The 52,773-nt window shown below is 43.2% G+C and overlaps 1 protein-coding gene across 7 annotated transcripts; it reads right to left on the bottom strand.

The window, feature by feature from the left end:
• Positions 1 to 3,761: 3,761 nt before the first annotated feature.
• fndc5a (fibronectin type III domain containing 5a) lies at positions 3,762 to 21,982 on the bottom strand. 7 transcript variants are annotated; one of them, XR_011979609.1, is made up of 6 exons: positions 21,347 to 21,979; positions 14,815 to 14,930; positions 13,572 to 13,770; positions 10,655 to 10,744; positions 10,012 to 10,204; positions 3,762 to 9,177 (listed from the first exon to the last, which is right to left on the bottom strand). XR_011979609.1 is itself a non-coding variant. In XM_072677346.1 (6 exons), exons 1-6 carry the CDS (start codon positions 21,402 to 21,404, stop codon positions 9,115 to 9,117), a joined length of 660 nt encoding a protein of 219 aa, XP_072533447.1. In that variant the 5' UTR covers positions 21,405 to 21,980; the 3' UTR covers positions 3,762 to 9,114. The 7 variants fall into 7 exon arrangements, 5 of the variants coding, with proteins under 5 accessions (XP_072533447.1, XP_072533448.1, XP_072533449.1 ...); XR_011979610.1 differs by having other exon boundaries at positions 3,762 to 9,174; XM_072677346.1 differs by having other exon boundaries at positions 10,071 to 10,204; positions 21,347 to 21,980.
• Positions 21,983 to 52,773: the final 30,791 nt, after the last annotated feature.

The raw sequence follows: 52,773 nt of genomic DNA, 5'->3' as shown, positions 1-52,773 counted from the left end.
TTTTGATAAGGGCAGCATCTAAGCGTAGATGTACCTCTGTTCTCCAGTCTATTCACACTATCTACGGGTATCTTCCGAGTGAACTTGGGTCCTGTCCCATTACTTGCACTGGGACAGGATACGAAACATACACTGGCGGTTTCGCAGTGTACAGGAACGTGTTCTGCATAAACAAATAATAGATAGAATTCAGGGACAGCCCACCACGGTGATCCATCACACTACCAACGTAGAAGATAAAGATTACGCCGAATTACACTGGAGCTCTTCTACAACCCAGCAGCTTTCATCATTCCCCATCGCTCTCCCTCTCTGTCTGTCTGCCTGCCCCTGAAGAACAATCAATAGACATGCCTCCACCTTCCACCAGATAATGACTGGGATTTTGGACCACAGCCACGGCTGCAGTTCTTCTTCCTCTTATTTTTTTTTTTGTCATTAAATCTTTCAAGGACATCTACTCTTGCTTTGGTCGACTCTCTCGGCGGACATGCCTGGCCCTGCAGATTTAAGCTGCTTATGTAGCGCTTTTCAGTTGAGCTGCAAATTCCAGGGCAGTCCAACTTCGTGAAGCAGAAAGCCAAGCGATTCATGCAACCCTAACCCGTATCCCCGCAGAGAGGTCTTGTCCTGTAACTGTTGAGTACAGATGTTGAGTGTCTCAATGTAAAAACAGACATAACGCTGGCAGGTTATAAACGAACGTTTTGCTAATCCGCACTGTTTGTCTGCTGTCTAGAAGAACGAGCTCAAACGCCACTTCTCACACGTTGGGCCAGTGCAGGGCTCCACAATTTCCTATTAATTACAGAAAGAGTGCATTGAGGTGGTTTTCATGTGTACTAAATGAGTGTCCTATTTCTTTAAATTTCCCAAATAAGGATGCTTGCACAGGCCCTGTTGGGTCCTTTCTACAACGGCATGAATGAACTCAGAGTTCTTCGATTTAGAATCAAATTTACTGAGAAAATCAATCAATTCAGCATTACAGGCAGACCATGGAACGGATCAAAAAAGACATTCAAGAAAAATCGATGGTTTGATGGTCAGAAGTACAACAAACCGGAAAGCTGCAGGAAAATGGTCAGTTAACAGCTAACTCTGATTGGTGGTATGAAAATCAATGGCATTATCGTGCCTATGATTGGTCATTTAAAACCATTGAATGTAATCTGTGTCAATTTAAAAAGTTGTTGTCCACTCTCATGGCTGTGAGAGGCTCTGCTATTCATAGCTCAAAGATGAATGCGACGGTCAATGCTAGGTCTTCTGGCCTGTTTACGACTTTGCACCATGCTGGACAGGCATGCATTGGCTCTTAGCAGCAGTCGTTGACAGTGAGCGCTCCTGGAACTCCTAGAGTCCTGGAACAGCGCAGAAACAGCCTCATGTCATTACACACAGCAGGAAAGCCAGAACTTTGGGGTTCACAGGTCTAGAAAAGCTAGAATTCTTGACATTTTCAGGCCCAGAGAACGGACAAAAATCTGGTGTGCTTAAGCCTCTCCAGAGCAAGCCAATGACGACACAGGCCAGGGAAAACTCTTGAGTTAAATAAGAGATACCTGAAGTAAGAGTCAAGGCCCATTCTCATCATGATTAAGTGTGTCTGTACTGATTAATTAATTGATTACAATTATTTAAACAATCAATAAAGCCTACAGACTTCCACAGAGTAGGTGAGGGTATCTCCAATCATGCCCCCTATGAGCACTTGATGAGCCCTCCTTTCCACATCAGTTCACTCTTTCATGAAGGCACTTACCCATGTTCCACTGCAGTCCAGTGACGTTCCTAACATAAACCAAAACAAAAAAATGGAGAAAAAGTAATTATGAGTAAAATCTATCATATTTTTTTAACCCATCCATGCAGAGAACGAAAAAAGTAAGTATGGAGTATTGGATGGAGCCCCATCAATCATCCTAGAGAACACAGTTCTTCCACTGCTCCACAGCTCAATGCTGGGGGGCTTTATACCCCACTATAGAGCCAACACCTGGCATTGGCAGCATGATGCCAGTAGGTTCATGTAGTTTATCTGCTCCAGAGGGTCCTATTCTATTGGCAGTACTTCTCTACAAGGCCTACCAAGCTGTGTGTCTGTGTGCATTTGTACAACTGTACATTTATTAGAAAGGGTGTCCGCAAACATTTGGACAGTATTTGAGAAACATCTAGACACAGTCATTTTATTGAAATTAATATTCAGATTCCTGAGCCCAGGTATTCCACCCACAACCCTGTCATCAGTGTCATCAGTGTGCCCAGTGCCGCTGAGCCACCGCTGAGCCACCACTGCCCTAGGTCGTTTAACTGCCCACTGCTTAACTAGTCATTTTAACAGTTCATTTTCCTCAAAGTGATTCTCTGCTGCTGACCACTTAACCATTTTAGTAGCAATTGTTAAACCCAGCACCTTCTCCAACTTCATAAAAGTGCACTTTCAGCTTAGGCTTAAGGGCTTAGGGCTTAGGGCTCAGGGTGTAAGTTGCTTTGGACAAGGCCCTAAGGTTTCTCCTCTGCTTAAAGGTACATTTAAATATGGAGTGCAGGGGAAGCCGCAGGGCCTTTGAGGTCTTGATCTAATGGTGATCTGATCTAATGATTTCTAGGCATCTAAGTGTTTGGATACTCGCAGTGAAAAAACTGTCCAATCAGGATTTATTCCCCAGTAGAAACAACCAGGTGACCTTTCCCATTGGTTAGGACTGAAGGACGGATCGTCAGATTGATTAGGAAGTAACACAGCATTTGACCAATCACGTTGCAGCATGCACATATGTTCTGAATACCCCTTTAAGAAATGGTGGGAAGGTGCTCTCAGAGGGAGTCGTGTGATTGATTGGGGAGGATTGGTGAATGGCTGCTGTGTTGTGTTTGTAGCTCAGTGAGATGTTAATGCTGGACTTGTTGGTGTTTCTTCCACTGGGATCTAACTCTTCTGCTTCTCCTGACTGTGAAGATCTCCACCTTTAAGGACTTCATCTTCTACTGAGGCTTATGGTGGAGTTCCAGATAATACAGGAACCTCAGTTGATCAGCCTAAGGGAACGCTGGACTCTCTGGACTGTTCATCTTCACACTGATCTGACCAACGTCCATCTGTTAGCAACAGGTAAGGCAATCTAGTTTATTCTCTGTGGAGCTGTACTGACTGGAGATCTGAGGGGTTTCTAATATTTGGAATCTTTTGGGTTTGCTGTTGGTGTTGGAGGTGATGAGCTTCATATTTTGGATTGTGGTTCCTTTTGTGATTTTCCCACAATTTGGTCACTTCCAAGTCCCACCCGCAACCTGCTCGGTAGCTAGAACTTCCAGAAGGCCTAGAAGTGGTACTAGATTTTGGAGAAGCCCTGCTGTAAGGATTTTGATTGCGTTCAGGGACGAGCATTAGGGAGGTCAGGCTAATGGATGATCTCCAACTCCCCAACTCATCCCAAAAGTATTGGATGGAGCACCATCTATCATTCCAGAGAACACAGAGTTCTTCCACTGCTCCACAGCTCAATGCTGGGGGACTTTATCCCCCTCCTCTAACCCACGCCTGGCATTAGGCAGCATGGTGCCAATGGGTTCATGTTTATCTGCTCCAGAGGGTCCTATTCTATTGGCAGTACTTCTCTACAAGGACTATCTAGCTGTGTGTCTGTGTGTATTCGTACAACTGTGTCAGCAATGGGTGCAACTTAAAGTAGTTGAGTGCATTTATTAGAAAGGGTGTCCGCAAACATTTGGACATTGTATGAGAAACATCTGGACACTTAGAAATGTTTTTTTTTTATTGAAATGAATGAACATGTTTTTGAGTGCACAAGGAGATGCTTTTAGGTGGGTGGCCCCAGCCCTGGCCCCCAACATGTCCAGAAACGGCCCTGATGGGTAGACAATAGAGTTTGCAATAAAATAAAATGCATTTCTGAACATTTAAGCAGTGAATGTAACAAATACAGGTGAGATATTTCAATGCAGAGGTACAGTATGGATAACCATTTGCTTTAGCAAGTTCATCATCTCTACATGGGTCACATACCGTATTCTCATCTCTCATGCTGGTACAGATCCAAAGTTAATACACATATATATTCAGAGTCTAAGAGTAAAAATAGGGGTTTTCGTACAGTTATTTACAGAAAATCGACACTCTTGCTTTATTATTAAGGCAGCGTTTAAACTCTAAAGCCCCAATGAATACAGCCATACAGCCGTCCTTTAAAAGTACAACTGAATTACAGTATTTACTGTTGAGTTCTCCCCTCCTGAAATTTGCTAATGCCAAGTGGTGGTCTAATGTGATTCGACATGAATTTCACAATCCTGGTATAATTAAATTAAAGACATCTGCGGATCGTTCGCTTCAATGCTTGCTGCCACACAAGGCCAGTCTTATGTGGAAGCTTACATGCTAATAGCAAGGGCAAATGTCCGTGTTTTAATCCATCAAACATCTGGTTTGATTTAACAGGGAATTTAACCAAGGAAATTCCATTGTTACATGGAAATCAGTGCTCCCACATTTCTACTTCTGTCAGTGCCTGAAAGAAAGTCTATGCTGAGGCAATTGAGGGGACTGGATTGGCAAACCCAAGTGGTTCAAGTGGAAATGAGCACATATTACTGAACACTACTGTTTGGAAGTACAGTATCTAACAAACTCACAGTTTGACTGGAGGGCAGTGCAGCCTCCGCACAGGGGGGTTAGTTTTAATGCTTCAGTAAGGAGTAAATGGTGCTGCCATCAGCAGTCGGAGCCTAAGAGAGCACAACTGGCCTTGCTCTCTCTTTAGTTGGGTTAATGGCTCTTCCTGTCTACCAACATCCCTTCAGTGTGATGCTGGCTGGCTGATGTACAGAGCTGGGTACTTTGGTCGCCAGTGGCGTTGCATCAGCAGCATTTCGAAAAGAGCCGATGGCTGGTCGCACATGTCAGTCCTCACCCTGCAAGTGTCGGGAGCGTTACATGTAATGGGGGGGGGAGTACTAACGATTGGGTTGGGTAATTAAGGTGGAAAATTGAAGGTGGTGGGTGTTAGAAACAAGGTTTAAGCTTTGTGTATGTTTTATTTCTTGTTGCTATTATTTAGCAACCAATAATGCTAGTTTGTAACCCGACTGTTTCCTATATCAGCCCAAAAAATATATTTTACATTTAGCATTATTATTGTTTTATATAAATCATGATTCCTGGCTTTTTGTTGTTATGGCAGGTTATTGGATCTTGCTGTTCATAAGCAAAAATCATCTGTAACTTGTAGAAAAGTTGCAATTCTCATTTGTAATTCCATATTTCTCACTACTTCACCTTTTTATCTTGAAGCAAAGGAAGAAATATTATAATATAATTATAGATATATCATATGTGTGTACATAAATACCATCAAATCGCCAGATTGTTTGTTTTTTACTGTAACAACTGTATAGCAACACCATAGCAATCACAAACAAAATTCATAGCAACCACCTAAAAACACTATGGCATCCATCTGGCACCTACTTAGCAACACTGTAGCAACCACCCGGAATACCATAGCCACATTTTCACTCTACTGACCACTGAGCAACAGTCTAGCAACTGTATGGAGGTGGAAACCACAACGAGCTGTGCAACCATTCTGTTTCCTTTTTTCCCCCATTTTTTTAAGTCCATTTTGGCATCCAATCATGGTCATTAATATGCAGGAGCTTATTAACATTTTGTTTGGCTGTTGCTGAGGTCATGTAGCACTGTTCCCGCCAAGTTTTATGAATGTGGCCAGCTGCGTTGTCTTGTTTTGCAGACACAAAAAAAAAATTAGATTAATGTCGTTGCTTGAAATAAAAGCTTGCAGGACTCAAAATCTGTCAATGCAGAATGTCAATCAAACCTAAATGCTACATAACTACATTACAAACTAATGAACTACGTAATAACGTGGTTACATTTAAATACCATTTCAAACGACGGTAACAGCTCTGGTCTTCCAAGGGTACATGTAGAGCAGGTGTGTAATGGTGTGTAGCCTCGTTCTCACGACGGCCCATTGAGAACATACTGTCTGTTATAGCATATAAAACCCATAATAGTACAATAGATTATAAAAAAAAGTGATCTCATTTTTTTCCTCCCATCCTCAAAACACCACTGTGTAGTTCCACTGCTGGAAATCCAGTCTTTGCTCCAGTGGTTGTGGGTTATTGCTGATGTGAAGTGTTTTCAGCCCTTGTTTGGAGAAGAGGTCCTCCCTGAAGGAGATATTAGCATCTGTGAGACATACGAGGGGACGTCCTTTAGACATGTCCTTTAGCACTGGCCGACTTGTGAGGGAGTCTTTAATTGCTGATAAGGTAGCAGTTCTTTAATCACATTTGTCAGCCTTTTAGCCATAAATTCATGTAGTCTTTAATGGGCAGGTCATGCCTCTTAATAAAAAACAATTCATGAACAACAAGGTATCGCAAGAATCAAGATAATGACCTTTCTAATAGGCCTGTAGCTAAGAAAACTGTTAATGTATCCTGTGGTAGGAAGAAATAATGAGTAAATGGTCAGAATGCATGGCTGATACTGGGTTATGTATCATAACAATCATTTGACATAATTACTGTATCTGTACACGCTTTAATTAAAAATAGAGGTGCTTCAAAAAATTCTGGAAGCAAAGCCATAGAAGAACCAAGGAACAGCCAGAGTGTTTGTGTGGCCAATATTAATGGTCCATCACTGCCTCTTTTCAACTAGGCAACCAACGCGCTCTGAGGAAAGCAAATGACGTCTGTGCCGACGAGCATCACTATAGAAATGTTGAGACAAGAGAGATCCGTCTACTCATCCAGACAGAACAAGGCCAATTGTGCTCCATCAGGCTCTGGCTGCTGATGGCGAAGCAGCATGACCCGAGATTCAAACCAGCAATCTTTGGGCCATAATTTCAGCATCTTTAGTCTGCCAAGCCACTCAAATGTGGTTCTTTATGAAACCAAAAGTGGTTCTTTTATGGCATCGCTCAACCACCCTTCTGTTTGCGTGAACTTGAATTACATAAGCAGAAGCAAAACAAGCACTCCCATGTGGGTCGACCGGAGTAGCGAGGCTGTAATATTATTCAGCACCATTCCTTGATCTTTTCTCTTTCGTACCTCGCAGTCCCACAGTAACGCTCCAAAATTAGCCACCGATTCCCCGGACAGGCTCTGCTTCCGTCCCTGAGAGGAAAGGTTTTAAACAATTCAAGGGGCTGTGCGTCGGTTTATGCAAACCTACCGACGTTGCTACAATTAGGTCATTTTATCTACATCAGAGAGTGAAAGTCTAGTCATTTGTACACCAAAAGGCCATACCATTAAAACCACTGCCAGGTGAGGCAAATAACATGGATCATCTGGGTCCAATGGCACCTTTTGAAATTGTGAGATATGTATATATGTCAGGCAGCAAGTGAACAGTCAGTTCTTGAAGGTGATTGAGGTGTCGAAGCCGAAAAAATGGGCAATATTAGGAATCTGAGCCACTTTGACAAAAACCAAGAACTGTAATGGCTAGACTTTTATGACTGGGCCAGAACATCTCAGAACATCAGGAAGGTCCCTGTATGCAGTGGTCAGTATCTACCAAAAGTGCTCCAAGAGAGGATAATCTTGTGTCCATGGATAATTGTGTTCCATGAATGTGATCAGATCCATCTTGCAATTCAACTTGCAGGACTTGGACAGGACCTGCTGCTAATGTCTTGGTGCCTGATACCACCTGAAGCCTTGAGAGGTCTTGTAGGGTCCATGCCTTGAATGGTCAGATCTGTTTTGGTGGTATGAGAGGGGGCAGATAGTTTTAATGTTATTGCTGGTCGGTGTACATTTTAATGGCAACTTGTCTTGGAATTAACTGTCTTTTAGTTGTCTACAGTTCAAAAAACCTATCGGCTTTACTCAAATTAGACCATCTCATGCTGAGAAAGGTATGAAATGACAAGAGGCCTGATGGCAAAGCTATGTGTAGAATAGGAAACACATCCAGATGAAGTAATAGGTCGCAAACGTTCAATTTTGTGGCAACTTGCCTCAAAATTTCATATTTTAAAGTGTCAAAATGTGTTTGTGGTGCAGAATTTGCTAATCTGTTGCCTTACAACATACAAAAGTACTAATATTTAAGCTAGCTAAAGCACAAAAGGTAGGAAATGACAAGAAAGCGTTGGTGTAAGAGCTTATGATAAGTAGTTAGATTTCATATACACTCAACAGAAACTATTTGGTACATTGTTTGTTTGACTTACAGTCTTAAAAATACGCCAAAACTAAAGATATAAACACTTTATATGGAGCTAACAAGGTCCATATAAGCTGGACCTAATTTTTTATTAAATGGAAATGTCTGTTTTGTCTGTCATTATTAAATTAAGTGCAATTTGTACTTTTCTGAGTGGATAAGTGCTAAAATTGCTAAAAATCATGTCTCAACTGACCAAAGTCAAACTTTCAGCATCAATAAAACAGCTTTATGCAAAAAAAGCTGGAGCTAAAAAGTCAGCTGCGAGATGAGCAACCGCTATAATGACAAACGCTTTAACGCAACGTTCAAACCACTAGAAAGCATCATTAGAAGGCTGTGAAAGGATCAGCCTCCACCAAAGAAACGTTTTTTACAGCTTTGACAACAAGTGTGGAAAGCTGGACTCCAAAAAAAAAAGCTCAGTCGAATTGGAGAAAAATGGAGGGATTAGGAGCAGAAGAAAGGGAGGAAGAGATGTTGGCCTATGGGTTTTCAGTATCTCCTTAGCCGTGCCTGTATAATGATGGCGAAAAGCAGCTGGCTGTTTATTGATAAGGAGCGGAGAAAAGCCCATCGTCCTGCCCTGCTTTTCGTTCCGTGGCTCCCTGGCTGAGTTAATCACCTCTCTGCAGGCCAGCCACGACGCTTGGCTTTTATCCCCCGAAACCCCTGGAGGCTGGAGGGGAGGCGCTCTGTGGCCTTTCAGCGAGGCCTTTCACTGAGGCCAGGCCTGCAGTTCTTCCGGCCCAGTTCGGAGGCTTGCTGGGGCCAATCGCCACAATACCTGGCTCATCCCAGCGAGCAGATGCTCTCAGCTGGAGCAGCTGTGTGCTAAAGCTTTAGTCTTTTTGTTGAAGAAATGCATCCCATCACACTTCGATAATGGTTACGGATGGCGACAGCTTGCCGTCGGTGGTGTTCTTGGGGAACTGCTGTTGACGGGTTGCAGAAAAAGAGGGAGAGAGCATGAATGTTAAACTCTGAGGAATGAGTGGTAGGATCATAGAAGGGTAATGTATTTCATCATGGCGAATGTGTTCATGCTTAATGGGAGCATTAGTAGCCTTGACGACGTCCCAATAAATGTGATAGATGCTGTAAATGACCAGTTGATGCCCTTCAAAGCTTCTGACGGCATGTCCTTCAGCGGAATGGGCCTTGGAATGGGAACTGAGGTGACGTCTGAATGAATATTAAGGGCCTAGCTGCTATGAAGAATGTCAGTGAAGCTGAAACTGATTTTATGAAGCTAAATAAAGACCGGTTCTGCTGTGCTTGGTCTCGTAGCCGGCTATCTAGGCTTGGATACATTAGTTAGAAGGCTAAACGCCAGAGCACAAACTATCTTCCAGCTAATTGAGGCTCAAATCACACCTGTTTAGAGGATAAAGCCTCAAATCTGAGATGCACAGACTCAAGCGAATGGCCTTAGGGGTGTTTTCCACTGTTTTCAGGAACATCCAGGTAACCCAGTGCATTACTAAACTCACAGGGTGGCCTTGCTTTTTCCCCCACCTGTTTTCAGAGCATGAAATCACAAATCGGTGAGCTCCCACAGCGCCCCCACACTGTGGCATATGGAGAGTGACCTAATTTGGCCAGAAATGTGACAAAACTATGGTATTTGCTTATTACTGATGGCAGTTATTAACTCAATCAACCTTTTTGCATACACTAAACTAAACTGTTTAGTAAAATGGAGCTTTTGGTTTGGGATGATCCAATGGAACTGTGGTAAATGACGTTCGAGATTCGACCCATTTCACCTGCCTGTAGTCCTCTGAGCTCTTGAGGTGGGGGGAGGGTAGAGGACGTGCGGTTATACCTTGCTCCGCAACAGCCCACCCGTCGGGTGCTCAGGGGTACTGCACTCTGAGGAATTCTTGGCTTTATCTTTGTTGTTGTTGGGCTCGTTGTCTTTGATGATGTCGTACTGGCGACAGAAGAGGGCGATCACACCTGATGGAGGAACGAGGACAAGGAAAGAAAACTATAAGGGAAGAATTGAGAAGAAGGGATGTAGGCAACACTGGAAACCTGGCCAGATGAGTTGTACTGTGTGTAGAGTTAACCTCACTTGATTTACCTGTTAGCCGGCCCTCCAACTATCGTTCGGTCAGACTCTAGAGACTCACCCTATTGACATGCATCCAATTAACTACACCCCATTAGCCTGTGTTCATGTAGCCATGCCTTATTTACCAGTGTCCAAGTGCTGTATACAGTTGTCTGGTCCATGTCCTTGATTGAACTCAATTAAGCCTTCCACTGTTTCACATGTTCCCTATCTGCCTGTGTCCAGTTATTCTCACATCTACTACTCCTCACGTTTCACTAGCAGCTTGTTGAAGACTTGGAGCTACTGAATTTTGTGTCATTCGACGGTTATTCTATCGATACAGCCCTTACCTGCCCACATGATTAGCACCACCACAATGATTATGAGCTCCCCCGCCCTGAGTTGAGTGGTCTGTCCCACTTCTTCCATGGTGACTTCGTCTGAGAGGAGGGCAGAAATTGCAAGCGTCAGATTACCACAACGCACACAGCTAATATATGATACTACACTGCACATCTATTCCTCAGGATTGAGGCATGTCGCCAACACTTTCGCACGTTGTTAAGAAATGGCACTTCAAGAGGCTGGGATGCTGGTAACTGCATGAACGTTTAGCTCAGTAAAAAGGATGGTGCACCATTCCACAAGAAGAAGAGGTCTTGAGAGCATCTAGACAAGCCAGCAGTATGGGAAATGAGTGCCATGGGCTGGTGGTTAAAAGCTCTTTGTCCACAATCGGCAAAGGTTCTTTTGGAGAAACAAATGGACTGCACCTCATGATAAGAGAATACCTTGCCAACTGTGAAGCATGGGGGTGGATGTATCATGTTGTGGGGTGGTGTTGCTGCCAAGTGGCATTGGCGGTATTGCACAGGTGGGGGTTGGGGGGGCAATGGCTTCCACAAAACACCAGCAAATCCTGGATGCAAATATCAAACTATCCTTCAAAAGGCTGAAGCTGAAAAGAGGACGGCTGTGTTTTACTACTTTTTACTATTTTTTTGGCCTTTGGTGTCCAAACCTGCACATAACACTGTAATGTATTTAATGAGTACCCAGAAGAAAGTACGTTTCTAATCTGACTCAACAGGCTGTATAGCATCGAGAATGCTGGTGCAATGAAAGTAATATCCAGAATTCCTCATATTTCTGAGGGGATCTTGTTGTATTCTTTTTCCAAGAATATTTGAAATATTGAAAACCGCATTGAAAACTAGAAAAGTGGATTCCACTTCCATGTAGTAGCTAGGCTGTTGCTATGTGGTTGCTGTGATATCCCAGGTGGTTTCTATGATGTTGCTTAGTGGTTAGTGGTTGCTATGGTGTTGGTAGGTGGTTATTATGGTTTCCCAGGTGGTTGCTATGGTGTTGCCTTGTGGTCAGTAAGTTGTTGCTATGATGTTGCAAGGGGTGGGGGTCAGTATGGTGTTACTGCAGTATCTTAGGTGGTTCCTATGGTGTTGCCAAGTGGTTCCTATGGTGTTGCCTAGTGGTTGCTATGGTATCCCAGGTGTTTACTGTGGTGTTGCTAAGTGCTTGCCAGGTGGGTGCTACAGTGTTGTAAGGTGATCGCAATGCTATCCCAGGGGTTTGCAATGGCGTTGCTAAGTGGTTATGAGGTGACTGCTATAGTGTTGCTATGGATTCCCAAGTGGTTGCTATAATGTTGCCATGGTGTCTCAGGGGGTTGTCAAGTGATTGCTGAGGTACTCCATGTGGAACCTCACAATCAGAACCTCACAATCAGAATGAACAATTTGGACTTGGAACGGTGTCTATCTTGAAAACTGTGGGACAAGTTATGATAAAAAATAAGAATATATATATAATATGTTATATAGAAGATTATTATATATCTTCTATACCTCAGTTTGGTCCTTGACTGAAGGCTTTTTGGTAAGAGTGTGGCTTAAATAAGATGTTTCTGCTCCTGTAATGAATTTTGAAGGACTATAAAAGGTGTACCACACTATTAGAATCTGACATTTCACAATGCTGTAGGGAACGTCGTCTGGCCTCAGTGAATCTCTGCCAGCACCTTTTAAAATTCCAGGTAAGTACAGATGAGAGGACAAAAGTGCTGAGAGGAAACCCACAGAATCCCCAATTAGTCTCCCTCGGTGCCGGCTAACCGAGAGAAAGTGGCGTCCAGCAAATACCACATGTCGGATCACTGATATTGATTCTGAAGGCGTTAGAGAGTGGGACAGCAGGAGCCGGTCACTGCATGCTAACCAGCTCCATCAGTCCTGCTTCAAACCAAGGGCGTTTTGTCAGGAAGCCACTAGAGAGATTTAGAGCTAAAGCACCAACAAGCTGTGTGTTCCCTCTCTGATCTGGGAGCTGATACAGCGTCAGGCGCTAACATCTGATGCCTTTCATTCATCTTCTTCACCTTTATGAAGAACCTTGGATTAAGGAACATGCTGGCCAGGACCCGAGTCTAGGGTTCAAGGCTGTGGCGGTGTGCACTGTAGTACTGACATTTTCTTGCCAATTAACCCACCTGTTTATAGCTCCCCCTAGAGCTAGTGATGCTCCTGACACGAAGAGGGTCTCCTCTGATATATGTGAAGCCAGCCAGCCATTTGTATTTTTTGAACTGCCATCAATGCAGCATTGCCGGGTAGCCTACAGGAAAAGGGCCAGATCACCAGGGGCGAAAGCGCCATCTAGAGAGAGTAAGGCTGATTGTGCCTTCTCGGACTCTGGCCACTGATGGCAAAGCGGCATGGCTCGGGATTCGAAAAGGCCATTACACTGTGAAAAGTAGAAGATCCTTGAGGAACTTTTGGAGGGTCTTCAGTTTGAAACTGTGGAGGAACCTTTGTTGCTTTGAGGAACCTTTAAATAAAATGGTTGAAGGTTCCTCAAAGCACCTTAAGGGGTTCCTCCACAGTTTCAAATTGAAGACCCTCCAAAAGTTCCTCTAAACCTTTAGGCCGTAAGACTAGTACACTCTTAAAGGTGCTGCAGGTGGTTCTTTGGGCATAGAAGGACTGCGTTTGGTTCTTCGAGAGAGATGTAAGAGTCAAGAACCTTCTTCTAGGGTCTGACTCTAAACACTTTGATGTCAATCAATTCTCCAGCTGTTCTGTACGGTGTTTACTGTTCGACTATAGAACCACAAACTGCTTAGGTTTACATTATAGAAATGAAGACTTCCATCCTGGAACCATTTGGAGTTCTGTGGAGTTTAAGGACTTGAATAGTGGGTGGGGTGTGGGTAGTGGGGTGTGGTTGGGGTGTGCTTAGGTGTATAAATACCTTTGCTCTTAGAGGCCTGTCTGTCTGCTTCCTTTGGTGTTCTGAAGCGCAGCGGCTCGCTGGGCGGGCTGGTTCCATGCACACTGATAGACTGCACGTGCACAATGTAGTCCGTGTCTGCCTCCAAATCCCATAATGCACAGCTCCGAGTGGTCGTGTTCACTTCCTGTATGAAGCGTAGCATGCGCACATCCTTCTTCTGTGTGAAGGAAGAAAGGAAGAAGTTACCCCCCCTCCACTACTGTTCACCATACTCACCTCCATCAACACCCACCTGCCTCTCGGGTTTAATTATTGATTATTATTTTTATTACTTACAATATTATTCAAATGTTAGAAATAATATAATTGTAATATTAATTATTGATTATGTAAAATAAATTACATACATTTATTTTCCATACAGGAATATATTAATATGGCTAAAATGTTTGATAACCTTTACATTATTATTGTTATTAGTAGTATTCAACAGTCATTTGCAGGTTTTAAATGATTCCAAAAGTATTCAATATTTTAAATAAATGTATTAAATGATTAATATGCAGAAATTAAATTGTTTTATAACATAAATCTTTATAGCACTTCTCTTAGAAACCTGTATGTATTTTTCTGGTGCACAGATGCAGTGCACAGATAATCCACCAGGGGATTGCATAGAATTGTGTTTTCTTATTCATGTTATTAATTATATTTGCCTATCTAGCTAAATAATAAAACTATTTTGTAATATTTAATTATTACTGATTTATCGCACTGATGTTACAAACTCCTCAAAAACAACTAAAGTATGTATCAGATATGACAAACTTGGCTATAAAGGGTTAAATCTCCTGGAAGGCCAGTTTGAAGGTTTGACTTGATCTGTTTTGGAGATTTACTTTTTCTTTTTATCACTTTGTTTTTTGATGATGGCTCTGAAGGAAGCTGATTGGCCAGTGAGAGGTTGGCTGAGCATCTGTGGAGAGCTTTGTATTGTGTGGTTCAGAGGATGGCCTGATTGAGGGCTGGCAGTATTTGGCTGCTCCTCTTCTGTACGTCACGGGTGTAGGGGATAAAGTCTTGGACTATACCTGCTTTAGGTCTTATCAGAGGAATGTCTGTGCATGTATTACTGATGAAGTGTTTTGTAAGTATGCCATGTATGTAAACCATGAACATCTATCTTAAAACAGATACGGTCTGAAAATGTAAGATCTGAGGAAACTGACTGATCTGAGGAAAGACTGATCTCTCTGTGTACCTGCTGGGTGATGGCAAATCCAATGACCGGCTCTGCATCGGGGATGTCCCATGTCACAGCAGCAGAGTTAGCCTTCAGGTCCCTGATTGACACATTCACAGGAGGAGCTAAACTGTCTTCAGATAGAGAGAGAAAGAGGGTGGGAGAGAGGGAGATGGAGATGTACAGAAGAAGACGGTACAGAGAGGAGACAAGGAGACGGAAGACAGAAGGAGATGGAAGACAGAGGGAGATGGGAGATGGGAGACAGGCGGAGATGGCGATAGACAGTAGACAGAGGGAGGTGGAAGAAAGAAGGATGACAGATGGGAGACGGAAGACAGAGGGGTAAGGAAGACAGAGAATTATGACATAAGGGAGAGAGGAGGACGACCGTAGACAGGAGGGCGACGAGAGACAGACAGGAGATGGAGACGGAGACAGATAAGAGACAGAGGGAGATGGAAGAAAGAGAAAGATTACAGATGACAGATCGTGATGGAAGACAGGAAGGGCGGAGACAGAAGGACAACAGAGGGAGATAGAAGACAGAAAAAGAGTTAGCACTGTATTATTACTGTGTATAAAACCTCAGTGGGATTAAGTGTGTGTGTGTGTGTGTGTGTGTGTGTGTGTGTGTGTAAAGTTACTGAAAGTTGACTTATGGATGAGCACAATACAACTGGGTCAAAGGACTTGGAATGGACTACTGCAAGTGTGTGCGTGTGTGCATGTGTGTTGTTTGCTGATTCCATGCTTTGATCATCCTGGGTGATGGTGTGGCATCAAAGATGACGAGTGTTTCTGATCTTCTGAGTGCATGACGTGCTGTCAGGTACAACAGAGCCCTCTCAAAACAAAGGAGAGCGAGAGAGCGAGAGAGCGGGAGGGAGAGTGTGTGTTACTTATGTGATGTTAAGTCAGGCCTCCTCGTGGGGAAAGCAGCTAACGCTAGACTGTGTGTGTTTTGTGCTGACACAAGCCTTATTTGACAGAAGGGTGAGGGGCTGTATGGGACACGGTACTGAACACACATTATTACCAAACAAACAATAAACACTCCCATAAAGGCCTGCACTGAGTGTGAGTGTGAGTGTGAGTGTGAGTGTGAGTGTGTGTGTGTGTGTGTGTGTGTGTGTGTGTGTGTGTGTGTATATTTTGCTTAGTAGTGGCAGCAGCGGTGGTAGTGGTAGTTGTAGCCGTAGTAACCAACAGTGGAAAAACGACACACACGCCGTACTTAAGTGAAAGACGTACACTTGTTAAAATGTACCAACAAGACACAACAGCAGGACACCTGGAGATGTCATAGTAATTACTGTGATGTCATTTGTGATCATGAAAGTAATCATTGATAATGGTACTGATGGTCCTAGTAGTTATTGGGATGTTATATTTGTGAGTAATTATAATAGTTATTCTGATAGTAATCATTCTGGCAATTGTCGTGAGGACAATTGTGATGGTAATAGTAGTGATAGTGATGGTTGTGATGGTAATAATAATTTCTTTAGATCGTGATTGTGATGGTGATGATTGTAATGGTCATTTAAGTTATTATGGGAATAATTGTGATCATTGTAGTAGTGATGGTAGTTATTGTGATGGTATCATTGTGATTGTAGTAGATAGTAATAGTGTCTGTAGTGATGGTAATAGTTGTCATGTAGTAGTTAGGAGTTATTGTAACAGTAATCATTGTGATCGTTGGAGATAGTAGTGTTTGTAGTCATAGTAACAGCTGTTATTGTGATGGTAAAAACTGTGATCACTGTAGTGATGGTAATGATGGTTGTGATGGTAATGTGATGGTAGTTATTGTGATAGTGATCACTGTGAAAGTTGTAGATAGTAATAGTGGCTGTGGTGATGGAAACAGTTGTCATTGTGGTGATAAATGATGTAGTGACAGTAATAGTGGTGATAATAGTTATTGTGACCGTAATCATTGTGTTAGTAGTAGATAGTGTCTGTAGTCATGGTAACAGCAGTTATTGTGATGATAAAAATGATGATCACTCTAGTGATGGTAATAACTGTTATACCTGTTGTGATGGTCATAATTGTGATGTAGTGATAGTAATAGTAGTGATAGTGATCATTGTGATAGTAGCAGAGTGCTGTAGTAATAGCTTTAGTGATGGTAAGAGCAGTTGTTCTGATGGTACCAGCTGTAATCACTGCAGTTACGGCAATAAGTTAACTGATGAGAACTGTAATGTTATATTTAGCTTTAGCTTTAGCAGTAGTAGCGACAATAGCGATAGCAATATTCTTTAGTTTAGTTATTAGTAATATAAATACTGCTCCTTATACTTCTTATTCTTCTATTGTAAAACAGTCATTTTGAGTTTGCAGTGTAAAGCATTTGCTCCGTCAGAGCTGGAAAGAGAGCCACAGCATTAATTAACAAAGAGAGCGAGTGGACTGACGATCATTACATAATGAAATTTACATAAGTACTCGCTCTGAGGAAAGTGGGGCGCTGGCCTTTATTTCTGAAAGCTCGCAATGTTCAAGCATCTCCCTTTTTTCTTCCCCGTGAGAAGAATAGTGAGGCAGTTCATCTTTTTTGATGCAAATTGGTCTAAAATGATCCCTCTGTAAACTTCACTTCACTGTGGTTCACTGTAAAATTGCCCTTAATTGCCTTTGTGCTGAAAAGCCCATTTTAGCCCAGTTTCCACTGAAGCTTCCTCTTCACAGCAGGATGGACGAGAGCACCTAAATCAAGTCTAGAGTGAGTAACAAACCCCAGGTCCCGTTAGAGCACCAGGCCCTCTGCAACCACTTAAAACTAAACAGTGTCACCAGTCCATGTTTAATGCACAGCCGATTTCTCTTTAGTTTAAAGGTTCGTTAGGTGGAGTGCGGAGTGTGAACCAGTACGTTCCACTGTAATTACTAATGCTGCTGATTATGCGCTTTACAGAAGAATGGAAGCCGCTGTATAAACCCTGACTGGTTGGATGGGGAGGAAGTCTACCCATAAAGACCTGTTTATTTCATCAGTTATTAAAAAGCGAGGTAAAAGGCAGACCCACCTTTCCCCAGAAACTGACCGTTGATGAAGGTCTAGAGGTGATTGACAGGTGATCCACAGTCTCTAACTGACCACAAGAGAGGGGTTCAGATGGTATGTAGGGAGCGTACAGTGTGCAGTTCTTCTTAGTAAAGATTTCTATGTAAAGACAATGGTTCTGGATAGTTCTTCACTGGGCTTTCGTGCCGTTGCCTGGTGAAATGCTTCTTTACAGAACCTTTTAAATATGTTGCACCAGAAACGGGGTCAAATAACACTTTTTCAGTCCCACATACAACCAAACAAAGACTGTGTGCTAATCTTGGTGGAAATTTGGTTCTAGAATAAGGGAAGTCCATAAATGTAAACACGCTCAGAACTCCCACTGCTATTAATTCTTTCAAGCTTTAAAAAGGACACCCACTGCAAATTCATACTGGATTAAAATTGCTTTTGTATTAGTAATGTCACATTCTAAAAAAGGGACACACTGCAACACATTCATACTGGATTAAAATCGCTCTAGTATTAGTACTGTCACATTCTAAAAAAAATGCACACACTGCAACACATTCATACTGGATTAAAATCCATATACTGTTTTAATTCATTAAATTTAATTAGCATTCCTCTGCTGTTTGTTATTTTCAGACTGTATCAACTGCACACAATGCAAATTCATACTGGATTGAGATTTCTTTACTGTTATTACTGTCAGATTGTAAAAACTGCACACACTCCAAATTCATACTGGAATAAAATCTATTTACTATGACAAAATTGTAAGAACCACCGGCACTGCAGATTCATACTGGATTAAAGTTCCACAACTCTAAACTGTAAGAATTTTACACACTGCAAATTCATACAGGAGTAAAACCTCTCTCTATTATTATTATTATTAGTAGTAGTAGTAGTAGTAGTAGTAGTAGTAGTAGTAGTAGTGTCCGACTGTAGCAACTGTTTACACTGCAAATTCATACTGGATTACAACAGGGTGGGAATCTGAGGGCTAATTTCCCTGCTCTAACAGACTTACTAAACCTGGTAATTAACAGGGGAGTTGAATCAGATGTGCTTGAGCAGGAAAATCACAAAACCGTGCAGAAATTGGGCCCTCCAAGAGCTGCCCACCCCTGCTTTAAAATGATTGACTGAAAACGACACATACTGCAGATTCATACTGGTTTAAAATCACTCCACAATTAAGACTGTCAGACTGTACAGACTATACACAAAGCATTCATACTGGATAAAGATCTAGCCACAGGTAATACTGCCAGACTGCACGCAGTCTTTATCCTAGTCCTCCCAAACACTGATGTTGAGGTCTGGAATTTAAGGTGGGCAGTCCAGTATTCCGAGAACAGCAGGAGCTTCAGTTTCATTAGACTGTTTTGCTTTTTCTCAGGAAGAGCGTCTTGATCAGCTGCACATTCACACATTTACACATGACCAAGCAAATTCTGACTGGAAAGTGGAGAAATGATGGGTGATTTTTGAATTATTTTTGAACATTAAAGAATGACATTATTTACTAAGATTATTCTGTGAGAAGGTGGTCAAACAGGCCAGCTCTGTCTTTGGGGGTCTACAATGAATCCCAGACTTTATTCATTTGTGCAGCAGTGCAGCTGCAGAACGCCTGCATTTCCCCTCCTGCACTTCAGTACACAGGCTCTGTCACATCGCTCTCTGCTCTGGCAGTGATGTGGTCATGCTCTGATCTGTCAGAGGGTAAAAGTTCCGGCTCTCGGTGGAGCTGTGGCTGTGAAAGTGTGCAGAAGCTCTACAGAAGACTTCAGCCTCTGATTCGTGGGCTGCCCCTCGTTTCAGCACAATCTGGAATGTTTAATTTACAGCCACTCGTTCTTATGCGCCGGATTCATTTTTGTATGATTTCTGAGCCATTTTGGAAACCTACAGTTCTGGTCGTTGCTGCGGGCCCTGGCTGCTCATGTGTATTTATATGCCACAGTTTTACTACAGTTTTTAGTCAGCTGAGGCGCTTATGCTTTTATGGTTTGCTGCATTTGTGAGAAATTGTTATTTTATAGAAATATGAAGGACTCCTGAAGGTTGGATAGAATTGCCATGCTATGCTTAGACATGTGACATGTATAAGAAGTGGCTCCTTTAGGGCATCATTTCTCAACCCTGGCCCTGAAGGCCCAATGTCCTGCAGTTCTTAGTGTTTTCCCAGTTCCAACTGCTCCAACTAATACACTGATTAACAGCCCATTGTTGAGTTAAAGTGGGAGTGTTAAAGGAGGGAAGGCACTAAAATGTGCAGGGCAGGGGGCCAGGGCTGAGAAGCGTGGCTTTAGTTTTTTTTAGTAGAGGCAAAGGTTCTTTATAGAACTGGAAAACTCTTCTTGTAGAGTTCTTTAATAAAAGTTCTATATAGAGCTGAAGTACTGTCCTCACACTCCTGAAAAGCAGTTCTTTGGTTATGGGATCTGTTCTAAATAAAAACACCTTTTTTAGTAAGGGTATGGGTTCTATATAGAACTCAATTACTATACCCACAACCTTAAAAAGGGGCGTGTCTGGGGTTCTTTAATACTGGTTCTATGTAGAACTGCAACATTCCAATACAAAGAAGCATTTGAATGCTCAAGCAGGAACCACCGGTGGTTGTGAAGAGTTTAAGAGGTCCTGTAAGTTGTAAGGTGGGGCCAATGAGCCAAGGTTGTCCCACAAAAACCTGCCTTATGTTTTGGAGATGATCTGACCCAGTTGTCTAGCCATCACAGTTTGGTTCTTGTCAAAGTGGCTCAGACTTGCCCATTTTTCCTTCCAACTTCCAACACCTCACCTTCAGATAATCAGTGTTATTCATTTCACCTATCAGTGGTTTTAATGCTATGGCTGATTTGGTGTATTTACACTTCTGCAGACGTGATGTAAGGTTTTGTCATCTTGTCTGTGAAATGGTAATTTCAGTGCTAAAGCAAGAGGGAAAGTGTGTGTTGAATATTTAATAATTTTTAATATTTTACTTATTTATGGAAATGCTAGAAGCATTAAGCAATCATTTCTGTTTTGGTAAAACTGCAAGTCAGGATAATGAAAGAGCACAATTAAAATACACACCTGAAGAGCCTTTCTGCAAGGCTGGAATTGTTACTGTACTTCGTTTGGGGTGGGTGGGGGGGGGTGTAAATAAAGTCAATGTTGAGGTTGTGTGGCTGTAGTGAGTTCTGTGGAAATGACCATGGCATACCTTTGTGTGCATGTGCATCTGTGCAACAGGTATATGCATTTTAAAAGCATAAATGCTGCTATTGAAAGAGCTTCCAAATGTACACATCCATCCAGATGAAACACGCACGGCAACGCAACACTCATGTGCATGCAAAAACATGACTGACCACCATTCTGCAGCAGCCTTTTCTTTTCAATCTGACCCACACATTCACTCAGACATTCAGACTATAATCCACCTAACAGTTCATGCCACAGTAGCCACTCAATAACAGTCCTTGCAGCCTGTTGCCTCGTCAACCGCCAAACATGCTTCACACTTACCAGCTGCAACCAGAGAGACGCTCAAAGAGCTCAGAAAAAGCACAGTGACCGTCCCCATCCTTTAGATCATCGCAAGATGTGAAACTGCATCAGCCTCGGAACGCCTTCCGTCAACAGTCTCGTTCAATAGCGCAGCGATTCCAGCACCTCGGACAGCGCCACAGTCAACGGCGAGGGTGTTTCAGCACCCCGGACAGCACCACAGCCACGGACACAGCGGCTTCAGAACCCCGGACAGCGCTACAGCCACGGACACTGCGGTTTCAGCACCCCGGACAGCGCCACAGCCACGAACACAGCGGCTTCAGCACCCCGGACAGCGCTACAGCGATACTACGCGCCGGTTTCAGCACCTCGGACAGCACCACTGCAGCCGTAGACGGTCGCGACTTCGGCACCTCGGACAGCGCTTACGTATATGGTCGCTGCCCGTGGTGCTGATTCTGTCTTATTGTCGGGTTTAAACAGCAGGCAATGAGGTCCTCTCTCCCACTGATCACCAGCCGCCTGTAGTCTAATTCCAGATAAAGAGAATTTCAGATAAACGGAAAATCAGTCTCAGTGTGGCTTGCGTTTAGTCTCGGCAAACCCTCGCTTTGTTTTCAGAACCGTAGCAGCAAAGAAGCATGCTGGCTGGACAGGGTGGGGGGGGGAGTGTCTGCTGTTGGGGGGGGACCTAATTACTCACTCTTTCTCTCACTCTCTAGCTCTCCTCCCCCCCCCCTTTCCCTCACTGTATTTACACATGCTGGTATTTTCATTTTGCCAAAGCATGGACTACAAAGAGGGAAATACATATTTTAAAAACATATTTTAAAGCAATAATGTAAATATGAGAAGCCGAAAGACTTCTCATAAAGTGTTGTCGGCATGCAAACAATCTATTTATGGGGATTATCCTATAATGTAGAATCTGTATTTCCCTAAATGCCCTTAAATCTGATTGAAATTGCAAGCCCTTTTCCCAACACAGGCTTAATAGTTTTCATTTTAAAGCTATAATCAAATCATACAGCTGTAAAATCTAACACTGGCAGACTGTTTCACACCTGCTGCAAAGCTCTAAATGCAAAAAAACAAGTGCTTTTAGGGGTGTGAGTGCACCAGCAGCGTGAGCCATGGATTACCTCAGACATAAACGAACTAACAAAAAAACACCCCCAGTTTGAGTAGCATCAGATCAGCGCTTAGGGTATGTGCTTTTATTTATTCTTGCAGCCGCAAGCTCATTGCCGAGTATGGATACCCACACGCGCCTTAATCAGCGTTAACTCTCCCGATACGCACTCATCACGCGCAATAATGGACAACAGCTCTACCCACGGTCACCAATCACCCATAACTCTAATCTAATGGGTGTGAACGCCTCAATGGTAGCTTACCTGTCCTCCTTCGCTCCACACAGATGCTCTGAACTCTGGATTTAGTAGGTGGTGGGGCACACTGCTGAGAATCGAGAGGTGCACGTGCTCACAGGCGAAAGCGGCGACTGTCTTCTGTGTCACCTTAACCATCAGCTGTGTGTGTGTGTGTGTGTGAGAAAGAGAGAGAAAGGGGGGGAGAGAGCCCCAAAATAGCCACAGTATCTCAAAACGTCCCATTGACTCCTCAGCTCACACTGATCAGCCATAACATTAAAACCACTGCCAGGTGAAGTGAATAACACCAATCATCTGGTTCCGGTGGCAATCTGTCATGGGGTGGAGATATTAGGCAGCAAGTGAACAGTCAGTTTTTTTGAAGGTGATGATGGTGTTAAAGCAGGACAAATGGTCAAGCATAAGAATCTGAACCAAACGAGGTTCTAGACGACCAGGTCAGAATATCTCCAGAACATCAGACGGGTCTTGTTGGATGTTCTCGCTATGCAGTTGTCAATACCTACCAAAAATGCTCTAAGGAAGGATAATCCTGGATGATGGACAAGAATCTGCTGCTAGCATTTTGCTGCCAGATACCACAGGCCTGGACATCTTCTGAGGGTCAGCCCTGTTTTGGTGGTGCAAGGGAGAAGCTACACAATTTTAGGCACGTGGTTTTAATGTTATGGCTGACTGGAATGCCATAGAGGAACCACGCTTGGTTCTGTAAAGAACCATGATTGTAATAGAGATGCCGGAGTGTGAAAAACCTTTACATCAAGTAAAAGTTCTTTAGCCCTTTAAAAGGTTCTTTACACCCTCACACATCTCAATTATGAACATGGTTCTTCATAGAACCATAAGTGGTTCTACTATGGCCTCACTCAAAGAGGATTAGAGGACAGCCCAGTAATAGTAGTAGGATCTTCTGTATGTAAACTAATGCAATTGTGTATTGGCATTAAAACAGTGCAGTACAATGCCAGAACTGACTGGATGGTCACTCTGGGCACTAGGATAAGTATCAAACTGCCCCTTTAAGGCCAGGGGGGGATTTAAGCATGATTTAATTGCCCATTAACAAACTCATGAGCTCTCAGTGAAGCGTGTAATGTCAGGGACTATTAGAAACTCAGCACACTGAACGCACGTTAAGCAGCGAGTGGACAGCCATCCAGCAGCTCTGTCTGTAATGCAGGACTGCCTTTATTACCTCTAATCAAACAGTGCACCATCTGAACTCTGCTGGAGGGGGAGGGGGGGCGGCAGTATCAGATGGTAGATGGTCAGTCCTTTATGCCATCCTCCCCATGTGGTGACCAGCCAAGCACTATTACATGCCCTGGGCTATCTACTGGTGTGTAATGACAACCCAGTACTGGAACAGTTTAACACTTAAAAGTGTAGATGATAAGGATAATTGTAATAATAATGATACGAGTAATGATAATGATTAGCTTATATTAATTTTAAAAAGCCTGTTTATCAATTTCAGGGATGCTTTACATTAGCAGCAAAAAGCCAATAAAATAAACAGCTGTTTTTTAATATATAATAAATACAATATCATAAGTTACTGTTAAGAGATGTGATGAAGAATCCTGATAATTCAGGGATTTGAACCCACAACCTGCTGGTGTGAGCAAGCAACTATAATTTTGTGGGTTCAAATCAGTATGTTACCACCCTGAGGACCTAGTAGTAACAGATGTGAACTAGCAATCATAAGGTTGTGGGTTCACACCACTAGGATGCCAGTTTGAAAGCTCACAACCATGAGTTTATGGGTTCAAATGAGTATGTTTACACCCTGCAAACCTAGTGATTGGTGTGGTTGGTGTGGCGCAACAGATAAAACCACTAGCTGCCAGTGAGCTATTACACCATGTGGGAGACCAGGGTTTGATTCCCAGTCTGGGTGACTATGCTGCGCTACACCAATAAGAGTCCCTGGGCAAGACTCCTAACACTACATTGGCCCACCTGTGTAATAGGTAAAAGGTGGTGGGTTCAAACCAGTAGGCTATCTGCTTAAAAACTAGCAATCGTAAGGTTGTGGGTTTACACCACTAGGATGCCATGTTGAAAATTCACAACCATTAGTTTGTGGGTTCAAACCAGTAGGTTATCAGCTTAAAAACTAGCAACCATAAGGTTGTGAGTTAAAATCAATATGTTACAACCCTGAAAATCTGGTGGTAAGAGGTGTGAACTAGCAACCACAAGGTTGTGGGTTCAAACCACTAGAATGCCATCTTAAAAAATCACAACCATTAGTTTGTAAATTTAATTATCACCCTGAAAGCCTAGTGGTAAGAGATGTGAACTAGCAACCATAAGGTGGTGGGTTCCAACCAGTAGGCTATCAGCTTAAAATCTTGCACCTGTAAGGTTGTGGGTTCAAACCAGGATGCTACCATCCTAAAAACTAGCAACAATGCATTTCTATGGGAGATTTCTATCACACACTTTCTTCAAACACAACTGATCATCCTTTAGTCCCATTGATTGATTGATCATTCATTATCATATTTCAAAAATGATTGATTATGGCAGAAGCTGAGCTGCTGGTGTAAAGCTGGAGAAAGTCCGGAGTGTGAAATTTGAAGCCAGAATTTCAACCCGAACCTCAACTGTGTTACATAAGGTGGCTGAATAAATAAAGACGTGCCTGCTGGAGTTCTTCCACATGGGCGAACACATTTGGAGATTAGACATGAAGGTTGGAACTGGTCTGGAAAGATACACACACACACACACACACACACACACACACACACACACACCTCCACCAAAGTGATGTAACTTGTCCTACTGGATGAAACACTGACATGTTTGCATACACACACTCAGCTGAGTTCTTCCACGCACACCTGTTTTACTGATTCAGCTTCTCCAACTCCAAGCCAATGAGGAACATCAAATGCAATGGATGGAGCGCCATCCGTCATTCCAGAATCACATGGTTCCCATCTAGGTCCCTTATGCAGTGTACACTGTTAAAAGCATAAGGTGCTTGAGGAACCTTTTTGGAGGTTCTTTAACTTGAAACTGTGGAGGAACCTCAACAAAAGAAATGTTTTTTATAGAAGAAAAAGGTTCATTAAAGGTTCCCCAAAGCTCCTTAAGGGGCTCCTCCAGTTCAAACTCAAGGTTCCTCAGGGATCTTCTACTTTTAGCAGTGTCCTCCACTGACCCTGGTTGGCATATATATATGGGGGGCAAACGTGGAGCCTGAGGACGAAGCATTCTGGTTCCCAGTTGGGCTAACCATACAGGCCCAGGACAGTATGGACAGATGATCTCTCACTGAAAGCTAGGCCTGGAAGTTTCTTTACTTTCTAGATGCTTCCTGTCTTCACTCTTCATGACCTTCTTTCAAAATTACAATTTCTAAATGGATTAGAGAAGCACATTCTCTGTCTCAGACGCCGTACCTCTGCATTCAGAACAGATCCTGGCTGCTCTCCTTTTCTTCTCCTGCCTCGGTTCTCAGTGTGTGTTCGGAGATTGGCTGAGGAAGACAGGGGTTTTCGTCTCTGGCTGAGTATAGAGTGAGTGACTGACTGAGCAGAGAGTAATCTTATTACCGAGCTCTGAATGAGGAGTTCATTTGGTATTGGCCTGCATTTTACTCTGTCACTCACACACACACACACACACACACACACACAGACACACACACACACACTTTTAAGATGTGTGCAGTGTGTATGCATGCAATGCTTCAGAGTGAGGAATAAAAGAGGCAGGAAGCTGGTTATTGTACTTCCTTGCAGAAAGGCTTCTGTCAACAGTAGAAGATCCTTGAGGAACTTTTTGAGGTTCTTCAGCTTGGAAGCACTAAGGTGCTTTGAGGAACCCTTAAGGAAAAGCCTTTCTTGAAGGTGCCTCAAAGCACCTTAAGAGGTTCTTCCACAGTTTCAAATTGAAGAACCTCAAAAGGTTCCTCAAGGATCTTCTACTTTTAACAGTGTAGTTCTGTGAGTATATTGAGCCGTCTTGCAGCTCTGCTCTTTTTGTTTGGGGTCTATCCACGGATTCCCAGTGGTGTTTAGGTTGGAAGGCTGTGAGGGCCCATGGCAAAACCTTCAGCTGCGCCTCTTGTTCTTTGTGGATTTTAAGGTGGTTTAGGGTCGTCATTATTATCCTGCAGTAGAAGCTCCTTCTCTTTTTGTCTTTGTTTGACAGTGGAATGTTCCTTGTGCCACTGGCTGCAACACAACCCCAGAGCATGATCCATCCACCTCCATGCTTAACAGTTGGACAGGTGTTCTTTTCATGCAATTCTGCACTTTTTTTCCAGATGTTCTTTGCTCCTAGTGGCCAAACAGTTGCATTTTACCTCCATCTGCCCACAGGACTTGTTTCTAAAGCACCTCACAGTCCCTTTGAAAAGGCATGAAGCTGAATTTTTGGGGTGAGGATGCAGGCATGGGCAGAGCCAGACATTTTTAACATTGGTGTCCTTGTCTAAATGTCTGTACAGTATAAGAGGAAAACTCAGAGAGTTCAAGAAAGAGCCAGAGTAAGAGTCTGGGGTCTCTGTGTAAGAATCTCTGTGTTTTCTATTGATTTAGGTCTTGATTTAGATTTTAGGTCTTGATTCTTTGCCTTTCTAGCAATCCTACAAGCAGGATTTGTCTTGGTCCTTCAAGATCTCATCTCGGCCTCAGCCGATCCTGTTAGCTGACATTCGCCAATTACACGACAAACCTTCTGGAAACGCTCAATCTTCTCACAGTCTTCTCCGGCTCTGTGGGCGTCGGTTTTGCTAATGTTCAGAGTGCCTGGCAGCTGCTTAGAGGAGCCCAATTGACTGCTGATTGTTGGGAGAAGGTTTGACGAGTCAGTTTTTGATAAAGCTTTGGAATTTGCATCGCCTGAGCTTTCATAACAATGAGTGTAAACAAGCCACAGTTCTGACAAGCGAATTAAGGTCTGGGAGCTTGGTAAAGGATATCGGACTGTCTAAATCTCTTAGGATTTGATTAGATTGGACTGAATTGGATTACACCTGCATGAACTCCTGGATGCATGTGACTTTCCGCAGTGCTGTTCTGTTCTCTTTGATCCACTGCTGTGAGCTTGTATTTTTGTCCAGTTGCATAAAAGAATGCATAACACAGTTTTGCTGGTATGTGTGTGTGTGTGTGTGTGTGTGTGTGTGTGTGTGTGTGTGTGTGTGTGTGTGTGTGGACTCAAGGACACCATCCAGGTCCAGATCTGCAGTGTCATCAATATTCCTCATGTCCCAAAACAAGGTAACTTCATTTTGTTCTGCTGGGTCAGAGCTCTGTGATTGACATGTGTGTCTACATATATATGTGTATGTAAGCGAGTGAGTGAGTAAGCGAGAGAGAGAGAGCAGACATCTGGCAGATCTGACCTTACACCACTCAGTGATGGCAAAAGATGTTGTGGTTGCAGAAACAGACCAAGGTCATACTTTATTTATCCATGAGGATGAACTGTTTATATATATATATATATATATATATATATATATATATATATATATATATATATATATATATATATATATATGATCCCTGATTCATTCACACACACACTCGCACACAAACATACTTACACAAACCTAGGAGAAGATCCATGAAGAAAGCAGCTAGCAAAGAGACTAATTTATTAAGTTTAGTTTGTTGGTAATTTCAAGAATTTTCATATTTTCATGGTGAAATTTTAGAATTTTTGTATTTGGTATAAATGGATAAGAGAGATTGGAAAATGGTCACAGTTACATTTCAGTTTTTTACTGTTTAGACAAATTTTAACAAATGTAATGTAATTGAATTTAATTGAATTAATACATGTAATTAATTGTGGTAAATGTTTTAAGTAGCTCCCATTTTCAGTACAAGCAATTGCTTGAAAAAAAGTTGTTGATATCCAGGTATCCAGGTGGTTTCTAGGTTGTTTCCTAGAGGTTGCTATGGTGTTGCTATGTGCTTGCTTTTTGGCATTTCTGGTGGTTGCTACGTGGGTGCTATGGTGTTGCCAAATGTGTACATATGTGGTTTCTTTGGAAGTCCAAGGGGTTGCTAGAGCAAGGTATTTCAGGTGATTGCTAAGCGGGAGCTATAACATTAAAAAGGTGTTTCTTGAAGGGTGTTAAGGTGGTTGCTATGATATTTCAGGTGTTTGCTAAGCTGTTCCATGTTGTTGCTATGGTGGGTGCTATGGCATGTCAGATGATTAACTCTACATTAACTCTGGACGTGCATATGGACACCAGAGTGGACCGGCCTGCAGCTGTGCTGTAAAGCACCTCCATTTAAAACAGGCTGTAATTTCTCAGGGTTTTATAACCGTGTGTGTCAGTCAGGCTGTATATAGCCCTGTTTTCTAATGCTTTGTATTCTGGCCTCCTTCTGCATTAGCTGGAGTCGACAGCTAGACTTTAACTCTCCTTAATCTCTTAGCGGACGCCCAAACAGCACAGCGAGCTGCTGTCCAGCAGAGCCACGGCTTTAACTTCAGGGTTTAAGAAAAACTGAAGTTGCAGAGAGTCCGGACAGCAAGGACGCAAATAATGCCTTTTACTATCGAGAAAGGGAAGTATTGAGAGCAAACGCACTCACAAACAACAGTGAACCAATTAAATTAAATATATAATAATATAATATAACTTTAACAGAAAACATGAAAAAAAGTTATATTAATTGGGGTCTTCATACATCCACACAAGGTCAAACGTACGTAATGTACACCAGATATTTGGTTAAATGTCCTGCACTAGACACTTTAGGAAGCCATCAACAAGCTTCTGGCAGAATTCTGGTTGGATATTGGACCACTCTCCTTGGCGGTAAAGTTCAGTCAAAATAGGTGGTTTCATTGTTTGGGAAAGTCCTTAAAAGCCAAAAGCTTGGGCTCCAAGTGGTCTGGGGGCTCCAAGTGGTCCAGCGCTGTCACTACGACCCATGGATCACTGGCTGAAATCGAGGGTCATGTTGCCTGTCATCAACAGCCGGAGCCTGAAAGAGCACAACATAGCCTTGCTCTCTCCGGGTGAGTAGGCGGCTGTCTCGCTGTCTGTTACTCTGGTGTACTGCTGACCGGCAAGGGCACCTCCTAGCCAACGCATCAGAGCAGGGTGCCTGGCTCTTTCATCCAATCTTCGGCGGCAGGTCTAAAAGAGGCAGTGGGCTGGTTGAGCATGTGTCGGCCCTCAGTCTGCCAGTGTCGGGAGCGTTACATGTGACAGGGAGAGTACTAATGAGTGGGTTGGGTATTTGGATGTCTGTGTCCAGGTTTTGACCGTCAAGCTGATAGTTTGGCCCTGATTGTGATGCTACCACCACCATGCTTACACATTTGATATAATGTAAGTGAGGTTATGTATTTTTTGACCCTCTATTCCAGAAAAAGAATGGCGCAAAAAATCACTGAAAGTCCGATACTTGATAGTCCGAGCTTGCTGGACATTCCTTTCCAAAACCATGGGTTTCATTATAGAGGTGACCCCTTTTTGCAGCTCTTTTTACTCTTCTGGAGAGGCTATTCCACAAGATGTTGGAGTGTGCCTGTGGGAATTTGTGCCATCTGTCAAAAAAAGCATTTGAGGTCAGGCACTGATGTTGGACGAGCGGGCCTGGCTTGCGATCAGTATCAGAAACGGTCCCAAAAGTGTTCAGTGGGGTTAAGGCCACTGGAGTTTCCGATGCCAAGCAGCTTTCAGAGTCCCCTCCCCCTAACTTTGTGGCAGCAGTTTGGTGTGGAGGACCAGTTTGGAAGTTTGTAGTGAGTGATGCAGCTGAGGATAGGCCATTTTTCAGTGCTTCGCGCTTCAGCATTCGGGGGTCCCGCTCTGAATTCACATGGTCCAATCAAGTGTTTCTCAACCCTGGTCCTGGAGGCACCCTGCCCTGGATGTTTTGGTGTGTTTCCTGCTTTAACACACTCCCTGCAGCTCTGAGCGGGCTTGTTAATGAGCGGATTCGTTGAATCAGGCATGCTTCCTAGACCAGGGTTGAGAAATACTAAACGGCTGAGCAGTTGTTGCTCCTAGGCGATTTCATCTAATGTTGATAGCACTTATAATTGACTGGGGCAGCTCTAGCAGGGCAGAAATTTCACAAACTAAATAGGGCAGTAGGTTGCCACATTACCAAACGTGAAGGCCCCTAAGCTCTTCAGTATGGCCCGTTCTACTACCAGTGTTTGTCTGCAGAGCGTTTCACCTGAAACCACATACTATTGTTTTAATTATTTATATATATTTATTATTCTAATTAAATTAAAGCAGGGATTTGATCCTGCAAAGTTTTGCTTGGTTACCCCATTGCCAGAGTTTCAGCATCACTGAGGAGAAGCTTTCCAACAAAGAAACACATTGCCTTCATCCTCTCTCTGGTTCTGAATATTCATAAGCTGACACAGCTGGCTGTCATGGCAGGACATCTGGTTGGACACAAGATGCAGAAGGGGTGTGTATGTGTATATGTGTGTGTGTGTGTGTGTGTGTGTGTGTGTGTGTGTGTGTGTGTGTGTGTGTGTGTGTGTGTGTGTGTCCTTATCTCCAGATGACATGACAGGTGCATGTGGGTGGGAGTGTGGCAATGTGAGAAAGAGAGAGGGAAAGAGCGAGAGTGCTATAGTGTTCCTATCGCTATTTCACAGCCTGTATCCGTGATCACAGGAGGCTGGAAGCACTAAAGTCATTGATAAGATCCTTTTGGAGAAACCTTGCGAAGAACCAAGACCTAGAGAAAGTGTCCGACTCTAGCTGACCCCAGAAAGCATAACAAGAACCACAAGAAAGCAAGTCTAGGACGAAAACAAGGCGAAAAGGAGAAGTCATGGGTTATTAGAGCAACACTGTGTAGCATTTTTACCTTAGCTTAGCTTCAGAGCCACGCTGATGTTCCACCGACAGTAACGGGAAGTCCTTGCTACTCTGGGCTCAGCACGTGCACCTGTGATATTAGTCTGCCGCTTCTGTATCTCTCGGCTAATCCAGAAATTCCCAACTGTAGGCCCGTCAAAGTAAACTCAAGACAACATGTAGCTTTGGGTGGTGTGCACTAGCTGCTACTGATGTTCTGAGACCTCCCTCTGCCTGGGGGAGACTGGTCCATGCATTTTTGGTGTCTCTGCATTGATCGGGCATCGGGTGATTCTGAGATGTAAACTGGGTTCTTTTTTCCTTAGACAGTGGAAGGGACTTATTTATGCTTCTCCTACAAATATGTTCTTTTGTAGCTATACTGCTACTGTGAACATCAAACGTCCGACTGGTTCTGAATCTGCTGCCGAGGTTCTGAATTGCTGTACTGTATTTGAATTCACTGACATGGTTCTGAATTTGCTGGCCTGCTTTGGAAATTTCTGCCATGGTTCTGAAATGTTGGACTGCTTATGAATTTGCTGATGTGGTTCTGAATTTACTGACCTGGTTCTGAATCAGCTGACATGGTTCTGAATTTGCTGGCGAGATTCTGAATTGCTGTACTGCTTTTAAATTCACTGACCTGGTTCTGAATCTGCCATCATGGTTCTGCATTGCTGGACTGCTTTTGAATTTCCTGATGTGGTTCTAAATTTGGTGGTTTCTTTCTGAATTTAGGTACTGAATTTGCTGCTGTGGTTCTGAATCTACTGATGAAATTCTGAATTGCTGTACTGCTTTTGAATTCACTGACATTTCTGACAATTCTGAATTTCTGTGGTTTCTTTCTGAGTTAAGGTTCTAAATTTGCTGGTTTGGTTCTGAAATTGCTCAATTGCTTTTGAATTTACAGACCTGGTTCTGGATCAGCTGCTAGGGTTCTGAATTGCTGGACTGCTGATGAATTTTCTGATGTGGTTCTGAATTTGGTGGTTTCTTTCTGAATTTAGGTTCAAACTTTGCTGGTAAGCATCAGACTGTACTGCCATGGTTCTGAATTTGCTGCCGTGGTTCTGAATTGCTGAATTGCTTTTGAATTCACTGCCCTGGTTCTGAATTGCCTGGTACAGTTCTAAATGTACTGCCATGGTTCTGAATTGCCTGGTACAGTTCTAAATTTACTGCCATGGTTCTGAATTTGCTGCTGTGGGTCTGAAGTTGGAGGATTAGTTCTAGATCCCAAACGTCACTCCAATTCATACCAAAGGTACTGGATGGAGCTTCATGAACTCCAGAGAACAGAGTTACACTGCTCCACAGCTCAATGCCAGGCTCAATAGTTTATACCCCTTTATTACTCCTCTAACTGAGGATCATTTCTGTTGGAGAATTCGAGAGAGCTGTAAGTAATTGCAGTCAATCACGTCAGAATCTCAGAATTGCTTCATCATCTATACTTAGCCATATGACTTCAATTATAGAGCGAAGAGTCTGGCCATTTTCTGCAGGATTTGGGAAGTACAGTAGTTGTCTAATAAGCTCTGGCAGATCTGGTAGCTCTGGATTTGCAAGGGAAGGTTATTACATTATTATATACATTATTATGTGGACAATAATAATATGTTCCATGAGGTAGGACAAGTTTGGAGTTAAATTGCCCATTCATTTAACATTATAAAATCAACAGGAATGTTTTTGTTCACCCCTGGGCATGAGAAAGGCTTCTTTCCACCACTACCATAACATCACTACCTGCCAGTAAGCTATCACACCATGTTGGAGACTGGGGTTCAAGTCCCAGTCTGGGTGACTATGCTGCGCTACGCCAATAAGAGTCCTTGGGCAAGACTCCTAACACTACATTGGCCCGACTCTGTAACACGAGTAACCTTGTAAGTCACTCTGGATAAGAGCGTCTGCTAAATGCCATAAATGTAAATGTGAATTCTAGACCCAGAGTTCCTAATATGGGAACGATGCTGACTACAGTATGTCACCTAACTTCAGAAGTCTACACCATTTATCAAAAACAACCCTCACCCTTAGACCTTCGGTCCCCATAAAAAGCTAAATACACACATACACACACTCTATGTGGGGACTCTGCTCAAGGTCTATTGCTTCCTCCTAGCATTTATAAACCATGCAGCCTGGAGACTAACAGCTTTTCCTTATCGCTGCCCAGCCAGGCCTGACCAAATGCAGCCGTAAGAGCCAAACCATGGAGGAAGTCCTCCACATCTGCTCCACACTGATTCAGCCCGAACCCTGAAAAGCTAGAAAAGCAGAGAGAGCATTAGGGACCTGAGGACTGAAGTGCAGGTGAAGAAATTCTCAGGTTTCTCAAAGTGGAATCAAAAGAACACAATTTCCTCCTGAACGTTTGGCTTTTTTTTTAAGTTTTGCACTGGAACTACAAGGCTAATGTAGCTAACAAGCAATGGAAGCTTATATTTAATCAATTAGCATGGTGCTAACTGCATGCCTTGGCAATCACAAGGTCTCTTCAAACCATGTCGAGGCTAGTAATCTCTAATAGACCTGCTGATGTGGTTTCTGACACTGTATGACTCACTGTCCTCTATAAACATCTCTTTTAAGTGAAACCGGAGTGGCGGCGATGATAAAAATTACCATCTAAATAAATTTGATTTATACATAAACCGCTAAATGATCCCTTGGCTGTCTTCAAAAGGGCTTGAGAGCATTGATTCCATGGTACATGGTGGCTAATGCAGTTTATATGAAAATTAGCTAAGGATATCTGTATTTCCATTGCCCTAACGATGCCACCAGCACTGGGGTGGGAGGGGGGTTGAAGGCTAGTCTGTGCTTCTGCCAAGTCATGTGAAGCCAGCCAATGGCTTCTCTCCAAACTACAGGTATCTCAATATCGTTGCATAGCTCAAAACATTTGGAGGAGGACACTAACCTCCAGTTCTGTTTGAACAGTTCAACAGACTCCCTCACTAGCTATGTTCTTGGAGACTTCTGGGCCAAGCATGGCTGTGTCATTACCAGGGATCGAACCTGCAACCCTGTGAAGATAGCAGCCATGTTGTTAGATCCCTTCTGCTTCTGTATTTACAATCTGGGATTGGGGGTGGGGGGTTCTTTGACCAAGCAGGGCATCTGGTTGAATGTAGGCTGTGACTCCAAAATTCAAGGTCAGGGCAAGGTCTGAAGTCAACGTCAGTTTGATATAGATTACTGAATATGTTGGTTTGAAGTAATATGATGTGCAGTAACCAAATCCAACGTCCTCCAAACATCACACGCCCACATCATATTTATATGCAAGATGCAAACATTTAGTTTTGAGGTATGGAGACGAAAACTTAATGTCTGCTAAATTTCAGAATGTTGACGTCCACATTACGAGGAATTCCAATGTTTTTAGACGTTGATATGATGTTAGTTTTAGGTCATGGTGTCAAGTGTAGTGACCCAACCTCAACATCTGTCTAATATTGCAGCTTAATGGCAATCCAGTGATGTTTTTGGGTGGATATGTGACACAATGACTCAAAACCCAATGTCTATACAGTGTTTGGTGCCAACATAGTTTTTATTTTTTTTTAAAGAAATGAGGCAGCGGTGGCTCAGTGGTTAGAGCACCGGGCTTTTAAAGACAGGGCTGTGGGTTCAAGACCCAGGCTTGGCAAGCTGCCTCTGTTGGGTCTTTTGGGCAAGGCCCTTAACCCTCTCTGCTCCCCATGCACATGTGCTGACCATAAACCATTCCATCACTCAAAAGTAACGCAAAGGGATCTAACAACATGGCCCCTATCTTCACAAGGTTTCAGGTTCGATTCCCGGTGATATCACAGCCATCATCGGCCGGAAGTCCCAGAGACTTCCCAGTAAGAATGGGTGTCCATTAGCTGACCTAACAGAAGCATGTTGAGAAGGCATTGTTGTGTGTGTGTGTGTGTGTGTGTGTGTGTTCACTGCATGGATGGGAAGGAGGCTAAATTCCATCTGTGTCCCCCACAGTAATAGTGAATGTGCATCTAACCGACGTTAGAGTGTTGCATTGACGTAAAATTGATGTCCAGGGATTGCAAGGTCAATATGCGTTAGTTCATTAGCATATGGATTCCGATTGGCTTAGGTGTCCAAATACAGTATGATCATCAATGTCTCCTAAACCTTCTCAAGGAAAGCAAATCAGAGCTCTAAACACACTCTAAAATTCAGATGTTTTCCACTCAGCGTGTCCCCGAAAGAGCTAATCAAGCTTCGCTAATTAGAGATGTTTAGTTGCTTTAGCATTAGTGTGTAACATTAGTGTGTGTGGCCTCCATGTTTCTCAGCTCAGTAGCTGCTCCTCCTGCAGGATGAAATATTCATCATGATGAGCATCTCTCGAGTGGCTGTCATTGCTTTCAGATGTTATTGCAAATATATCCTCCAAGAAGGATGACTGAGTGCACATACGAGCTCCTATCACCCTCATTCCAATACAAGCAAGACTGGTGTAAATCACACCAAGCTGCATGTTCATGTTGGTCATAGTAAAATGGATCAGCATGTGGAATTGGAGCTTCCTGAGTGATTTAGATAATGAGGGGTTCTTCAGTGGTTCTTTAGTTGAGGCAATGGTTCCACCCTGGTCAAAGTGTTGGAGAAGCTGTCCAGGGAAGGAGGTTTCTGGAAGGGTTTCATTGCATTCAGCAACTAGAGCGTTGGTAAAGTCAGAGTGTTGAAGGATGATAATCACCACCCCACCTCATCATCCCAACCTCCCCAACCCATCCCAAAAGTACTGGATGGAGCACCACTGTCCATCATTCCAGAGAACACAGTTCTTCCACTGCTCCACAGCTCAATGCTGGGGGGCTTTATACCTTTCTATAGAGCCCACACCTGGCATTAGGCAGCATGGTGCCAATAGGTTGACTAGGTGCATTTGCACATCTGTCTCAGCAATGGGTGCAACTTAAAAGTAGCTAAATTAAAAGGGGTGTCCTCAAACATTTGGACATCTGTATCAGCAGGGAAGAAAATTAGCCTGTGATAAAGAGACTAATGCACTTTTACAATCTGCACTCGCTATTAAAGAATAATCCCTCACGCAAATGGAACTGAAATAATAGTGGCTTGGAAATTTTCCTCGTGTCAGCAATGTGGGGGTTGTTCGGTGGTGCGGTGGGGGGGTCGATTTGTGCTTGCACGGCAAAGCTCTTTCAGAACTTCTCAAAGCATGTCACAATTTAGCCAGCGCCAGATGAGGTCACCGCCAACATTAGCTTTACTAAAATATGGATAAGTGCTTTTCCGGTTGCTCTCCTCCCTCTCCTGAAAACCTGCCTTGTGCTTCCACTCACTGGTTGGCCATTTTATCAGAAACACCTCCCTTGTGCTTCCACTCAATAAGCCACTTAGAAACCCCTACCCCTATTAGAAACCCCTACTTTATACTTTGTCTCACTGGCCACTTTATCAGAAACACCTACCTTGTGCATCCACTCATTGGCTGGCCACTTTATCAGAAACACATCCCTTGTGCTTCCACTCACTGGCTGGCCACTTTATTAGAAACATCTACCATTTTGTTCTTCCACTCATTGGCTGGCCATTTTATCAGAAATACCTACCTTGTGCTTCCACTCACTGTTTGGCCATTTTATCAGAAACACCTCCCTTGTGCTTCCACTCAATAAGCCACTTAGAAACCCCAACCTTATTTTTGTCTCACTGGCCACTTTATTAGAAACACCTTCCTTGTGCTTCCACTCACTAGGCCGCTTAGAAACCCCTACCCCTATTAGAAACCCCTACCTTATACTTTGTCTCACTGGCCACTTTATCAGAAACACTTCCCTTGTGCCTCCACTGGCTGGTCACTTTATTAGAGACACTTACTCTCACTGACCTGAGCTGGAGAAACACCTGAATGGTGGTCCCAAAGACCTGAAACTGAATGACCACTGGACTGAGGTGTAGCTACAGAGGAGGGGGTTCTAATAAAGTGTCTGGTGAAGAGGCAGATACATGACAAATGCTGATGACTTTTCTTAAATAGGTATCCAATTTCAATTATAGTGAAGCCTAAGAAGGGGGCTCTTCTAGGGTTTCTTACTAACGTTAGTGGTTATAAATGGCTTGCAAAGTGTCCCTTGACTAGTCATTGTTCTGTATTTAAGCACTGCCTTTCCTCAAGAGCCCTTGAAGAACCCTCTCAAATAGGGTCTCAAATAGCTCAAATAGCCTGGCCATTCTTAAATGGAGTGAGCCTATGAGCCTCTAGGGTGAATAGACTCCATAAATGTGTCAAAGCAAGAGCTGTTTGGAGGAAGAGAGTTTCTTTATGGCTTCTGATGGATTTTATCTGGGTTTATAACTGTTTAATGGGATTGGAAGGTGGACTGCCTGAGTGAATGGTCCTTGATTGCTTCAAGACTTGCAAAGCTGAAGAATAATCGATACATTGGTTTGATTTGTGTTTTTTTTCCCCCCAACCTAATCAACTTAGATTGGTCATTTGACTGGTCTTCGTACTCTGCCTCTTCGTGAGAGCTTCTCAATAGCTTCTTTGGGGTGTTTTCACACCTAGTGAAAGGTCTGCTCTGGTCCGAATCGCATGGAAAAATCCAAGCGCACCAAAATGCGTCACAACAATCCACATAAGGGCATATCAAGTTTCTTCACTTTTTTTTCCTAAAAATGGCTCCTAATGGAACCAAAAACTCTTGGTGGCAACTTTTTTTTAGCGTTAGCATTGAGCTAATAGCAGTAATATGAAAGTCAATGGAACCGTTCCTTCCCGGAGAGATTGCGACCAATGCACATGTAAGAGTGTGTGTATGTGTGTATGAGAGTATGTGTGTCTCAGTCACCTTCAGATACTGCCTTCCCTGTATTATCATAAACCCATCATTATAATATACACCGCCATCTGGTCCACTCTTTCTAATGAAGCAACTTCTGTGCGGCTTCAGAGCTTTAAGCTAAGTAGCCCACCAAAGCATTCTGGACCTTGCTAATGGAAAGGTGCTACCATCTCGCCTAGCGCTCCTAGTCCATTTCATTAAAAACCACAGCGAGTAATGAGGGCGCGCAAGAGAGCTCACAAGACTGGGAGAGAGTGAATACATCAGTCATCTCTCCACCAAAAAGGCATTGGAAGCAATGTTATTTTCATCATGTAAAAGCCTCTTTCTGTAATGAGCGTTCTTCATTTCCAGACCAAGTACGAAACAAGGAGTCAGACGGCAGGGCCGCAAGATCGATATCCTTTATCCCCCCCAACCCCCCTTTCGCGACACGCTAGAAACTTGCTGCGAATTCTGGAGCACTAATTTTCCCTCTTATGACAGGCCATGGCTCCTTCATCCATCACGGCATCACTTAATCTGTAATTGATCATCATTAATCTGTATTCGCATCAGTCCGGTCGTTTGTCATCCCCGGAAGCGGGCGGCTCGCCGCTTCGCCGTACGAGGTGTCAGTGTGGCGACAGCAAAATTGAACGGCCTAATTTCAGAGTGCTCCTGGCTACGCTTTCCTCTGGCTTTGAGAGTCACATTTATCTTTGAGCTCAGCGTTAAAACCGAGAGGCCAAGAGCTTCCGAGAACATCTCGGCTCACTCGGGTTGTTTGACCACGAAACCTGTCGAAGACCTGCTTCAAATAAGACCAGACAAAGAGTCATGAGGTGAACTCCTCCTGTTTTAGAAGAGCTACTTTGTGAATTATTTATTTATTTATTCATTCATTCATTTGTCCCGAAGACAACTACAGGTTTGCTGTTTTCCACCCAGCTCTGGTGCTTTGTTTCGGAGGTATTCGACTGCTCTCCAAATGTTTAACGGTATTGGAAGGTGGACTGCCTGAGTGAATGGTCCTTGATTATTGCTTTAAGACTTGCAAAGCTGTAGAATAATCGATACATTGGTTTGATTTGTGGGTTTTTCCCCAACCTAATCAACCTAGATAGGTCATTTGACTGCTCTCTGTACTCTGTCTCTTCGTGAGAGCTTCTTGTTAGTTTCTTTGCTCTGGTCGGAATTTATTTACGAGTTTGTAAACTTGGAGCATTGGTTTGGTTTGGGTTCACACATGGAAAAATCCAAGCCCACCAAAATGCATCACGACCCATGAGGACGTTTTCTTTACTGATTGGTCAGATCTGTCAGATTGTGGGTTTTTTTTTTATGAACCAGATGTTTTCTTCACATGTGGTCACAAGATCTTAAAGTATATGAACTAAATAAAAGTATTGGGACACTTTCAGCTCATTTATGGTTCCTACCAAAATCAGAGGTATTAATGTCTGCTGTCTTCTACTGTCCACAGAAGGCTTTCTACTACAACATTTGGACATGTAGGGTGTATATGGTTAGCTGTACTTTGAGGATGCGGCCAATTAAAGCCATCTTCTTTGGTAGAACCAACTCGGGTTGTTGTCTTCTGTGAAAACACTACTTCAGGTTTAGGTTTGGGGATGATAGGAACACAACGCCAACCTTTCAGAAGGTTCCTAGAGCGTGAAAAAGCACTAGAAAAAACATTGTCCGATCTGCAGCGGATTTCCTTGTGAAACATGAAATCGGTGGTTGTTTTGAAATGAGAAGCCGCTTTTTAAACGCTTCGTACAAGCAGAGCAAGTCCGTCACAGGAAGTGTGAGGGTTTTTTTGGTTTGTTTGTTTGGGTTTTGTTGTTTTTGTGTTTTTTTTTTTTTGATACAGTCTCTTGGCAGAGGCTGTCGAAATGACGTAAAATCCCTCAACGACACCGAGACCTAAATTGCAGAAAGCCGAGTGCCGCTCTCCCTGCAGTCTCGTTATGGAGCGGTTTGGGTGTTTGTTTGGAGTGAATGGTGCCAGCTGCCCGTTGAACAGTGGGAGGACTGCGTCAGCTCCGTCTTCCTCTGAGTCATGCACGCCTTCTGCATCCCAGCGAAGGCATTCTGCTCTGAAAAGACTCAAGCGTCTCTGTTCTCCCTACATGCCTTCATCCGCTTTCGTGTGCCTGTTCCACTGACACTACATTAAGAGCATTAAAATGCTTTGCTGTATTTTTTTATTATTATTTTTCAACATCAGCAGTTTTCCCAACTCCCTAAACCTTGTACATGGGCCTTCGCTTCAGTTCTTTACCCTCAAATCTGCTTTAGCTGCCAGAACAACTCTGATCAGCCAAGGTGCTGGACTCCAAAGACCCATGAAGGTGTCCTGGTTTGTCTGGAGGTAGATTTGCCACATGACTTTGCCACGGACTGGTCCCAGAACATTCCAAAGATGCTTGATTGAATTGAGATCTGGGGAGTTAGCAAGGGCGATGTGACTGATCTATAGCTACACAGCCTTCAGAAGACCTTGATTGGCCCAATGGTGTGTGTTAGGTTTGGGATGGATTTGAAACCTGCAAGAAGGTTGCTCTCCAGAAGTTGGAGACCTTCGGAACACCTGCTGAATATGCTGTTGGTCCTTCTAGAGCTGCCAATACAACTCTGATCTGCCTAGACTAAGACCGCCACTGGACTCTTAAGGCCTCTGAAGGTGTCCTGGTTTGTCGATGTGGAGCTGCTTCAGATATGATCCGGCACGTCCCCCAGATGCTTAACTGGATTGAGATGGGAGGGAATTGGAATTAACATGGGTACCCTGACTGGTCTGCAGCTACATAGCCTTAAATAGATTTCAGGACCCTGGTTGGCTTGATGGATTACATTTCATTTAAGATTGAGTTGAAACATGCAAGAAGGTCCAGAAGAAGGGTTGGAGATCTCAGGTAATCATGGGCCATACAATAGAACCTTGTGGGTCTCCATACAAAAAACTGTTACCAAATAACAGTAAGCCAGTAGAAAAGTGGTAGAATGGAAATTTCTCAGCATGAACGTTCTCCTGAAGGATCTGCAAGACATTGATCAGAACCTTAAAATAATATTCGATGTCCAAACTTAATGCATACTGGTGGTCTAATGTACTTGTAAGGGTCGCAAGTTCAAATCCTAAGTAATGCTGCTCAGTCTGAGAGAGCACAATTGGTCGTGCTCCCTCCCCTCATCACTCTTGAAACAATGTTGGCTGGTGCCATGGAGCTGGGGACCAGGCGCTTGTCCCCAAGCGTGTCGGCAGCCCCGGCATTGCCCCAGCTCGAGAAGAGGCAGTGGCTGGCTTTAAATGTATCACAGGAGATACATAGGACATGTCTTCAGTCCTCACCCTCTTAGTGTCGGGAGCGTTGATAGTTGCTAGGAAAAAGGGAAAAATTGACAAACCAATATCAAAAAATAAAAAGACGAATACATGGGATAAATTATTTTTTCATAAAAATCAAATCATAACATATCTCCTTCTCCTTACGAACACTACAGTGAAAGTTTGGAATTTGCACTTTCCACAGAAGGTCTCAGTTTGTTTCTATGAGCTTGGAGCGAGAAATAATTCAGGCATTTCGAAGCGTTCACACCATGGGGGACCAAGGAGCGTTAAAAAGAAATGAAATGCCAACCGCCCTGCTCTCTCTGGTCCCCGCTCAGACGCACGGTTATATAACCACTGGAACTTATTCATGGAGGAGGAAAACGCTCGAGATGAGAGATCACATGGTGCAAAGTGAGTAAGAGCTTTTCAGGGGATGTTACCTGCAATGCTGGAGCAACGTTTTAATAGGAACTATTAATCATTTAATTCCACTGTCTCCTACACACCCCTCACTTTCTGCTTCTATATTTGGATTCTAAGGTCAGTCTTGGATATTTTATCACTTATTTCTTTACCCTCTATGTTATTTCTCCTTTCTTTTCTCTTCCCCTCTCTTCTGTGGAGGAGATTGTGAGGTGCTGCTTTTGGATCAGCCAGTTAAGGTGTTCTGGAGGCTGAATATGGGGTCAGTGTATCTGCAGAGTACATGCTAACTCCAGATGTCAATCTTGTCAAGCATCTGTGGAACGCGCCGAACCATGTCGTCCAGACAAACCACGACACCTTCATGGGTCTTTAGAGTCCAGTGGTCTTGGCAGATCGGAGTTGTATTGGCAGCTCTAGAAACACCATCTCAAACCTAACACCATTGGGCCAATCAAGGTCTTCTGAAGGCTGTGTAGCTATAGATCAGTCATATTGCCCTTTCTAACTCCCCAGATCTCAATTCAATCAAGCATCTTTGGAATGTTCTGGGACCAGTCCGTGGCAAAGTCATGTGGCAAATCCACTTCCAGACAAACCAGGACACCTTCATGGGTCTTTACAGTTCAGTACCTTGGTCGGTTGGTTATAATTTTTGGTCTCCAACCCTTCTTTTTGTAAGTTTCAACTCAATCCCAAATTGAACCCACCCCATTCAGCCAACCAGGGTCCTAAAGGCTCTTGCCTGAGGCCATGTAGCTGTAGACTAGTCAGGGATTCCGTGCTAACTCTAAATTCCCCAGATCTCAATCCATTCAAGCCTCTGCGGGATTTGCTGGAATAAGAAGTCTGTGGTGACTCCACCTCCACACAAACCAGGACACCTTCAGAGGTCTTCAGAGTCTAAAGCCAATAGGAAGGTCAGCTCTGGAAGAACTAACAGCATATTAGGCATTAGGCTGTGTGTATTCTTCATAATAACTGCATCCCAGTGGTCTTCAGCCCTCCCTTGGAGAGCTACTTTTCCTCAGGCTTTAACTCTAAACCACAAAATGAGATCAGATGGGGGTGATTAGGGTTGGATTTGAAGTCTGAAGGAAGGTAGCTCTCCTTTTTCTACGCATGCTCTAACTCATAGGGGTTAAAACTGCAGTGTGTGCCACACACACTTTCCAACTGCACTCTCTCTTTAACAGGGCACAGCTGAAGTCACTCAGACACTTTGTGGAGTCGAAGGACCGAGCCTTATTTCATAAATGTTATGTAATATGAGCTGCTTTGGCGATAGAGGAGGTTTTTTAAGGATCATTTGCCTGATGTTTCTGAGGCTTTTAAGGATAACGCTGAAACTTGAAGTGTCTACAAGGTGGGTCTTATAAGCACTTAGAAAAACTAGAAAAGTGCATTACCTGGATAAACTGCAGAGAGTTTGTGGAGGTGGATCAATTCCCAGGTGGTTGCTATGGCACCCAGGTTGTTCCCAGGTGCTTTCAAGGTTGTTGTTGGTGTAATAACTGTAATGGTATACCTGTGATCTCCAACCACAGGTCTCCTGGAGAGCAACCTTCCTGAAGTCTAGCGCCAAAGCATCATTTCCTCCTGGATCAATAAAGTATCTGTTTATCTATCCATCTATCTATATATCAATCAATCAGTCACTCAGCCCATTTAGCCAATCATGCACTTATCAATGTGATCATTAATAATTGAATCAATCAAATTCTTAGGGCTGGATCCAAAGTCTACAGAAAGGTAGCTCTCCAGGAGCAGGGTTGGAGCACAACCCTCTGCTCCATAGACGTGCAGGTTATGAACATTTTAGGTGGTTCTAGCCCATCTGCTGCTGTATTAAAGGTGTAAGATGCAGCTGTTGTGGCTGTTGGATGCCGTCTGCTCCAGTTATAGAACACAGTCGGGTATATTCATCATATTCAGCAGGGGTGGAAAAGGTCCTGAGGAACTGTACTGAGTGAAACTGTGGGTACTGTGTCAATGTCTTGCTTGGTTAAATGTGGATGTCTGGAGCTAAGAATATGAAAGCCACAAAATACCTACATTTGGACACAGTTGGGTATACAAAAGTTTAAAGGCCTATGAAAGCAATAATCACTAATAACTTTAAATTGCTTATTGTGACAACAATGACATGTTAAATATGGTCGAGAAGGTACACATGAGGATGCTTTACATTTAAACAGATACGGCCTAACGTATCTACATACTAAACTTGGCATAGTTGAATAATGACAGTTCAGGTACATGGAAATGATGAACCGTGAGCCTCTGTTGTTTCTTCATTGCAAAAAAAATCCTGCATAATCAACAGGCCTAGAAAACTGTCCAATTCCAAAATCACTGAACGGTTGCACAATTGTTAAAAAATGTACGTCCCCAAAATGTACATACATCCAGCCCGTTAAAAAGAGTCTTTCCAGGATAAACACAACGGCTACTTCAGAAGAACCTGTAAGCAAGGCTAGGCAGGCCACATGAATCACCACTCAGAAAAGGCTGACCAGAGAAAGCACTGGGGCAGGTATCCAGGAAAGCCACAAGTCACGGGAGAGTTCATAAGTAAGTGGAAGCTTGTGCTGTAGGCCAGCATCTAATCCTACCTGACCCTTTTACAACAGGGCACTGAGAGGACCCAGGGAGGACAGCAATGCTCTGGAATGTAAGACTTCTGGACTGTTGCTTGGCTAGACTAACTGGCTGTGAGTGGATGCTGTGATGTAAACCAGACGATCAGAGCAGCGCCCAACGATTATTCAGAGGTAAAGTAACAGGCAAACTGAAAAAAATCAACAACATTCAAATGGCTGTACGCGCACCCTATTGTCAGCAGAAAGAAATTCTAGAGTGACATTTGGCTCTGGCTAAGATGAGCCCTTTGAAAATGAGACCGGACCACAAATCCCCCGACCACTATTCATTGCAATTGCAACGGACGATGCCATAACAATCCAGTGCTCTTAGAAAACCACTTAATGGCTTTGATTTCTAGAACTTTATTAATGCTGTTTAAAACTGGGTCGGGACAGCTTTCCTACAGCGCAATAATCCTGCTGAAGGGCTGAGGAAGGCATGGCGACGGCACAGTTATTTTTTTTTTATCAAAGAGAACAGGATTACAGCAGAGAGGAGGACTGGCCATCCCTCCCTTCCTGTCTCCCATTTCCCAGCGGATAAAAGAATAGGAAGATTTACGCAATGGGGACAGCGGATATGGAAATGAGGGCTGAGGTGCTGGCGGGAATGAAAAGATGAGAATGAGTGTGAGGGAGGATTAAATGGGATGAAGAAGAGAGAGAAAGAGAGAGAGAGAGAGAGAGAGAGAGAGAGAGGTTTGTAGAGTGGATGGGTAGCATGAAGGAGTGAGATTCTGTAAATGAAAGATGGGACAGTGCGTTATCCATGGGACTCAAGCTGAGAATGAAAAGGTGTGAACTCCTCTTTTCATCACCCTTCTCTTTCTTTTCGTCCAGTTGTTCACTCATTCGCACCCGTGGTCCTCTGAGCCTCGCCGGCCACCGAGTTTCTCACACTTCTCAGCCATTATCTACCATGCTTTTGGAATTCTTGTGGAGACAAGATCCTGGAACTAAATTTCCTTTCAAAAGTCTGGTTTGACCCTTCATTTCTTCATTCTTGTAACTACAGTGTTAACAAGATTCCGTTCATTTCTGATTATAGAAATAAATCCAGAGCTCTTACATTAGAATTGTGTTACACGGGTAGAAGAATGTTAGGAGTCTAATCCAGAGATTGGTGGAGTGGGTAACGTCCTTGAAATCGAACCACAGTCTGCAATGGTTGTTCCAACATTACCCACTTCACCAAGTTTCAGATGTACCAACTTTCAGTCTTGATGGATACACTATGTCCTTCCTGCAGGTTTTACATCCAACACGGGTGGATTGGAGGGCACAGTTAATGCTGTAAGCTCGTTCCCTGATTACAGAGAACTGTAGCATGTTAGTAAGGCATGGCCAGCATCCTAAAAATCTCAAACGGAGAGAGAGACGCTAGTCTTCTGGTCACAAAGCTACCACAGAGACTCTTACTAGAGACCCAGGTTACAATAAACAGTAATGGAGCAGACTAGCTAAATGGCGAACCACGTATTTATAAGTAGATCAGACTAGCTAACCATGTTTTTGAAGGGGATCAGGCTAGCTTCATAGCTAACCATCTCTAAAAGAGACTAAGCTAGCAAACTATCTATCCCTCTTTCAACATAGATCAGATTAGCTTCTAGCTGACCTGGTTTCTGACCATTTGGTTCGGCAAATGAAAGTGTAAGACAAGAAATGGAGAAAGAAGAGAGATGGGAGATGAAGGGGAGGGGCAGTGAGGCCTTGCACCTGTTCCAGCCTGTACCTGCATTTCCAATGATGGATTTTCCAGTAATGACCATGTGTGTGTCTAACATTTGACCCCAGCTTCTTGTAAGTCCTGCAAAAAATGCTCACTCTCTAACCCTGCGGCTTCTGGCTCGTCTGTATCGCACGTTCCCATCAGTTCTGGAGCCGACAAGAGGCAACGTCTCTCCTTCTCACTGCTCCTGACGAGCAGCCTAAAGGGAGTGACCAGCAGTAATTGGCAGTTAGAGCAGGACACGGTCAGCTGCTCCACTGGCATCGGGGAGTAAGGAGGAGGAAAGTTCCCAGAGTCAGTGGGGAAGAACATCCTAGGAAAGTTTTGAGGAGAGCTGTTAAAGAAGTAATTCAGGCAGAAAACCAATTTATAGGGTTTTTGTTTGTTTTTCTTCCTCTTCAGGCCAAATGGTGCCCAAACCTTAGCATGTGACTGAAGAGCTGCATTCACTGTAGCTATTTGTACCTAGGACAGCATGTCAGAAGCCACATAAACCAGTCCATTAGAAATTACTTAAGGCAAGTGAGCTATTTTAACCATGACTAACCTTGCTTATGTGAATTCTGATTTGAACTCATGACCCCTGGGCCAGCACCTTTACTTCTGAATCATGTAGCGAATACAGTGGTGAAAGCAAAACTAAAAAGCTAAAAAAAAACAACCTACACCTTAATCTATACCTAAACATATTCTTAACCTACACCTTAATCTATACCTAAACCTATTCTCCACCTACACCTTAATCTACACCTAAACCTATTTTTATCCTAATCTTAACCTACACCTAAATCTACACCTAACCCTATTCTTCAACTACACCTTAATCTACACCTAAACTTATTCTTCACCCAGACCTTAATCTACACCTTAATCTACACCTAAACCTATTCTTAACCTACACCTTAATCTAAACCTAATCTTAACCTACACCTTAATCTAAACCTAATCTTAATCTACACTTTAATCTACACCTAAACCTATTCTTAACCTACACCTTAATCTAAACCTAATCTTAATCTACACTTTAATCTACACCGAAACCTATTCTAAACCTACACTTTAGGAAAATGATCAAATCAAAGAAGCAAAGCTTGGACATCAAACCCGTCATGGCTGATTGTCTGCATCTGGAGTGTTTTGGGGGGGGTTGTGTAAATTTTAAGTTTCAGCAAACTGTTAATGAGATCAGAGAGAAGCTTTGAGAGAGAGAGAAAGAGAGAGAGAGAGAGAGAGGCAGTTGAGAACGCTAATACAGCGTGAGTCAGACGTCTGTTTAGTTGTACTGCAGTTTTGAGCTGGAGTTTGTTTTGCGGGGTGAGGAATATTGCTGATGATGTCCATTTAAAAAGGACGAAGGTATTCAGGATGAGATTAAAAGCTTGCGCTGGTGGCTTCTGACGGCTGATGAATGAACTCACAATGGGGAACGGCTCTGCGGCTCGTGCTAATTAAATAGATGAGATGGAGGCCGCTTTTCTTGCTCTATTTGTTCTGTGCGGACGGCAGATTCAGAAAATGGATCGCTCCATCTCGTTGGCACAGCAGACACTCGGGGTCAGTGTAAACAAAAAGCTGCTTACGCATGTGCTTTAATTGAGTGTGTGTGTGTGTGTGTGTGTGTGTGTGTGTGTGTGTGTGTGTGTGTGTGTGTGTGCTCGTGTCTGTTCTGGTCATCAGGCTGCGTTGCTGTTTACAGCCAAGGACCTGAAGAACATCCAGGAGTGACCTGAAAACACCACCTAAGGGTTTTATGGAGTTTATTATGGCAGGGTGAAATTTATGCACTGTATTGGACATTCTACACTTTATTCTAAAGTATTAGGACACCTCTGAAAAATCAAGGTTAATAAAGAGTTGATCCTGCTCTACTGTCCAGCAAAGAAGGCACTCTACTAGATTATTGTTGGGATTTGATTGCATTCAGTGACAACAGCACTAGTGAGGTCAGGACCCCTACCTCATCTTTCCCAACTCCTCAACTCATCCCAAACATATTGGATGGAACACAATTCTTCCACTGCTCCACAGCTCACTGCTGGGGGGCTTTATACCCCTCTGGTCCTGAACTACTGAACTGTTGACATCCGTGTCAGTGATGGGTGCAGCTTAAAGTAGCTGAATGCATTCAGTGGTGGAGTGTCCACAAAGTTTTGGACATGTATAATAATAATAAATCTATACACGCACAGAACCCACACGTACACACGTGGACAAAATTGTTGGTACCCCTCGGTTAATGAAAGTAAAACCCACAATGGTCACAGAAATAACGTGAATCTGACAAAAGTAATAATAAATAGAAATTCTATGAAAATTAACAAATGAAAATCTGACATTGATTTTGAACCATGCTTCAACAGAATTATTTTTCAAAATAAACTTGTAACAGTTTAACAGTTTAACTTGTAACAGGCCTGGACAGAAATGATGGTACCCTTAACTTAATATTTTGTTGCACAACCTTTTGAGGCAATCACTGCAATCAAATGATTCCTGTAACTGTCAATGAGACCTCTGCACCTCTCAGCAGGTATTTTGGCCCACTCCTCATGAGCAAACTGCTCCAGTTGTCTTCGGTTTGAAGGATGCCTTTTCCAGATGGCATGTTTTGGGTCATTATCCTGTTGCAAGACCCATGACCTGCGACTGAGACCAAGCTTTCGGACACTGGGCAGCACATTTCTCTCTAGAATCCCTTGATAGTCTTGAGATTTAATTGTACCCTGCACATATTCAAGACACCCTGTGTCAGATGCAGCAAAGCAGCCCCAGAACATAACAGAGCCTCCTCCATGTTTCACAGTAGGGACAGTGTTCTTTTCTTGATATGCTTCTTCATTTTTCTGTCTCTGAACATAGAGCTGATGTACCTTGGCAAAAAGTTCCATCTGTCCTTAGGACATTCTCCCAGAAGCTTTGGGGCTTGTCAACATGTAGTTTGGCAAATTGTCTGGCTTTTTTATGATTTGCTTTCAACAATGGTGTCCTCCTTGAGCATCTCCCATGAAGTCCACTTTGGCTCAAACAACGATGTATGGTGCGATCTGACACTGATGTTCCTTGACCTTGAAGTTCACCTTTAATCTCTTTAGAAGTTTTTTTCTGGGCTCTTTTGTTGTCATTCGTATTATCCGTCTCTTTGACTTGTCATAAATTTTCCTCTTGTGGCCACGTCCAAGGAGGTTGGCTACAGTCAAATGGATCTTAAATTTCTAAATAATAGATCTAACTGTAGTCACAGGAACATCCAGCTACTTGGAGATGGTCCTATAACCATAACCTTTAACATGCTTGTCTATAATTTTCTTTCTAATCTGACACTCTTTCCTTCACTTCCTCTGGTCCATGTTGAGTGTGGTACACACCATGTCACCAAACAGCACAGTGACTACCTGTAGCCCTACATATAGGCCCACTGACTGATTACAAGATTGTAGACACCTGTGATGCTAATTAGTGGGCACACCTTGATTTAACGTGTCCCTTTGGTCACATTATTTTCAGGGGTACCGTAATTTTTGTCCAGGCCTGTTTAATGAGGTTACTTTTGAAAATAATTCTGTTGAAGCATGAATCAAAATCAATGTTGGATTTGCATTTGTTTAATTTCATACTGCATGTGGAATCATGCAGGATCTACTGTGGCTTATTCTGTACCAATTACAACTAGGCTAATCAGACATGGTACAGGTGAGAAAACAGCAATACTCTGGTGACCGAGAGCGTGGATGGAAGGTAAGAGTCATGTGATCACTCTGGCTATCTCCCAGAGGATTCTGGGATATTAAGTCTGGAACCGCAGAGTCACTCGGTGGTGTGGTGACAGGAGGAACCTGTTATGGTACTTTGAGGAACTTTTCTTTGAAGGTTCCCCAAAACACCTTGAGAGGTTCCTCCACAGTTTTAAACTGAAGAACCTTCAGAAGTTCCTCACGGATGTAAGACATTTAATAGTGTACAGTTACAAAGAGCTGCTCTCAACAAACTAATCCATAACATGAGACATAAAAGTGCCAAATCCCCCCCCCCCCACCCCAACACACGCACACACACACACTTGCACTCAAATGAAATGTCGCTCTGGCTGTGATTCAGCAGTGGTCAGCCATTTCCAAATAACATGTGTGCCCCATTGCTATTCATAGCTTGTCTCTGGTCATTAATTAATCGAGCTGTCTGGTCACATTGCAAAGTAGGCCTTAAATATGTATGTGTGTGTGTGTGTGTGTGTGTGTGTGTGAGCAGAAATGATTTGTTCAATTCTAAAAGCCCATCTCAGCCTCCAAATGCAGCATCGTTAAAAGCTGCACATTAATAACAGAAGTGAAGCATTCCCACAATTTATGGTCACCATCTGTACCTTCTACTGCCACTCTCACTCGCGCGCTCTTGCGCTCACTCTCTCTCTCTCTTAGTTTTCACTCTAGTGCTGTGTCTGCGAGGTGATTGCATTGAGAGAAGGCCTCAAAGTTGTTGATCGATAAAGCTCTGCAGGGAGGAATAATTAATTCCTTCTTTCTCTGATTTCTGTCGTTTCCTCATTTGTAGTTGCAGGATGAGCAATCGATAAACCTCTATTTCAGCAGCCATACCTTCTGCATTTACAAACCCACAGAGAGAGAGGTGTGGGGAGAGGGGGGGGGGTGCAGTTGTCATTCCAGGAGGTCAGTGTGAAATGAACATGATCGTTTGAAGAATTGCTCCCCTGTTATTAAAATAAGACCCACTGAGGTTTGTATTCCAACAGTTACAGGAATTGTAACTGGCCATAATCCTAACATTAACCTTAACCCAACCTTAACCCAAAGCCTAATCATGACCATTATCTTGGCCCTGATCCTAACCTTAGCCTTAACCCAATCCCAAATCCTAACTCTCATTCTGGCTCTAATCCTGATCATAACCTTAATCCAAAACCTAATCCTAACTCACGTCTTTGCCCTAAACCTAACATTCGCCCTAAACCAACACTTAATCCTAACCCTCATCCTGGCCCTAATCTGAACATTGACCTCATCCTATCATGACCATCATCTTGACCCTAATCCTAACCTCAACCCAAAACCTAATCCTAACCCTCATCCTGGCCCTAATTCTGACCCTAACCTCAATGTCAACTCAAAATCTAATCCTAACCCTAATCTTGGTCCTAATCCTGACCCTAACCTTAACCCAATCCTAACCCTCATCTTGGTTCTAATCCTGACCCTAACCTCAACCCAAAACCTAATCCTAACTCACATCCTTGCCCTTATCCTAACATTACCCCAAACCCAAAATCTAATCCTGACCCTCATCCTGGCCCTAATTCTGACACTAACCTCAATGTCAACTCAAAATCTAATCCTACCCCTCATCTTGGTCCTAATTCTGATCCTAATCTCAACCCAAAACCTAATCCTCATCCTGACCCTAATCATAACCTTAATCCAAAACCTAATCCTCATCCTGGCCCAAATCCTAACCCTCAATCTGGCCCTAATCCTAACCTTAACCTCAACCCAAAATCTAATCCTAACCCTCCTGGCCCTAATCCTAATATTACCCTTTAACCCAAAACCTAATCCATTTTCACTTTAATCCCAACCTAATCCAGTTAGTCTTCAATTCCAGACTGATGTCAGCAGCAGCACGTCTACAACAGCAGCTGGTTGAGGATGGTGAGATGGTCTGTATTAGAGCCGTTAGATGATCAGTGATCTCTCAAGGTGAGAACAGCTGGATCTACTGAATGTTGAGATGCTGCTCCATCACAGAGATGCTGCTGAGAGTCTGATTAGTGTTTATTTAATCTGAAAAGTAGCTCTTCAAATAAAGGAAATGCATCTGAATTACTATAGAATATTATACACTGAATTATCACAGATTTATTAGCAATTAATCAAACAATACTATGAATTCTTCCACAACTGTGTGGAATCCTGCAGGATCGACTGTGGCTTATTCTGCACCAATTAGGAATTATTGATTAAATACTATGGATTACTGAGCATTCCGAATGATGCATTTTCAGTACCTAGAGTAGGACAGTAGACACCACCATGTCTGTCGCCATATGTCATCCAGTATGGGTCTGGTGCACTTGTGTGCTAGGATTAATCCATTTGTTGAAATTTGTTGGTTGCAATATTCTTCACTGGGATGGCGAGAGTGTACAGACAGAATCAGCACCTTGGACAGGGACCCTCCCCCAATTCTGGTCAATATGGGCAGCAGCAGGTGTGGCCTACATGCAGACCTACATAAATACGTTTACTCTG

Source organism: Salminus brasiliensis, chromosome 4 (genome assembly GCF_030463535.1).
Source record: "Salminus brasiliensis chromosome 4, fSalBra1.hap2, whole genome shotgun sequence".
NCBI lineage: Eukaryota > Metazoa > Chordata > Actinopteri > Characiformes > Bryconidae > Salminus > Salminus brasiliensis.
Note: the sequence above shows the minus strand (reverse complement) of the source record. Positions and strands in the feature narration are given on the sequence as shown.

What these genes read in the sequence shown, in the direction of transcription:
- fndc5a (XM_072677346.1), bottom strand. Translation starts at nt 21,404, where the DNA reads ATGGGGACGGTCACTGTGCTTTTTCTGAGCTCTTTGAGCGTCTCTCTG. An exon ending in CGTCTCTCTGGTTGCAGCTG is followed by an intron (nt 14,931 to 21,346) that starts GTAAGTGTGAAG and finishes CTCTATCTGAAG; the next exon opens with ACAGTTTAGCTCCTCCTGTG. An exon ending in ACAGGCCTCTAAGAGCAAAG is followed by an intron (nt 10,745 to 13,571) that starts GTATTTATACAC and finishes CCCTCCTCTCAG; the next exon opens with ACGAAGTCACCATGGAAGAA.